General features: G+C 42.3%; 1 long non-coding RNA gene across 1 annotated transcript; it reads right to left on the bottom strand.

Annotated features, from left to right (window-relative positions):
* Positions 1–31674: 31674 nt before the first annotated feature.
* On the bottom strand, positions 31675–69957 carry LOC135322110 (uncharacterized). Its single transcript, XR_010382418.1, has 3 exons — positions 69806–69957; positions 65095–65177; positions 31675–33565 (listed from the first exon to the last, which is right to left on the bottom strand). It is a non-coding gene; the product is annotated as an uncharacterized LOC135322110 (long non-coding RNA).
* Between the last annotated feature and the right edge of the window lie 2132 nt (positions 69958–72089).

Here is a 72089-nt window from a genome sequence, read left to right as displayed (position 1 = left end):
TGGCCCTGGAGTGCGATTTGAATTAGAGGCTCAGGGAATTTATGCCCCTCTCCCCCCTCAGAAGAAGCTGAATTACTGTCCCCAGGCCTGGTGGCACTATCCACTGTACTAGAAGCAGAAAAAGAGGACAATAGCAAGCTACCGGGACTATTATTTGCAAATTCGTCCTGAGCTTTGGCGATGGGTGTTTTTAGGTTTGAGTTGAGTTCAGAGACCTCCAAAATCAAAGAATAATCCCGAGTGCGGAGCAAACTCATGCCCGCACTGAAGACAAGGGTGGGAAACAGCAGCAGTGCAGCGTTGTTTGTGCAGCCCTCGTACCGGAGGAACACGTTGTTCTTACACTTTATAGCCGGCACAGCTGAGGCTGGAGCCGGGCGTGGGGCGGGCAGGACTCCTCCGCGGAGGCCCCCAGGCCCCCAGTTCCCCGGATCCCACCCACAGGACCGCGTTCAGCAGTGCTGCCCCAGGGGCAGGCAGAGCTGGCAGGATCCCAGCCAAACAGCCTCAGTTCAAACCCTTCCCCGAGGGGCTCTAGGGTGTGGTGCTTTGCAGCGCCTCCTTTCTTTTTCCTCCCCTGGGATTTAGCTCTCAGAGCAAGAGCGTCGTCGGGCCTGCTCACATCAAAGAGGGAAGGCGGGCCTGCCTGCACAGGCGCCTGCCGCACACACAACACACACACACCACACTCAGCCACAGCACACATAATACACACCACACACACTTACATACCCCACATGTAACACACACACCACGCACTCATATACCTCAGATAGTACATACACATACCTCCAACTCGCGCATCACATACGCACACCACACACCAGATACTACGCATACCACATACACATAGCCCACGCACCCTACAGAGCACACATATCAAACCTCACTCCCTTTATTACATATGTACACATCACACACATAGCCTCCACATGCACCACACTTCACACGTAAAAATGCAACACATACACTACAGCACATTCATATCGCACCTCGCATCTTGACATTATGCGTGCTCACACACTCCACACACACATATACAACACACATGCACCATATATACATGCACCACACACAACTCAGTCTCACATAGCACACACACACCATACACATAGATGCATCATACGCACACTCACATCACACACACCACACAGAAAAATACATGTACCACACACACTAGAGTACACACATACCAAACTTCACATTCTCACACCACACACACCACAGATGGATATACACATCACACCAGACCATATAGACACAACACTACAATCACATCACACACATACAAATACATACCACACGCATCACACACAAACCATATGTTCCATACACACACACACACGCACTCACATACACAGAGTTTTGAGTTCATTCACATCTAAACTGCCGTCCCAACCCAACAATCATTCTGAGGAAAAGCCAGTCAGCCCCCAGGGGTTCTTTTTCTCTTCCTGGCAACATTATAGCCTTGTTGCTGGATAAATTAATTACAGAGTTGGAGAAACAGTTCAGCTCCCACCCACCAGCCCCCTTAAGTATCAACATTGTGGATCTATTTATGAACTTCAAAATCCAAGGTGTGATGTGCCTTGTCCCTGCACAGCCGACGCTCTGGCAGCGAGCCGGGTCCTTTCATGTGCGGAGACCCCCCCCCCCCACTTTGCAGCCTCATGTGGCCCGTGTCACCGCGGAGGGGACCCGGCGTACGATGGCTGCTCGGGTGCCCGCCTGCCCTGGGGCCGCAGGGGTCTCAGTGAGACGGGGAGGTGGTGTCTGCTCAGGGCAGACAGAGAAGAATCCTTCCTGCCGGCTTCCCTGACTCTTTGGTCAGATGGGGGGATGTGGCCTGACCGGGGACCCAAGTTCCAAGGCATGATTGTAACCGTGCTGTTGAGGCTATGGGAGTTATTTTGAGGATTGTTCAATTTTTGCAATTCCACAGACCAGGAAGTTCTCTCCTGTGCTGTCTTCTCTGATTAATGTCATCTACATGTTCATGCCGTGGGCCTCACTCAACCTGGGGGACTTCTTCCCTTTCCACCGCAGGTCTGCTGCCTGGAGGTTCTTCAGTGTTATTGGAAGGCTGTGTATCAACTGTCTAAACTGAACGCTGCTAAATCCACCTGTTTCCAAGGCGGGTGAGAAGCAGATGTGGCTGGTGGGACAAACACGCAGCCATCCCTGGTAAGCGAGTGAAACACCACTGGAGGGACCCAAGGCCTCTCTCTGCAGGGCCTGACATGCATCCATCCCGGTTCTCCTGGGGGCTGTTTCTATGTTCTCGGGGCCAGAACCTCTCCCAGAGACCCTTCTAACTTCCCCGGGTCGGGTCTCCCTGCAGAATCAGAGAGGGCAAGGGAGGGAAGGTGCCCTTTTCTCCACAGCTCTGTAGGGGGCGCGCTGCCAGGCAGGAGGCAAAATGTGGAGCCCAAGTGGGAGCCTGGAGCTGAGATGGTCTATTTGTTATCTTTGGTTCAGCACTTCAAAGGGCATTTGCTTTCATGAGGGGCCAAGTCATGACACCACCACCATGTAGATAATGCTTAAAGCCACACCTTCTAGATCTGCCACACATGTGAGTGGGTGGTCATGGCAACTTGAAGGCGATCTGAAGTGGTGGGAGGAGAAATGTAGGGGAAGGAGCAGTAGGTAGCAGCGTTTTTTTGGCAGGTGAAAAAATTTGGAGAGAGTGTTGGAGGCGTCCTCGGGGCTGGTGGGGGACAGCAGGCTAGCAGGGTGGTCTGGGTAAAACTCAGGTCGGGAGCGGGGTGGTAGTTTGGTCAGCAACTTTCACTTCCCTGAGACGAGGTGCCTCCTTGATAAGCCATTTTCATTTCATTTCCAGTCATGTTTTCCCCTGGCCCACCTCCGTCAGCATTAATATAAGGTTTCAGTCTAATTGCCGCTACTTGAGATGTGTCCATCTCGAGCACAGGGAGTTGAGGGCCCCCAGAGAGGAGGCGGCCAGATAAGTGTTCCAGTGTGAAGCCAGCCAGATGGCTCTTAAATGTCTGGTGAAGGAGCTCGGCCAGAAACCCCGCAGGAGATGGTTCCTGCCGCACGGCCTGGTCTGTGGTCACATTTCTGAATGCAGCCTCCCAAGAATTGTAGGGTGGGCTGAATAATCCTGCTTCCTGAGGGCGTGTATGTACCATGCAGCCCCTGATTTCAAGGAAAAACTCAGGAAATATGTGGTCCGAGGAGAAAGGAGCCTCAATAGGGTTTTTGTTGTTGTTATTTTGCAAGTATCTTGAAGTGAATGCCCACAAACTGCCCACACGATGAATAGCAGCATTCATCTCCCGGGGCCATGCGGCCAGAGCCGGGCCTGCTGGGAGACACTGCCCGCCTCGCCCTGGCTGCCTTCGGCTCCCCGCCACTCTTCCCTCACGGGGGCCCTGGGGGCTGCGAGCCCGAGGGGACAGGTAGATACCAAGAGCTTCTGCGCTCTGATCCCTGCTCTGACGCTGTCTCCTCTGGGCCTGGGGCTATTTGCTTGGCTTCTTCACCTCAGTTTCTTGATCCATCAAATGGGGATAATGGTGTTTACTTACTTGCCTCATGAGTATTATGGGGATTAATTACTCTTTGTAAAGTGCTTTGAAGATGAAAAGCGTGAGGTGGCATCATCATTATTATTATGAAATTTCTTCCACTGCTACCCGCCAGGTTCTGCCCGACTGAAGAGTATGTTTCAACCTGGGTTCCAAATGAGACCCTCCACATGCACATGTGCATGTACACACGCACGCACACACAGCCTCAGTGGGATATCTGGAGGTGGAGAACGAAAGAAACCACTTTCCCCTAGAAAAGGGCCTTTCCTATTTATGGGGTGATGGCCGTCATGGGATCTGGCCGTGAGAAGGGGCAGTGCCCAGTGGCCCCAGGATACAGAGTGCTCTACTATGTATATGATTCAGCAGGAACAAAGCCACTCCTACTTCAACCCTGTGCTCATGGTGTACAATGTAATGATGCTTTCTTACAGAGAATTTTTCTTTCCTCTCGTGATACGAGAAACATAACCAGTTGGATATGTAAAATCCATCTTCTGCCTTATCTTCACTGAGACGATGTGCCTCTGCCAAACTGCCTTCTGTCAGGGGCCAGGGAAAACAAAGAACATTCTCAGAATTTCAAAGTCTCCTGAAATACATTAGATCACCTCTCTTCTCCAGTGAGTATGAGCTCACTTTCTGGAACATCTAGAGACAGAAAAAAGTTTTGTCAAACTGCCTTTTATTGGGGTTCTGGTAACGTCCCTTGGCTGATTGTGGAAATGGTTTTCTCATTGTCTGTATCTGTATCTGGTTAAACAACGGTGTGTCCAGCAGGTTGTGCCTGTTAATGGGGCTGAGCGTGTGGGGACATCTGGGGCAAGACTGCTAAAGAAAGAACGGTCTAATGGGGAAGAAATCTGTTGCCTTAGGATCTACACCTGACCCTATGGATGCTTTCCTCAGAAGTTCTAAGATTCTGGTATAGCATATACAAAATATACCTAAGTCTAATTTTGCTACGAAAGAAGAGGAGGCAGCATCCCAAATTCCAGAAGATACCATTTATGATAATGCTGTTTATTTATGTAATGATCAGGATACTTCTTTTCCTAGTAGAGTAATTATACCTGGGAGGTCAGGAGGTAACTATGCAAATTACCCTGAGGGCAAAACACCAGGTGGGGAAAAAGCCAACTCAAATTATTTATTCAAGTGGAATGTACGAAGTCTTCCCATTTCATGTCAGATTGTGTTTCTGAAAGAGGGGGTTGAAAACCCAAATGCTGTAAGTCAAATGTGATTTTTAAATAGAAACAATGCTGTAACAAGGAATTATGTCCCTGCTTACAGGTGTAATGGCCAATTTGGTTTCTTTGTCACAAAAGTAATTCATGTTCGTTACTTTAAAAATTAAATAAGAAAAAAGAAAAGATACTTTACATTTAAAGTATCCAAAATCCTTCTGTCTAAAGGTAACCACTGTTAATGTCTCAGTACGACTGTTCTTCAAGAACTGAGATGTATATTAAAAAAAAGAACAATATTGAACATAAGGTTTAGTAACCTCTTTTATACACTTAATATAACACTTTTCCACAGCAATAAAATACATGTATATTGGTGTGGATTGGTATAACATATTGTCATATGCTTCCTGGCTATATATATAAAATTTTTTCTGATTTGACTTTTCCTGTTCATGTTCCAAGTCCATATGTCTCAAATGAGGAATTCATTTTATTATTATTATCACCATCATTAATTTGTTAGAGTTTTTTAAATGAAGACATAAATAGTGCTCTTAACTTATAATTTTGTTTATGGCATTTCATTTCATTTTGACTTAAGAGAGGAATGTTTAAATTTTATATAATCATATCCATAAGTCTTTTCCTTGATAATTTTTGTCTTGGTATTATGCTCAGAAAACTTCCCTATACTCCAAAATTATGTAAATATTCACCAATAGCTTAGCTTAGAAGTATGTGTGTACTTAGTTCTTCTGAAATTATTTGTGTGTCTTGTGAGCACATTAGAAATACTTGGTTATTTTTTTGGAAAGAGTTCCAGAAACGTCTTTCTGTTTTGCCATTTTTTCATTTCCATTTTTCTTTCCTTTTTTCCTTTTTTTTTTTTTTTCTTTTTTTCCTGAGTAGGAAAAAGCAGGGTTTATGTTATTTGGCCGTCCGTGACCATTCTAAGGCTCTTGGACTTCCGTTTCATTAGCACTCCCTGCCTCCCTTTTACAGCAATGATGTCACACAATTATATCTGTCCTGAAGCTGCACAACTCATTCCCTATTTGTAGAGCAGTGTCACCTCCTGATCGCTCCGCATGTTGTCACAACATATCAATATGCCTTCAAAGTCTCTTTCAGTACCCAAACTTGAGACTCGATTTGAATCCTGAATCCATGAAACAGAAAAAAATTTCTACTCTTGGCCACGCTTAGTACCTCAGCAATCAGTCGTCATTCTCAGAGCACTACTCTGTCCCCGACTGTGGATTCCAGTCTTGACCCCTCCTTCCTAGCTGGGAGGTCTGGAGCACATTCATTTATTCTCTCTGAACCTCAGTTTCCCCATCTGTAAAATGGGACTAATAATAACCTTCTTTGGCTACTTCACAACTTTATTGTAAGGAGTCAAAGAGATCATGGTTGTAAAAGTGTTTAGTAAGCTGTAAAGTAATATATAAACACAAGGTGTTATTATTTCCCTTTTATTTGACATTATAAAGGATTGAATATAATGTGTGACTGTCAACTAATAAGGATCTTTTTTTAAAAGATGCCAGACTATTAATACCGAAATAAATGCAGTCCTTTCAGTAGGCCTCAAATTAACTTCTACGTTGTCATCCATGCTCAGAATATGTTTTTAATTTCCTTTGTCTCTGAGATAGTCATAGACATCCTCCCTCGGTGGGGTGTTTTCTGTCTTGTTCACCTACCTCACCTTTCCTGCCCACCCTCCTCTTTTCCTTGAACCTCCTGCTCAGAGGCCCTGCAGGGGACAGAAGCCACAGTAGGAGATCTCAGGGAAGGGAGACTCACGGGTGGCAGCCTCAGATTGAAGCTGGCTCCCAGGAAGGGGGCTGGCTAGAACACATTATATGTTGTTTGCTGCTGGTCTGTCCTTAGGATATAGGCAGGTACACGGAGCCAGGAATCATCAGCAGGCAAATCTCACTCTCCACTGAGGTCTGTCCATTCAGTCCCACCCAGGAGCACCTGTAGAACTGTAGAGGCTGCACTGGACTAAAAGTCAACAACCCGAGTTCTGGTTCTGGTTCTGCAATAAACAGCTGAATGACTGAGCTACGCTGGTTTTAGTTTCCACGTTCTCACAATAAGGACACTGAAGGTGTTTAAGGTCCCTTTTACCTTGAAAACTCGAGGATTTCAACAGCCTTCCTCACAATGGTTTTGTGGAGGTTCAGACCTTTTCCAAGCTCTACAACTTTGGGCAAGTTGTTTAACCTGAGTCTCCATTTCTTCATCTTTAAAATAAGGAAAGTGCCTACTATATAGGGCTTTTTTGGATGAGAATTAATTGATAAAGTACAACTAAAAGCATTTGGCACAGAGTAAGTGTTCAATAAACCTTAAATATAATTTCATTCTCTCCATTTTACTATTCTCAAGGAGTGAAAACTACTCTAAATTGCTTCTTAAGCTTAGTCCTTAAAGGTTAATATTACTGTTGCTAATATTGTATCCTCATTATAGACTGAGTGTGCTCCCCCTCCACAGTTCATATGTTAAAGCCCCAAACTCCAGTGTGATGGTATTTGGAGGTGGGGCCTTAGAGAAGTAAGTAGATTAGATGAGGTCATGAGGGTGGGACCCCTATGATGATATTAGTGCCCTTATAGGAAGAACAAGAGACCTAAGCTCCCTCTGCCCCTAGGATGTGAAGATACAGAGCGAAGGTGACTATCTACACACCAGGAGACAGTGTTCTACTCAGGGAAGTGCTAGGAATTTGGGGGAATAATTAAAACTAATCTTCATAGTACTGTGGTGGTCTATCTATCTATCGATCTCTATGCTTTGTCAAAACCCAGAAAACTTCACAGTACATAGTGAACATTAATATATGCAAATTTTAAACATTAAGAAGAGGTCAAGAGATCTCAAGATAGAATGTAGCCTCTGACAAAATAATATAACTGTATCACAGACACATGTGGTAACCTTGCTGAAGTGGGAATAGAGAAAAAGCTGTTGACCTAAGTAACTTTGGAAAACAGTGTTTTAACTGGAAACTGTTAAGTCAAAAAACTTAAGGAACTGAGTATAAGCGCTGTATTCTAGTTGGTAAAGTTGCTTCTCCTGTGGTTTGGTTTAACAGTTTTGAAACTGCTGTACATGTTTACTGGAGTTGAACAAATAAACAGATACCAGGTATTAGAAGCCAAGTTTCTTACGGTTGGAGAGAGAGGTAAGAGATAAGCAAAAGGGAAAGGCTAGAATAAACCTTATAGTAATGGTTTAGAGTTGGAGACATTCATGAGAACTGATGTTTAGCTCAATGCAAGTACAGATGAATAAGTACAGGAATAATTATCGTTGTGCATATACATGGGTCAGTACACATACATATAGCTCCCAGCTCCTTCCACTGCAGGGGTCTAGAAGCAATGGCATCACAGTAGCAATGAACACACCTGTCACTCAGATCTTGGTTTCCGATACAATTCTCAAAAAAAAAAAAAAAAAGGAACCAGAGGTCCCAGGAGAAATGACTGATTCCACAGCTTGGACAGGAAATATACGAAATGATCCTGGAACATTTTTTCAGTGCCATGAAGTAAAAAAACTACTCAAAAAACCAAAGGATTGGGGCACATCAAAGAGATACGGATGGCCAAAACTTTAATAATCTGAGCAATAAAATAAATAATGCAGTGCTGGATTATAACTCAAAGTTTAAAATAGGTAGCCTTGGATCCATCCTGATATAAATAAGTGATGGAAAAACAAATAAATGAAGAAGAGACAAATCTCCCACGCAGAAGAATTCCCAATAATTTGCATAGATTCTCCTCCCTCAAGGTGGTGGAGCTTGACCCTGTACCTCCTGAGTGAGCTGTGCTTTGTGACTTGCTTCCGAAGAGAAGAGTATGAAAAGAGGGGAAAAGTAACCTGACAGTAAAGAAACCTGGCAAACACTACTTCAGCCAGGTGATCAAAGTTACCATTATCAGTGATGAGTCCTGTCGAAGTATGTACTCCTGATATGATGTGAGGAAAATAAAACTTCACCTCCATGGTCTTCCTCCTCAAAACCCACAATCCTAGCCTGACCATGGAAAAAAACTCAGACAAGTCTAAGTTCTTGGGCATTCTACAAAATACCTGACCACAGCTCCTTTCATGTCAAGGCCATGAAAAACAAAAAACAAAAAACAAGAAAAGTCTGAGAAATTGTCACAACCAAGAGGAGAACAAGGAAACAGGAAAACTAAATGTAATGTGGCTTCCTAAAGGGAGTCCTGAGCAGAAAAAGGATATTAGGGAAAATTAAGCGAAATCTGAATAAAGTATGGATTTTAGTCAATGACAATGTATCAGTGTGTTTGATTAGTTGTGACAAAGGTACCCTAGTCATGTTAAGATGTCAGCAAGGGAGGACATGGGTGAAGAGTATATGGAAATATTTTAATAATCTTTGCAACTTCTCTGTAAATGATTCCAAACTGAAACATTTATTTAAATTTAAAAACATATTGAAGAAAAATATTAACCACATAGGACATATTATAAAACAGCCTGTCCAGATTGATCCCAATTTCCTATAACTGATACATGAGTGTTCACCAGAGGAAAGCCAAGTGTGTGCGTGTGTACCCTCAGAAATGTGGCTTCTCCTTTCTGCTTTTCTGTATTTCTCAAATGCTGTCTTTTATAACAAACAGATATTATTTAAATCATTTTTAAAGTTATACTCAAATAAATAGGAGACCATGAAAGACAGCAGCTGGAAGAGGGAGGTGAGCTACTCCTGGGAGAGCAGAGGCTGCTCTTCTTCAGATCAGCATCTTCAGTGTGACTCTGGAGAGAGACAGAGAAGCCTGAACAGGAGGTGAGTCCTTCAGTCTCTGTGATGATCATTCTTGAGTCACAGTCAAAGAACAGTCCCATCTTTCATTTTGCTACAGTAAGAAAACTGAGATGAAATGCCGCCAGCAAGGCCACACGAGAGGTTAGCGCGCTAAGCCATCCCGATGTTTCATCTGGGCTATGCAGTGTTTCAAGGTGACTTGAATGTGAATACCTTTAGGTGAGCCCTCTTCTCTGTTCTGACTCTCACGAGCTCCGTTGTGGAAGCATGTATTTGGGATCCATGCTTTAGGTAAAGTAGCCGAAAGGAAGACCTGTGTATAGGCTTAGGAGTTCTGAGATTCAGTAGGGGAAAAAAGGCAACCGCTCTTTCGATTCAAGGAGGGAAGAAAGGGGAAGTCCTTGTCCCAGTGGGTTAATTTCTGGCTAGAGCCAGCATGAATCCAGCAGGATCTGTGTGTGTCACCCTCTCCCTGAACAGAGCCCAGGGAACTGTGCAGCGCACAGACTGTGCGGCCATATGCAGCAGCTCTGACTCTCCATCTGTATCGTATTATTAAAATCATGTACTTAATAATGTTGCTTAACGTCCTGTTTTAATAAGGTGTGGTTTTGAGTCACGTCTCAATTCAAAACGCCTCTCAGTCAACATGACCACTACCGTGGCCCCATAATATTTACTGACCATTGGCTACAGCCCAGACTCCATGTTTTCTCATTTGTTTCTTATACTGGCCCTAACCAAAAGTTCTAATGTTATCCCCACATTACAGATGAGCAAATAGAGATGTGGGGAAGTTGAGTAATTTGCCCAAGATCACACTGTGGGGCAGGGATCTGAATCCAGCCAGTCTGACTCCAGAGCCCAACTTCTTAACCACCAACTATGTGACTTCTCACAAACTCTGCTTCCTCTCTTCTGCCATATACAGTGCAATACCAGCTTCCACCTCGGCAGCAGGGAACCCTTTCTGAGGTGCAGTATGCTTATGAAGACACTGAAGTTGACTATTTTGCCTCATTTAGAAATAATTGCTATTTTAATCTATATGAGTCACTGATTTTCCTGTATTAATAAATTATTACATATAATTTTGAATATTATCACTAATAACTTCTTCGTTCATTTACTTAAAAGTAACTATTTTGTGACCTCTCATTTTTCCTCTGTGCTAATTTGCTTTTCACATTACATTCTTTTCTTTTTTTTTAATTTAAGTATAGTTTATTTATAGTATTGTGTTAGTTCCTGGTGTACAGCATAGCGATTCAGTTATACACATATACATACTCTTTTTCATTACAGGTTACTATACATTGTTTTCTTGACTGTTTTCAATAAATGCAGTATTTCAGCATTTGTCGTGCATGATTTTTTATGCAGTGGTTTATAGACAGAGGTCAGTGTTTAAAATGTCATATCATCATAGTTGTCTCTTTTGTCATAAGCATTGAAGCAGATATTTTTAACAGTTAGGGCTCTGGCAAAACTTTGGCTATTTGGATGCTAATTTATATTAAAATCTATTAGTTGATATTCCTATTGAATCACCTCCTGCAATGGGCAGCATAATCAAATGGATTTGCAAAGAGAACATATTGATGCACAGATGGTTTTTTTGGTCTCTCTCAGGGAAGTCAAGTGCTTAGGGAAAACTAGAGAATTATAGTATTTGAAGGGAGAAAAAGGAGTTGTGTCCAAGAAAACAGTGTCAAAGCTGTTGGATTTGGTCCCTAAAGCAGCAAGCCTACAAAGGTTTCCTTGGGTCAGAGTCAAGGGCAAGAATTCCTATGATGGCTGCATTTATATTCTCTTTAGTGCAGGACAAGTGCTGCTACCAAAAATACAGCTTTGCTTCTCAAGCTATCAAAAAATGAAGACCTTTCCTCTCCTCGGTGAACACATCCTCCATGAATGAGCTGAACACACAACTTCCCTCAGATCTGCATCTCCGGATGAGGTCTCTCTCCTGAAACCCAGCCCTGTGCCCAGTGTTCACTGGGTACCTTCACTCGGGTGCCTTACTGGAGCCTCAGATTCTTCCAACACTAGGCTGGTCATCACCATCTCACCCCCACCCACGTGACAGTAACAACCACAACAAGCACAGCCACAAGTCAACCCTACCTTGTGTTTTTCCCTCTTAAGTCCTGCAAAAGCCAACCACCTGAATTAGGCCCTTCCTTCAATCTACAAATACAGCTGATTACCAACTCATAGAGATTCTGTTTCTTCACTGTCTCGCACATCCATCCCTGTCTCTCACTCCCAGGCCTGTCTTGTGTGCCTTTCCTTCCTGCGTTGACTGTGGGCACCTCAACAACAGTGTCTAACTTACAGCTAAAACATTTCTTAGGTCCCTAATGCCCCTCATCCACATAGTGCCCAACCAAATGTCCATTTTGGGGAAGAATAAGAAATTAACGAAATGCTATAGAGTTAATACTTAGGAAATGTGCTCATTTTGGTCATTTGAATCCAAAGTGGAGAGATTCTGCTTCCTTGTACTGTGACCCTCCCACCTAAAGCTTTATAAGACTTTTGGAGCTTTTCTTGGATTCATCTGAAAAAAAATTTCCTTAAACTTTGTGACTCTCTGAAAGTCAAATTTCAAGTATGTGCATTTATTTTTAAAGCACGTTAATCATCTGTGCTTCCTGAAAAGGCAATTTTTATCGAACTCTTCAGACTCCAGGCCATTAGGTCTGGAGTTTCTCTAACAACCTCCATCAGCCAGTTCAGAGGTAGAATTAGGCCCTGATTGCTGTAATGTATCCATTGCATACACTGAACTAACTGCTATGTACCGTCCAGAATGACACTATCTCGCTGCCATCCTTGGGAGAACTGAGAATAGAGTCACACACATCATTTTCTATTTTATGGTTCATGAGAGGAACCCCAGTGAAGACAAGCTTCAGGGTCTCAGAAGAGGCCTTAGAAAAAGTTTCTCATAGTCTGACCAGAGATTGTGATTCTCAGTCTCATCTTTCCCTGATCAGTTCCTCCATTCACCGCCTCCTGCCCCAGAAAGCAAGAACCCCCACTAGAAACCCCACGGGTGGGACGCCAGCAGAATATTCTTCTTGCTCTTTATCTTCTAAGTCCTCTTTAAACACTTGACCAGTATTTAGCCTCAGAATTAGAAATTTAGGGAAAATAAAAACCAAAACCCTGCAACCTTTACTTCATTTTGAAACTCTTTTTGCGAGGAACTAGGCTGGCATGAAAAGAACAGGCATCATGGAAAGCTGGGTTTTCTTTTGCTTCTCTTTGAGGAGGAATGGTTAAGAACTGTGATGGCAGACATGAAAGTAAGCCCAGGCCTTTACAACTGGCCGCCTGTGAAAGACCCTTCCTTGACCTCTGTTCCCTAGGAAGAGGAAGGTTGCTAACAGGAATATTACAAGTTTCCATTCATGAAATGTCTCTCCAACCAAACCATGTATGATGACAACCAGTGGGTGGAAAAATTTTCCCCAAATCGGGACTGGCTATCCGGCCTCCAGATTACTTCACTGCATGCCGAAAGGTTATCTGTGAGGAACTAGGAAAGGAAGTGTATTTGAAAACATCACTGGGACTTGTATACAACATCTTAAGGTGTTTGATCCTTTTATGAACTGTTGACAGCTTTTTGCCATTGAAGTCTATGTGAGAGTTGCCAGCCAAGCAAAAGGAGGAAGTAGGGCCGGCATGCTTGACCAAAGGACCCCTGAGAGCTGTTTAGATCACAAGACATGAGACGGAGAGAGGGAATGACCTAGAATTCCAAGAAGAGCTTGGACAGCTGGGTAAGCAGTTTTAACATGACCTATTTTGGCCATCCAAATGTTTCCCTTTGACTGTGATATCCTTTTCACGTCCAGAATCCTCTTCGTTCATTCAAGGATCCACACAAATGGCAATTCCCAGAGCACTCAGAGAGGTCTATAGTAGCTGAAGATTATTAATAATCATGCCAGGGCACTGAATCAGTAAATGCACTTAATCAGGCCATCACCAAGCAAACTCACAGATCGTCACAGAACACACTCATTTGAGTTTCTTACTGGCCATGACAGTTGCTTCATTGGGATAGTAACTCAGCTGAAGTGTCACATATTTGCTCCTACTCTAGCTAGGCTGTCTTTCCCCAGCTCCTGGTGGGTCTGTCTGTCTATACTTCACAAAGTTCTAAGTATTTCTGGGAAACGTTATCGATAATGGCTGCTTCCTATGCTGTCCCTTGCAGGGAAGGGTTCTGGGTTGCGGCCCCTGCTGGAGACTCAGTCACTGGTATTAGATTAACAAGCCATGAGTGGGAGGCCCTTAGTTTAAAAAAGAGTATGTCAGAGTCATGCTCAGTCCTGACTCTAGTAAATCTAGTGGATACTTTTAAATCAGTAATAATGCAGAGTTATTAGTATGGAGAAAAAGAATCTTTTCCCAAACCCTTGCATCAACCACTCCTACTCGAGTTAATCTTGGTCTCCACCCTCTCCTCACTGCTCCCCTTTCATAGCCAGCTCATCTTTCCAACACAGGTTTTGTGTTTCTCCTGCAGCTCAGCTCACAGCTCAGACTCTACATAATACCCATCTCTTTCCCACACCTCTCTCCCTAGCTCCTTCCAAAACTTGACCTTGCATCATCCTAGTTGTCTGAGTTATGTGCCCATTAGTGATGAGTTCCATATAAATAAATGTAAACACACACCTCCTTTCCATTGGTGTCCCTGGTCACTGTTGTCACCACACTGTGCCCTTTTACCAGCCAGACCATATCATGGCAGGATAATTCTGTTTGTGCTATAAATTCTATAATCTTATGAGAATCAATAGCTTAAAAATCATATTGTAATAGTCATGCCGATGCTATAGATAGCCAACAACAGCACAGTTAATAAATGACTCTTCTAGAAGCTTATGGTCCATCTGACATTCATGATTTGGAGAACGGGGTCATGAATTCTTCATTGTCAAGTCTATGTTGCAACCACCTGACCACATTCAACAGGCATAGGGTTTCTTAGAAAAGCCTGATTTCCTTCCCAAACAATCTGCTTTAAAAAAAAATTATTTCTTTTGCTTCATTCAATAGGCCTCCAATTATGTTTATTTTTTAAATAAGTTTGACTCATTTTCATAAATTGCTTGATCATTTCTTTCAAGTTAGTAAGGAGTTTCTGTGCTTTGAAGTAGAGTTTTTAGTTTTCTGGTTCCCCTTCAGGATATGACAAACTACTACATTGTCTCGAGAATTGGGGATAAATTGGTTCGGAGGCCAAACAAGCCTCAGGGACATGATTTCTAAATAACAATTCCCATGTGAATGCTCCTGCAGCATTTCCCTTTTACTCATGTTTTTGTGTGGGTCTTTTTGTTGTGGTCTAGACTGGGGCAACAGTGAAAGAGTAGATCCAGATGTGAAATATATCTTTTGAAACTGATGTAGCCACACACACACACACACACACACACACAAATATATATACGTATATGTAGTTAAAGATCCCCAGATAAGAAAAGGAGCAGGGAAGGGACTCTAGCCTTACGGATCTAACAATCAAACAGCTTCTTTATGAAAATTCATCTCCTCTATTGCACAAATGATGAGTTTGGCAGATTTTTAGTTTTAAGTTATTGAATTGTGGATCTTAATTTCTGTGGTTTGAGAGATAGTGTGTCATAGGGGAGAAAAGCAAGAACTTTGAAGTCAACAGATCTGAGCTTGGGCCTGACATTAGCTCTTGACCTTGAACTAGTAATTTTCCTTCCCTGAATTTCAGCTTCTCCATAAAGCAGAAATAACAAAATCTACTTGACAGGGTCATTGTGCAAAGCACAGTCTGGGCCCACTTAGAGTGCTCCACAGCTCATAAGCAGCTAAGAAGCCTCCTCTGGCCTGTCCCATCCCTAGAGATCACCCCCTGGGCTGTGGCTACTCTTTCTGGTCAAGGGCACAATGGTGCCCTCTGCCAGCGAGGCAGTGGACCCAAAGGCAGGAAGTTTCGCCGCTTTCAGATTTAGCCAGGTTTGTTACTAAGTGCCTCAACAACAGAGCAGTCTGTATCCTTGTGTGATACTCGGTACCCCGTGGATGTTTAATTTACAAGAGTGTCAACCAAGCGACTAGACCTAGTGGGTGAGGTGGGCAATCAATGCACAGTCTCCTACTAGGTTTATAAACTCCATGGGGCAGGTACTGTCTATGTTTTACTTACCGCTCTTTCTCTAGAACTTAGCATGGTTCCCCAGCCAGGGTAGTCAAAAATGAATATTTTGTTGAATGACTGAGTCAGTGTGTCCAGCCACAACCTAAGAAGATGGCATGACTTGCTCTTTGACATGTTTTGCCTATGAAGGAATGAGGAATTCTCTTGAAAATTCACTCCTGCACGTTAGCGTAGGGTCCGGGAAGGAGACTGTTGATGGTCTTCTACCCCGAATACGGCTGGTGGTTTTTTTTTCCCACTCAGTGTTACTGGGTAGACCAGTGTTTCTATTTTTACTTTGAGGCAAAACATGGGTTACAACCTCTTAGGTTTTTACCTTCTTTCCAAACCCAATCATCACGACCTCACTTCCTGACTCTAGTTCACTAGGAACAGGAGCAGTAAAAGTCGACTTCAGATGAGACAAATTCTGCGCTGGTCACCATCGGAGAACGCTGATTGAAATATCTGGTGTGATGGGAACACTGGTGGTTCTTGGGCTACTGAATGAATGGAGTATTTTCAGTCTGGAATAAGGGACCCATGTCAGAGGGCACTGGCAAGAACTAATGTTTTCAATGTTCCCGACGGTACCCCCAGCCAGGATGGGTGTAACTGAGTCAGAGGCCAGAAGAGCCGGAGGAAAAGGAAGGAAGCAGGGTGTGTTAGCCACATGACTAAAGTGATAGGGAATATGGTTCTTAAGCAGGAAAAGACGTGTAGGTTGGACAAAAATGTAAACACTGGTGGCGTTTGGAATATTCAGGAGGGCTGGGAATAAAAAGCTCTGTGAGTCTGGTGAAAAGAAAGGCTGGCTTTGATGTGGAGCAGACTTTTCAAGTGTAGCGGGGTTGCCATCTCTTGTGGTTGCCAAAAGAATATTTAAAGGAAAAGTAGGGTGTTTTTTGCTGATGGGTGTCCTGCAGGTGGAGAATCCTAAGTGTCTTCAAGTTGAAGAAGAAGCCACCATTAAGAATCAAATGGAACCAACAAGTCCGGTCAACAGCCACCAAATGCTACCAGGCTGTTTTGGCCACCACTCGACCTCCGGTTTGATGCCTGACACCTTCCCCGACAGCAGATAAAGCTGCGGAGGCTGGGAGGTGCCACTCGCCAGTTGAAATGAGGGCAGTTGGGTGGGTTATTCTCACTCCTAGAGCTGATCATCCCTCGTGGGGAATCAGGGAAGAAGCATGACCTTGCAGCGAGAAAGCTGGGAAGTTCGGTAGCAAGTCCATTTTGGGGCTCTCTTCACATCTGCCTGAGCAGGACTATACTTGGGTGAGTGAACAAGAGAAAAGAGCCCAGCCCTGGGATTCAGGGGGCCTGGGTTTTCGTGCGACTCACTCACTCACTCACTTGCCAGCTGTGTGACTTAGGACAGATCGTTAGGCCTTCGTGCACCTTGGTTTCCGCACAGGGGCAGAGCTGGTTAACTAGTATGGACTCTTACGTTTCAAACCTCCATGATTCCACGGTTCACACGTGAGTCATAGGCTAAGTTCCACTCTTGCTTTTTTTGTATAACTTTGGGCAAGTTAGTGTCTCAGTTTCCCCACCTGTAAAACTGAGTTAATCATACTAGTTTTACGGTATTTTAAGAACTCACAGATGAAAGGTACTATGCAAGTATGAGCTACTATCAAAGCCTTGAAGGCAATTACAGCTCTTTAACTTTTCAACATCTTGTTGGAGGCTGAAAATGAGTCCCTGGTTGTTTTCACTTGAGTAAGAATTACTTGCTTTTATCTCGTGACAGCTTTGGTGTGCTGACTCAGATCCAGTCTTCTCACACTGAGCTGGGGCTCTTGTCCTCTTCGCTTCCTCTTGTGAACCCTGCCGTCACCAGGCCCGTCTCCTACAGGGGAGCCCACAGAGCCGTGCTTCGAGTCAGCACCTGCTGCTCCAGAGGCCTGGCTTCTAGCTCTGGCTCTGCCACTAACAACCTGTGTGACCCTGAGCAAGTACGTCACCTGTTTGAGCCCTGGTGTCATAGTCTTCAAAAGACAAGGAGGTCCCTTCGGTGGTAACTCCTAGTGCCAAAGTGTAACTTTAGAAAATGCTTAAGGAAATGGAGAAAAGGATGAGGTGCAAATAATATATGTGAAGTGCTCAATCCTATAAACCCATCAGAGCTGAATTTACAATAACCAAAACTGTGGTGCTTAAAGTAACTCACTATACAGTTCTTTGTGGCAGTGTTAAAGTGTTACTTGCTGAAATAGTATCAGTGTGTTGCCCTGTTAATTGTATTTGTGTGATTCAGATCCCATCTATGAGACTACGCGCTGCTCTGATTGTAGAAGTGGAATGAGGAGGAAAAAGGGAATTGAAGTCTTGGGATTTATACATGGCATCCTGCAGTTTGGATTCAGGCTTACTTGTATTTAAAGCAAATAAGTTGTACTTAAAATGGAAAACAACCTTGTTGATCTTTGAATATCTGTGGTGGAGAGGTGCTGTGGTCGGTTTTCTCTCTGAGGAGCCATCCCCACCCCCGTCTGTAGAGTTGGTCTGAGCTCTCAGCCACTCACTGGCTTTTGTGTCTTTCACAAGTTCTGCCATGTACCAGACACAGGATCAGCGGTTTCCTCTGGGTTTTCTAGAGTTGTTCTTACTAGTGAAGCAGAAAGACCTCTCTTTCCAGCTACATTTCTGGCCGCAGATTGGAGTTTTTTATATGTGGTTTCCTCCCCTTGCCATTAGATTAAGGGCCCCTATGTTGTCTCTATACTTGCTGGAGGGGTTGAACGACTCCCCCAAAACCTGCACCCCCAGTTTCCACTCAATAGGGAGCCACGGCTGCTCTGGGCTGGATCTGCACCTTCAGATACAATGCACTGCTCAGCAATCTCTCCAGGGTTGATCAGAAAATCTCTGTGATGCCAGCCAGTTTTCAGAGGTGTCCGCCAGCATTGCCCCTCCCTCCCCTCTCGCTCTGCTCCTCTGTGGAGACCACCAACAGTATGAGAACAAGGCCTCACAGCCTCTTGATCTAGTGCCAGATCCTACATGACAGAGGACACCCCCACCCCTGAATTTCATTCTAGAAGTTCTATCCAGTGACTAAGTAATTTGTTTGATGTTTTCTTCTTGATTGATTTCCTCTTTTGGAAAAATCCAGATACTGAGGAAGGTCTCAGATGTTCTTACAGAGAAAGAGGTTTCTTTGGTTCATGATGAAAGGTAGCCATCTCTTAAAACTCAGTGCTTAAAAGCTGAAATCACAGTGCTTCACAGCATCCATGTAAGTCTGTCACTTGGTTGCACCTCCTTAAGAGTAAAAGTTCAGAGGACGTGGAGAGTTGTCAAGCTGTTGGAGTCATAAAAGCTATTTTGACTTAATGTAACTGAATTGGAATGTAGCGTATTGGCAGTTGGGGGAAGGTGGAGAATTGTACTGCTTAGGGCCCTTTTGCTTGCGACAGAAACTCCAAACTTATATGACTTACATTCTAAGTGGAGTAAGCCAGAAAGAGAAAGAAAAATGCCCTATGATATCACTTATATGTGGAATCTAAAAATAAAAGGACACAAATGAACTAATTATTTATAGCTTAGATGATTGATTTCTTCAATATGTGTAAGCACATTCGACTGTCCTTTATGATTGGATTACCGCATTCTGTTGATTCTTATTTTCTGGTTGGCTTTATTCCTTTGATAACTGAGTTTAAAAAGCTAAAAGTCTAAACTGTTCTTAGAAACAATGAACAGTACACATACGTAAATTTTTAAAAAATGTGCAAACTTATATGACTTAAGCAAAGAAGTGGTCATGATAGACTCTGGTAACCAAATCTCAGGATGGTAACCATGGAGTGGACCTCGGTGTCAACTGATCCGGGACTTGAGTACTGTCAGGAATCTGTCTTCTACTGCCCTCCTCTCATCCTGGCCTCTTCCTCAGGCCTGGCCTCTTGCTCTCCAGCTCCCTCACATGCTAGGGGATAGGAGGACAGGCAGATCTGGGGCCACATCCTTATGGCTAGTGTTCCAAAGGGGAAAGATAAACATCCCTGCCAGCTGCTACATGGACAGGCTCAGACTGGCTCTCCTTGGGTCACATGCTCACCGCTGGCTCAGCCCTGTGGTCGGGTGGGCGAAGTGCTCTGAGCAGCTGCAACAGCAGAACCACAGGACAAGTGGCTGTTGGGGTGGAGGGAGAGGCGGGCAGTTTACCTCAGCAAAAGTGGGGTCACGTGCTGTTACTGATGGAAGGAGGAAAGGGTTCTGGAAAGCCCAAAACATCAGTTACACAGAGAAGCAAGCCTGGAACTTAGCCTACGATCTTGCTGTGAACCACAGAATCACGGAGCTTTGAAATGTCTGCATCCATAGTAATCATCTGGTTCCATCCTCCAAGTGTGGACACTGAGTTGCAGATAGGTCTGATGATAGGCCTGAGGCTACAAACGACAGATACCCACTATTTAGGGTCAAGGACTGTTTGCTGTGGTCCTCTATGGCATGAGCTTAATTTCCAGCTAAACATTTCATCTAAAATGTATACTTGGTAGATTTGAGTTCCTACCAAAAACTCAAGAAGTCACGGAAGTGTAAAGCAGACACTACGGCAGTTAGCGTTTGTTGCCTCACCGGTAGAGAGATGGCTATCACCTGGCAGCAGGAATGACTTAGCTCATAGAATCTCCAACTCCTGATTCTGAAAACAAAATGGAAATATGGGTGAATCACTTAGAAAAAGTAAGCAGAGGTATTTAAATTATGTAATAATGAAAACTCTTTATTAACACTGATATTTCCTTTTCCCTCAGTAACTTAGATTAATTTCATAGTTAGCCTTTATGTGATATAATTGAAAAGCAAATGTTTCTAGTAAATAATTATGTTTGCAAGTTGTATTTTCTGTGTGTGTTTTTTTTTAACAAGATTATTTCTAACCTATGGGCTATGTCTTTACAAATGTATTTCACGTGATTTATTTGGTTTTATCAAATAAGCTAAAATGTTCAGTACTTATGGTTTTCGGGTTCTAAAGGTCTTGCATTTAATATCAGAAATTCAGGCTCATTATTGGAATATTTTGAGCCAGACAGAACTTTAAATTCTAAATTTGAATTCTGGATTTGCCCCGTATTAGTTCTGTGACCTTGGGCAACAGTATCGTTTTTGTCTATATTGGAGACATAGTAACAGCTATCTCTTAGGATCAATGGAGAACTCAGTGAGATCAGCAACGAAAAGGTGCCATTTATGTACTAGGCCTCAATACGGGTTCTAATCAGGAAAAACATGCCTTCAGTTAAGCAAAGAGTTATGTTTAGGAAAAAATAGTCTCAATCAGACTTTAGCCAAGGTTTGAGCTAATGTATGAGGACAGAAACTAGTAACTTCTGTGTGGGGTAAGTAAATTACAGTCTTAAGACTTATATCGGTACTCTTTAAAAGTGTACTGAATTTGTTCAAAATTAGTCAACTGTATATCAAGTTATCATGAAACAGTCAATAATAATAATGATGAGATAATATACAACTACAAACACTAGAAAAGTAAGTATGGGCAAACACTGTTATTACTGTTGTTTTCATTATTAATGGTGATAGTACTGTAAAAAGGAAAAAGTCAAGTACAAAATGAAGCCGGTTTCAAGTTGTAAACTACCCTAATTCCACAGGCAGAGAAACAGAAGGTGGAAACATACATGTGAAAAATCGGAACAGGTGACCATCCTATTTATAGGTCAGGTTGGTCAGGGCAACGTCCTGAGTCTGTCTTTGCCAAGGCAATTTTGGTGATGCTAAATGTTCCCTGGGGTACCTGAGGGGCACGCAGGTGAAACTGCGGGGTGGGAGGATGGAAACAGGCTTGTAGAGCTCAGGAATATCCTGGTCTGGGGCATCACCTGCTACAATTGCTAGTGGAAGCCAGCCTTGAAGCCAGTTACTGCGCATCTCATGGGATGACTGTCAGCAGCTGTAAAGCTGGAAATGACTGCTACCGATTACCGTCCAGGGCCTTGGGCTAAAAAAGCTTTCTCCACCTGAAAAGTGGATTGTAAACACACCCTTTATGATCCTGAAAGACAGGAACAAATAGGGGACAATTACAGACCCCTTGCCCTAGAATATGAAGTTAAATAACTACTTCAAGAAAGAAGAAGGCTTTATATCCTAGGTCAGGATGGCAAGAAAAGGTTAAGAGTTTCTTAAGAACTAACAGGATATCAAACATGGAGAGGCAATGTATAGCCGTCTCGGGAATTACGCTGGGGAAACAGGGCAGGAGAAAAGTGTGCAGAGTACGGGTCGTGTTCCTGCTCCAGAAAGACGCGCACCCTGCCCCTTCCACTTACTTCTGCTTACGCATCACTTGTGTCTGCTCGCTCGTGGCCGGTGAGCCAAGATTTCATAAGAATGGGGTTGCCCTCACTTTTTAGTGCCATGTTACTTGAAGCAGTTAATATGTTTATGGATAATGTCTCATTACTGCCTTTTAAGTCACATTCCAGACCCCCTACATCACTTTGATAATAACACACCTGTCGCTGTGACTCAGAGCCCTCACCCTCTCGGTCTGTCACAGGCTGCTCTTCAAACAGCCTCCCCGACCATCTGCCTCTGTGCTGAGATTGTTGTGCCATAAAATACGGCGGTGTCTTGAACTACGCTCTTCTCCCCATGCCCCACCAGCCCCACTGTCTTCAGGCCTGGCACCCAGTCAAGCCTCTGGAGGCCTGCACCGCTCCCAGGATTGTCTGGCGGGTGTTCTGCCTTCGAGATATGGCCTGACCTGTTGCCCAGGAGCCAGAGAGGGCAAGGGCCTGGTTTGAATCAATGCCACCCCGTTGGCCTCCATACCCAGTTTAGAAGTTTTATTACGTGGGAATGGTGTGGTTCAAGGGGTTGACACAGAGCTGGTAAAAGATGCCTGAGAGTCTCTCCCCACTTTGGCTGGAATCCAGCCCTGCAGGGTAGTGGCCGGATGCGATTAGCAGTTGCAGGAGGCTGTGTGAAGGGGAGGTGAAATGAAACTAGAGGCTCCATCCTGGTGAACAAGTGTGCTCCCAGGTCTAGTAACGCTCTGATGCATGTGAGGTGCAGCAGAGAAGCCAGAAATAAGATTGCTTGGGAAATCATATACCCTTTTTTCCAGAGTAGAGGCCACAGTATGGGAAGGAAATATTAGAGGAAATAAAGAAATAAACCAATTTAATTAAAGTTTAAATAAATTTATCAATAAGATAAATAAGTAAATTTGGTAAGTAAATTTGAATCAACTGCTGTTGGAATTTAGATCTGCTGATATTACTAGTTTCAAAGTACTGCTTTTGTATTACCATCAAAGCTGATAACTTTCTGTTTGGTTATGTAAAATCACAGAAGGTTCTGAGAACCACAAGTTACCTGATACTCTGGTCTTCACATATACACACACCTGGCCCGGAAACCGGTGTACATGTGCATATATTCTGAGATGCTTTCCGTAACCATGCCCCTTGTATCACTCATGTCCACTTCTCATTTACTTTTATAAAAGACAATATCTGATCTATTATGTATTCTTTTTAGGCAACTTCTAATAGTAATGACCTAAAAATATGGATCATGTATTTCTTATAGTTTTAAGTCTGTCATAATGTTGATATTATTATTGTTTTATTGCTTATCATGATACATTAGGAATTTCACTGCTCATTTTCACAACCTTGTTTGTTCTGCAAGAACTCTTTTTACTCAAACTACAGAAAAAATTTGAAGAATATATTCTAAATACTAATAGTAGTTATTTCTAAAATAAGCTGACAATTACAAGTGACTTTCATTTTCTTTTGTCCTTATTTCTGTACGTTCCAAATATTTCCACAGTAAAAATGTTTGTGTTTGTTGAGTGCTTTCTCCATGTCAGGTTCTGTGCTAGGTCTTTTATGATCATCATTACATAGTATCTTCACAATAACGCCATAAGAGAGGTCCTATTATAATCCTCACTTTACACATGGAGAAACTAAAGTTTGAAGAGTTTAAATAAATTAGTCCAAAGACGCATAAATGGCAGGGCCAAAATTCAAACTCATGAATATCCGATTCTAGAACTTGGGTTATTAACCACTGTGCTAAACTTCATTTCTTTCTGTGATCAGAACCACCCCCCCACACACACAATTTTTATTCTAAAAATAGACAATAACTTCGACTACTGCACTTAGCATATAACTTACATGACAGATATTAAAGGTACAATCATATTTCCACATCTACCAGGTTACAGTCTGACAGCTGCTTAAGAAAAAACTTAAGATTTACTTAACTGGAGACTCACCATTTTTAATCAGCTTAAAAGTATTATTTGACCCTGATGTATATTTCTATGAAATTTAGAAATACATTAGAAAAAGAGAGTTAGGAAATATGCAGAGAAATTATTCAAATCATGCAAAAGAAATCTTTAAGAAATGACACTGCAAGTTAGATTGTTTCTGCTTTCTGTTTGGTTGGTTGGTTTTTTTTTTTTTTTTTTTTGCCTGAAGAAGAAAGGCTGCAGGAGGAGTCAACTGCAGTTTTGAAATAAAGGAAGAGCTCTGGTGTGGTTCGTGGGAGCAGCTGTTCTCCCATCTCAGACCACATCTGGAATATGATGTTCAGGTCTGGGTACCACATTTTAAGAGAGACCTTGATCAACTGGAGTGTGTCAGACAGGGATGAACACAATGGGATGTACCTAGAAACAACCACGTATGAGTTACAGTTGCCGGACCTCTGGTTGTTCCAGGGAAAAGATCTGAGGGAAACAAAAGGTCTTCGTCTGAAGCTATGAAGGTCTGTCACACTGACGAGCGACTAGGCTTGTTCTATCTCTTGCCATTGGGCAGGACTAAGACCTTAAGGTCAGGTGTCAATTTAACACAAAAAGAAATTCAGAACCTAATAAAATGGGGGCAAGTGAACTAATGAGGGTCCTGGGCCCTGTCAAGCTGACAGAAGAGTGTCTGAATAGACTTATTGGGGCGGGCCTGGTAGAACTACCAGTTGAGATGGCAGAAATTTCCAAGTCAGTGTTAAAGAAATGGGAGGCAACTTCCCCGAGGGAAAGGCTTGAGGGTTCTTGTATTGGTAATACAACTTATATAAACTGGTAATACAACTTATATAAATTTTTTGTCCTCTTCTGCCACACACCTGTATTCTTTTGTTCAATAAACATGTCTCCAGAACGACATGACATTGTGCTGCCCTTTGGAAATTTACGTTTAACCCTGAAAAATTCCCCTTTTCATAACTGTTTGTTTAACACAACTCACTAGGAGAAAACAGAGTGGAGGGAAGGAAAGCCCCCACAAATCTCTGTAAACAAGTAGATATCTTTTTAGACAAACGTGAACAGAGAGCATGAGATCTTGACCTATTCTCAGTTAAAATTTTAACGTCCCATGTGACCCTGAGTAAGATAATTTACTTAAGTTCTCTGTGCCTCAGCCCCTTCATCAGTAAAATGGGTATAATAACTCTTGCCTCATGGCTCTTATGGGAATTAGTGAGTTAATGTTTGCTCAGTTCTTTGAGGTCCTTGGATGAAAGGTGTTGTATAAATACTAGGTATCATTATTAACTTTTAATGACCATATCTGTACTTACAATACCAAGTGTCCTAAGAAACAGAAGCTGTTACAAGCCACAGAAGAGCTTTCAAAGACTGTTCACAAGTGTCAATGAAGCCCTAAGCTGGAATTATTGAGAGAGCTTTGTGTCTTACTGTCAGCTTAAAAACTGCAGCCCCGTGGAGTCAATCTGATATTTGGCTGTAGATTCAAGGGATGCTTTTAAAAGCATTTTTGCTGTCTTTCAAACTAGTTTTCATAACTGCTTTTAAACTAATGGCTATTTTGGGACCTTCAAATTATTTCATTTTTCTTATCTAATTATAGTCTCAGTGGAACCTTCTCAATACTTACATATGCTAAATGTGGTAGCTTTTACTCTTTTCTTTTTTCTTCTTCTCTTGTGGACTGAACAGCAGCTTTTGTCCTTAATGCAGGAAGAACACATAAGATAGCTATCAGCCATGGTGCAGAAGTAGAGATCACCTTGCTCTGGGCTCTCTCCTGCTGTTCCCGCTCATGGCTGCTCCATGCTGGTTGAGCACTCACTCCACTCCTTGTAGGCATCAGAAATGGCACACGTTGGTGGTGGGGAAAAGAGGGGGCCCTTCTTTGATCTCAGATGACACCCTTAAAAGATAAACATTTAAAGAGAAGGAAAAACAAATATAGAAAAAGGAACAACAATGAGATATGGAACAGCTCAGGTGTCACCTATGTATCTGCTTCAAGATGATCAGTCAGAGTGCTTCCTACAAAAAGGCAAATTACCCAATAGAAAACTGGGCAATAATTATCAACACATACGTCAAGAAAGAAGCCTTACTGATCGATAAATATGAAAAGATGCCTGGAGAAATGCAAATGAAACAGGAAAGAGGCACTTCAGGTTGCAAAGCATTTTTATTTGAAGACTAGCACAAGTGGAGAAGAAAGTGAAGCAACACTGCTGTTGGGGTATAAATCGATACAACCAACCCCAGGAGAATAATTTTATAAAGATGTATATATATATATATATATATATATATATAGAGAGAGAGAGAGAGAGAGAGAGAGAGAGAGATCTTTTAATCCTATCTAGTAAAGTTGAGATTGTGTATACACTAACACTCAGCCTTTCACTTACAGACTTAACACTCTATAGATAAACTCTTGCCAATGCATGGAAGGAACTGTGAAGTTTCATAGCACCATTTGTAATGGTAAGAATCTACCTAATGATGGAAATAATCCAAATGTGCATCAAAAGAAGGCCAATTAAAAAACAGTGGTGTAGGGTTTGCGGGAGGGTATATCTCAGTGGTAGAATGCATGCTGAGCATGCACAAGGTCCTGGGTTCAATCCCCAGTACCTCTGTGAAAGGAAGGAAGAAAGGAAAGAAAAAAGAAAGAAGGAAAAAAGGTAAAGAAAAGAAAAGAAAGAAAGAGTGTATTCATATATGGCATACGAGGCACTATCCAGCAGTGAAACTGAATTAACTAGAGCTACAAGTATTACTCTGGATCTCTGTGGAGAACTCTCAAAAAACATAATGTTTAGGACAAAAAGAAAAAAGGAAAAAAAAGCTTTGGAAACATACAGGAAAAATATCTTTTACATAAAATTTTAAAATATTCAAAAGAAGATGACTGGTGGTTATTATTATAGAGAAATTCAAACTCTTAATCTGTGTGTCGAGTCTGAATTCCCAGTCTTGGCGGTTTCTCCTACGCAGTTCAGCGCTTTCTTGAAACTCACCCTACTAGCGCCAAGTAATTGCTACAACTGAGACTTCTGAAAATTCAAGGGTCCCCATACCCCTCCAAGAAATATGTGTTTTAACCCAGAGCTATCCACTAGAAACATAATGGGAACCACATATGTAATTTAAAATTTTCTAGTAGTCATATTATAAAAAGTTAAAAATAAGTGGGTAAAATTAATTTTGATAACAGATTTCATTTAACTAAACATAGTCAAAATATTCTATAGGTAAATAAGATATTTTGCCTTTTTTACACGAAGTCTTTAAAATCTGGTGTGCATTCTACACTTAGAGTGCATCTCTAGTTGGATGATAAATTTTCATTAGAAATACTTGCTCTGTATTTAGATTTCATAAAATTTAAAATTGCAAGGATAGAGTCACATACCCAACTTATCTCAAACATACACACGTTTTCTAATAACTGAATCGAGTACTTGTTTTCAAATTTAAATTTTAATTAATTGAAATGAAATAAGATGACAAATTTAGTTCCTTAGTCTCACAACATTGCAAGAGCTCGCCAGTCACACGTGGCTCTTGGCTACCACACTGGACACAGGAGGTCTACCTTACAGTCCTCGGAACCTATGTCCACCTACCTTTCCTCCCTGGGGTTCGTCTTTTCACGTGGTTGAAATCAAACTGAAAAAGTATAGCATAGCCTTGCTGGACAAAGGTAGCTACACAGAACCACCTGCAGCAGAAGTGCTGACCAGCAAGGGCCAAGGCCACTGAATGACAGGAGTCTAGCCTGGAGTACGTGCTCAGCCACTTACTTCCTTAACCTCTCAACTGCCTGTTACAGCTCTAATCTCCCACTAGGCAAAGCTGGGGAGAATCCCCCAAGGTTCCATACCCGTGTGTTGACTCTGTTTCTGGAATGTCTGTTCCAAATTGTTAAGCTCCCGAAGTGTGAGCCATTCTGTTCTACTAAAATAACAGCCCCCTTCCAGGTTTGGTGCTTGCTTGTCCTCTGGGATTCCTTGGTAGTTTCAAGATTGGATAATTAAACACAAGAAACTGAAGAAACTCATCTGAGAGGAAATACGCAGAGGCTCATGCTGGCGAGAAGGTAGGAACTCAGAGGCTATGAGGATAAGGCATTGCTAGAGGTGGGTGGACAAAGAAAGACACTGGAGTCTTCAAACTAAAAGGGAGTCTGTGAAATTTATAGTCAGTTGCCAGCAGAGTATGATTTGGCAGAAAGGGGCGGGAATCACCAGGATAGAACCTTAGAACCAGAAAGCCAAACCGACTGGAACCTGAAGTGAAACAGAACGGTACCGTCCTTCTGACTTTGCCACTTGGAGTTCAAAGCAGTAAGCAGCATGCCTTGTTAGGAAGCGGCGACCAGCGTGCCAGTGGTAGAAATGGAGGGCTACTGGATTTTTAAATGGAAGGCCATCAGACTCTACAGTATCCCAAAGTAGCCTCCCATTTTTATCATGCTTAATGCCAGCTTACACACACAACACACCCACTCATGCACACTCACAGAGCCATAGTAAGGGCAGAGAGTGGTTCCTTAAGAAAACAACAGCAACAAAGCCTTTGAAACTATTGATAATTAATAAGCTAGGCACCAGCAATTAATATGTGCGGAGATGGGGCGCCTACTGTTCCCTGAGCCATAGCTCATTTAAAATACTCACCCTGTAATTTATGAGCGATATTTAATACCTCAGTGACCATAAACCTCAATGTTTTATTACCACTGCTTAGCATACCTTTGATGTGCTGCCCAGCACTACACAATCCAAAACAAATTACTTTCAGGAAGCTGGATATTATATAAATGCAGGAAAGTCATAAATAAGGCACAGGAGGAATATTCTCGGTGGGTTCTGACCTGCCACAACGGGTCTCTGTGATGGGACTTCTCAGGCATCTCCCCGGCCCTGGAGGAGGGGCGGGGGACCATCCATCTGAGGCGGGTTTGTCAGACACGGAGGGCATGCTGGCTTCCAGGCACCACTGACGCCACTTTTTCAACCTATGGCATTAGCAGATGTGAAGCAAACGAGGCCCACTTAGGAAGCTGTGGTCTTCTTAATGAGCTACAGATGTATAAGGAACGGCCCTTCCACTGGCGTTTTTGGTGGGCTCTTCACCATCTTCCCTGCTATCGCTTGGACATGTGTCAGCTCCCCTTCCCATTCTCAACAGCAGCTGTTCAAAACCCTCCACTCTCTTCGAGGCCCTGACCCCCCACACCTGCTGTCTTGGAAGAAGAGATAATCTACTGCCTCGCTGAGGAAATCGAGGCCATCAGGCAAGAACTCCTCCATCTTCTCTCCCCAGCACATCCAAACGTTTGCCTCCATCCTCATGTACAACTCTCATCTTGAACAGGACAGTTCTTTCCAAAGGCAAAACCCCTGTGTCTTTGATCACGTCCCCTCCTCTCTCCTCTGGCCATGACCTGTAAATCATCCCCTTACCTCTATAGTCCTCTCCTTCTCCACAGGTTCCTGGCTTTTGGTCCTCAAATAGGATCGAATATAGTGCATCCTACAAATGAATAAGCAAGCAAAAGAAAATCTTCTCCATGACCACATTCCCTTATTTCTGAAGATGCACTTTTACTCTGTCTCTGCCCCGCATCCAACACTTGAAAAGTGGTGGCCTTTGCCCAATTCAGACCTTGCCGCTGTTGTCAAGCAGATTCTGTCCTCAACAATCTACTAAGAATGTTACGGTGGTTTTCCACATCCCATGACCTCCTTCAGACCCCTGGCAGGGTTAGGTGTAGTTGCTCCCTTGCTATACCCCACCTGAAATCTCCCAGGCTTGTGTGTTCATATTCTTGTTCAGTATTTCAGTCCCCACTCAGGTCTCTTGCTGGCTCTGCTTCCCCTGCTCATCCCTCGTCTCTGTCTCTTCTCTGAGCACTCTTTCTGGTTGAGCTCAACTTCTTCACTGGCTTCAGCCATCCTTCTGACACTAGTGGCTTCCAGTCCTGTCTCTGAACCTCATTTCTATAAGTTCTGCTGGTTCCCCACTGGACAACCTCACCTAGTGTCCCACAGGTCAGCTTTCCAAAATGCAAGTTACAATGAAGGCTAGACAAGTACTAAAATATATAGATAGGTGCCAAACTACCACCTCCACAGACCATTTGCTAATTACAAAGAGGAAACGTATCTTTACAATGGAGAGATACAATGACCATCACATCAACGAATCAAATGTAGTATCGTTCCACAGGCTGTGCAACAACCTGACATTATACCTTTGCTGATGGGATAAAATGTAAAATATGGCATTGCCTGTAAATTATTGTTGTCTAAGACATTTAACCTGAATGTAATCAAGTCTTTAGAACCCAACTTTCTGTTACATAAAAACACACAGAGAACCAAGTTGAATGATGCCACACACTAACAATCAGGCAAATCCAGATTGTGAGACCTCTCTAAGACAAGTGCCTGGTCCCTTAAAAAACACAATAAATGACAGCCAATATCATTTGGAAAATGGAGAATGTTCTAGAATGAAACGACTAAAGAGAGACAACCAAATGCAATGCATGAAACTTGATTGAAAATGCTTTAAACAACCAACTATAAAAGATATTTCCGGTGCAATCTGGGAAATTTGAACATGGGCTTTAAACTAGATAACATTAGAAAAATAGTGTAAATTTTCTTAGATGTGGTAATGGTATTGTGTTTATGGAAGAGAATGTTCTTATTCTTGGGAGACGTATGTTGAATTTAGGGATAAATTTCCGTGGTGCCTGCAACTTACTTTCAAATGTTTCTGCAGAAACAAAGGTGTGTGTATATAGATGTGTATAAATCAAATATGGCAAAGGATCAATAACTTTTTTGTTTAGATGATACGTGTAGGAAAGTTCAATTTACTTTGTCAACGTTCTTGCGTGTTTAAAATTTTTCATCTGAAAAGCTAGGAGAAACAAGTCAAAAATGTAAATAGACATTTAAAACTTATTTTTTTTTCAACCTCACACCTACTCCTTCTTTCCTATTCATTATTCACCAACTACATCAAGCTAAATGTCTTGGCATGATCTGTAACTTCTCCCCTCCTCCTCACATCCCCTGTCTCCCCCATTCTATCAGCTGGTCTCCATGTCTCCATCTCTTGCGGGGGGGGGGGTGTCTCTCCAGCTCACAGCTGCTGCACTGCCTTCATCAGGCCTCCATCGGGAGCCCCTGGGTCCCCACCACCCAGGCTCAAGCTCCTCCCCAATCAGTCCATCAGGAAACCTTTCAACAGGCCCCTACCGCCTGCAAAGTAAATCAAATTCTCTGAAGTAAAAATCTTACAGGATAACACTGAAATGGAATCTGGAGGTAAGGACGTGGAGGAGGTCAAACTTACCTCCAGAGACACCCTCAGGCTTTTGACTTCTAATCTAGAGTTCTGAGCCCTGCGCTGCCTGGCTCTAAGCCTCACTTCTGTGCTGAGATAGCAAAGAAGATGGGCCTAAGAGAAAGTACAGTGCTCCCTGTGAACCCTAAGCTGTCTGAGGAGAAAGAGTTCATTTATGGATCAGCAAAGTAGCCTAGATTTTTAAGGCCTATAAAAGAGAGTCTTTTAAATATCACAGCTATGACCTCAGAGGCTCAATGAAAGACTCACTTTATTGACTCCAGAAGTGGTTTATAACACTCTGCTGGGGAAGCTGAGGGGAAGCAGATATTCCCATACATTGTTAGCATGAGTGTAAACTGGTACAGTCCCTGCGGAGGGCAGTTTGGCAACATCCAAATGAGTATGTCCTTCCTTAGATCCTGGCAACGTCACTTCAGAAAATGTGTCCCACAGATAAACTTGCACGTATGCAAAATGATGTATGGGTATGTAATGTTGCTGTATCATTCATTGAAGCATTGTGTGAACTGGCAAAATACTGAAATAAACCAAACGTCCACCAATAAGAGACTAGTTAAATAATGACACATCAACCTAAAGAAATTCTACGCAGAGACATCAACCTAAAGAAATTTTATGCAGCTAATATAATGAACTGAGGAAGGCCTCTATGCACAAATACCTGCAATATACATTGTAATGTGCAAAAAGCAACACGCATCAGGGTGTGTACAGTACTCTAAGGGCTCAAGAAGTAAAAAGGCAAAAAGGGCACACCACAATAATGTAGCAATATTAACTACAGAAAGCCCCCATCGTTTCTCAGGTTAGGAAAACACAGGGAGGACACAGGGTTATCAGAACCTAGAAACTTGAGGAGGCATTCCACGGAGCTGGCACTCGGACACCTGAGAAGGGGCACGGCCGGCTGGTGCTGACGTCTCTGCTGGGGCGGCGCAGACACGGAGGCTGATGTGGGGCGCGCAGGGGCAAGCTGGCGTCGGGAACCACGTGCACGGATGTGCTCTCCTCTTCCCGCCTTCCTGTCTTCCTCTAGTTTTCTCTACGGGCTGATTCTCAGAGAACCAGCTATCAAGAGAAAAATGCCGTTTCCAGAGTCCCAGACTGGAGAACAGAAGGATGGATCTGAAGCTGAGAGGCACTCGGCTTAGTAACTAGCGCGCTGGACTCAGTGGGGGTGGCCGCCTTGGGCACAGGGTCACACGTGTGACTGTGGGAACTGGTGCATCTGGAAGTGACGATGGGCTTCCCGCCATGCCCTGGAGCTGCCCCTCCCCCCGCAGGCTGCGACTGGCTCCGGCACCAGGAGCGAGGTTTAGATTCGCACCAGGTGACCGCGTATCTTCTGTGGGCCGGAGCCCTGGTGGACTTTTTTGCATATGTTGCTTTTATTTATCCTTCTGCTGTCACTTGGGATGAATAACCTCATCGTCAATTCATAAATGAGAATGTTGACTGAGCAAAAGGCATACTTCCGAGTAGAGGGTCTCCTTCCCCCTCTTCTCCCCTCATTCTCATTCTGTCAGATAATAGGGTGTTAGCTGAACTGCACAAACCAGTGGTTTTAGCCGCTCACCTGAAAATCCCCGTTGGGCCTCACCGGGATGTCCGAGGTGGCACAGCCGCGCGCGCGGGAAGCGACCCCTTCATCTTCGAGCACCTGGCCCCGGGAGGCCGGCTTCTCAGATGCCTGCCTGTCTGCGCTCTCCAGTTCCTTCCTCTCCACATCCATCTTCAGGTGCCCAGTCCCGAAAGATGGCCCGGCAGCCAAATGAGCTCTGCAGCAGGAAAGACAAAGCTGCCTCATCTCCTTGAGTCAGCGGCTGCGGCTGAAAGCAAAGAAAAAGTCAGCCCTGTGGTGTGACTCCAGAGGAAGCACTTAGAGGAGTGGGCTTCACGTGTCTTCCCCAAAAGGCAGGCTTTGTCTGCCACAGCCAGTGCCTCTAGCGTGTTTGTGAACCGTGTCGATGCTCTGCCAGCTGCTCCCTGCCCGCCCGCGATGTTTTCCACTGAGGTCGGAGAACGTCCCCCCACACACTTCTCCCCGAATGGTGATTGGAGGGAAGGCTAATTGAAGTGTTTGTCATCTTTTCTTGAGGCCGTACGCCACAAAGGAAATTCCTAAAAATCAAAAATAAAACTTATTTACACAATAGCTATGATGCCAGATGAGGAGCAAGCAGCTCTTAACTGGGTTTTAGAAATAGAGTAGAAAATCCTCACAAAACAGATAAACAGTAAGAAACTAACCAAGATACAAACTTCGCTTTTCAAGTGACCCACTTGGATACATAAACAACAGTTGTGTCCTCTTTAAGAACTCGTATCATAAGAAAATTTGGACTTACAAAATAACCAAATTAACCAGGGGTTATTTGCTTTACCAAGGAATCTCTGCAAACTAACCACAAAGGATTCTTTTGTTGTTTCCCCAGTACGAATCCCTTTCCCCAAATCCCTTTCTATTCGGTTGTATGTAAGTCTTAGGAATAAGTCCATTTTGTGAAGTGCAGGGTCCCAGTACTCAGTACAAGGGGGTTTTATTTTACCAGTGAAGGCTCTGTCTGAATCCCAGTATTGAGCCTAGTCTCTATTTCTTGCTTTGGTTTCACTGCTCTCTATTTCCTGTGGAAACCTAGACCAATTCAAGGAATACAGGTTGAATGTGAACTGCACTTACCGCCTCACATGGCTAAGGCAACCTGAATTGTTTCACTTTCAATTGCAATGTAACTTTGCAAAAGGACTAAAACCATCTGAACTTGTAAAAAACTGGAATCACCTTTTCCCCCCTTAATACATTTGCAGCCCCATTCTCTCTTTCTCACAGTACTTTTATATGAAAATGTACATATTGAGATGTTACCATAGATTTCTCTGACTTTTATTCAAACCCACAAGCCTCAATATGAGGCAAAAAAAAAAAAAAAAAAAAAAAAACAAACAAACAAAAAAACTACCAAAATTAGATAGTCTTGGTAGATTTCTAAAGTTTCAGGTTTCCAACCAGGCTAGAAATAGCATCGGGATAAATCCTTCTGTGTGATGTGATGGTTCTGATGCCACTCCTAAGTCACCCTTTACTAGGGTTAAGATTTGAAAAAACCACAGTTTAAAAGATTAGACTTTTAGAAATTGGAGTAGTGTTTGAATTGTGTTAAAGATTTGTGTTGTCCTTTATTTCACTTTAAATTATTCCTCTTCCCCCAACTAATAATGGATTTGCCCAGTGAATGTAGGTGGCTCAGGCCACTGTCTATTGGTATGAAGCAGCTAGGGAGAGAGTGAAGCCCAGTGCAAAAGACCAGCTTCTTCTGCTTCATGGAGATGCTCAGTAAGACGGTCAAGTACACACTCGCTACCATCACTTGTGACAGGGGACAGACAAATGCCCACTGTAAATGGCTTTAATGTAATACACACTACATTTACAATTTCCCTATTTATTTCTCTCTGGATCTATATATGTGTGTATGTGTACATGTGAATGCATATGTGTGTATATACGTGTATTTAAAAAAATTTAAATTTCCTGAGAGGTTCTGTTGAAGGGAGTCCTATTATTCATCTGCAAGTGGAAATCTGATCATTCAGAAGTAAGATCATCTCTCTCCTAAGACCTGAGTGGGTCCTGTCCAAGCTGGAGGAGGCCACCCAAAAGCAACCATATTCCCAGTATACTTCGAACATGAATGTAAAGTAAATGTTAGCTTTCCCAGGATTTGAGCTAAGCACGACAAACAACACATGAGCCCAGAAAACTCATAGGAGCTTTCAGAAGTTTGCTTTGATGCTATTAACAATCAAAGACATTAGACTCAGTTCCCGTATGAACAATTATATATTCTGCTCCTCCCAAGTCAGGCCTAACTGCACAGAAGTTTAGAGAGGCATTCCATGGTCCTCTCAGCAGAGGCAGAACCAGCTCACCAGTGGCAAATAAGACGCATCTCTCTGCAAGTGGATAGGGTTCCACAGCTGGGCAAGAGTGCTCTTCCTGATCTATTTATCACCTCACCTATGTTCATGTGCCTCAACTGTCTGTTTCCACTTTGTCTAAATGAGCTACTAACGCTTGTGCGGAGACCATATTCATTCCTTGTTCCTGCCCCAACTATATAGGACCTATTGAAAAATGGAGATTCTATGAGAGCCCAAACAATATTTGACTCAAATGAACTAGTGTCGATAGATTGCGGAGACGCAAATGAGGAGAATGAAGGAAACATGAACAATAGCAGGAAGAAGTGAAGGTGAGATTCCTTTAAAAAAAAAAAAAAAAAAAAGAGCTGATTTCTCATGGTGTCAAGCCAATGAGGAGGGGTTCCGGGACAGAAGTCAGGGATTCCAAGGCACACAGAGTCAACATGATGAATGAAAAGCCACCTGGATGGACACTGTGGTGAGCTGGAAATCACGTGCTTTGTCTACATGGGGGAGTGGCTACTACATTCCAGGCTATTAATGTCTGCAGGAATACAGAACCATGTAAATAACCGATTTTCAGGAGAAGCCAGAATTCTAGAAATCTCTGAGGACTCTCCCAATTTTGAAATGTTACAGGTTACATTTAACAAACATCTAAACACCAGGCAAGCCGAGCAAAACACTCTGTGGGCTGCCAGTTTGCAATCACTGCTATATGGGATGGACATCTCGGGGAAGGTAAGTAGAGACAGGCTACCTGTCAGAACAGAGAGGCAAGTACAGACTGAGTGGTTAGACTCTAAAACTGGTAGGGTCCTTTCACACTCTCACTAACCCAGACTTGGGCTCAAACGTGCTGAGGATCACTGACTCTGCTCCTCACCCTGGCAAAGTGCGAGCTACGCTCCCACAGTACTGAGTAGCCCAAGCGCCTCAATCCAACCCTTGATTTTCAATTCAAGAATTTCTTATTGGTCTCAAAGTAAGCTCATGAGAACAAAATTAAAATTAAGCCAAATGCTTTTGCTGTTTATCAAATAACAGAGGTACATCTTTGTTTTCCAAAGAAGAAAACTCAGAAAATTATACTTATAGGCTCAGTAACAGAAATCCAGTTTTTCCTGAAACAGTTTTCCTCTGGGTATCAATGCATGGCTGACGATTGGGACTGATGGAGTCACCATCTTGGTACCTGGGTGGGCCTCGATGAATGCTTTACTGGGGGTCCCTTACAAGGCAGGAAATCTCAAACCCTTCCCAGACACCTAGAACCAAATTAAATCTGAAGAACAACAACAAAAATAATGTTAGTATTTTCAGATTAAGTGTTTATAAGGAATCAAAGAACCAAGACAGAAGACCACAAGAAAGAGGAAGCTGTGACCCATCATCTTTTTTATGAACAATGACCAATGGTTTTCTTTCTCAATGTGCCTCCCACTGGTCCCCTGATACTCAAAATCCCCATGGCTCGGGCCTAACAGAGAGAAGAGACTACCTCTCTGGTCAGCATCATGGGTCATGTGCGTTCTTCTGAACATGGCCAGATAAGTAGAATGTGGTTCAGAAAAGAGACACAGGTAGCTGTCCAGAGACTTTCAAATTATGAGACCTGGGACATTTGTCCTGGCCTGTTCTAAGGGCCACATAGGTATACTTTCTGTACAGGCAGCTGTAAGTCATATACTGAGAAATGCATCTTTCTTCCTTTTACTAGAAAAGTGCCCCCCCTTTTTTTCAGTATTCATTTTTGTTTTAAATTGGTTTTGCTATTCTTGGGTGTGAAATGGTATGTAATCCTTCTATTCTTTTATTGAATAAATACTGTGGGCACTGGAAAAATCATTGAGCTAAACAAAATGGATAAAATCCTTACCCTTAAGGGGCTTACACTCCAGTGGCTGACATGGTGCTAGTATTTTCTGTCTCAAAAGATGACACAGAAAGCTTGTCCTGAATTTCAAGCTTCACTGGAATATTTTACATTGGTGACTCTGTTCTAAAGAACGAAGAAAAATATGTTTTCCTATTTCATGGTGTTAGCATCTAGACTTCGATGGAGTCCCAGAAGGAAGTCAGATTTGAAGGGGCAAGTTCATATTGCTGGAAGCTTGGGAAGGCAAAGTGATTGACGGTCTCCAGTTTCATGTGGGAGTTGGGGGCTGGATACATTGAGAATCTGACAAAACTAAGGCAAATTATCTTCTGAACTGGTTCAAATATTTGTAGCAAGCCCCTCTGTGCAAAATTTCACGACTTCTTTATGGTAATTAGTTTCATGGAATATTGCCAAATGGCATATTTTTTCAACTCTGAGGCCCTTTGTAAGCACTCCTGGGAATGTCTGAAATATGAGATAAGCACTCTTAACCCAAAGTTTTATTTAAAAGTTTAATTAACACAAACAGCAAATGACACATTGATTGCTATTAAGAAGGTAGACTATACGCAAATCTGTGAGCCACCAAGTGACTCTAAAACCCATTTGCCTCAGCAACCACAGAGCTTGATTTCCCTCTCAAGCCGGCAGGAGAGCCCTCAGCATGCATGTCCCCATCATCAGCCACCCAGGTCCGCAGGACTGCACTGTGCAGGGAACCTTGGCGCTGGTAGGGAACCATTTTTAGCTGGGTATCTGTCCAACCCTCGCCCCCTCCACTGGTACAGGCCCACCCTGCCAGTCTTCTGGTTTTTGATCTCCTTCAAGCCACCTGCCGGGAAGTCACCGACCTCAGAGGAACTCTCTCATTCATCTGAGCCTCGTCCTGGTCTGAGAAACTCACATTTACCAAATCCTCTCTGGAGCCTCCAGAACATGGAGAATGACTTAACCTTGGTTCTCTCCAGTTTTTCCTTTGCTAGAACTTCAGTTCTTCAAGGGCAGAGACCTATACACCCTCCATCCTCAGCACCTAACAGTGCCTGGCACTGAATGAAAAAAATGAGGGCATTGTCTTTTTTTCGGTTGGAAAAAAAAAAAGACTTTTTGGAGAGAATCTTCCTTTCCCATTGTCTTCTGAGGGCCTCTCTGTTCCCTCAGCCCTCCCTTCTTTAGAAAGTTCCTTATATTATAATGTTAAATAAAAATATAATTAGCATTCAAGCTGTAATACACAGAGTAACTGAAGGAGAGGTCTAAAGATTTCCTGGAATTTTAGGTTAGAGTAAAATCAACAGCAAAGTCTACTACACATTGCTGAGCAATTCCAGCTTGATCAGTGATCAGAAGGAACTATTAATATATTGACAAATACGAGCAGAGAGGAATAGAGAAAGTGACTTTGTATAGAAACTACAGTGAAAGGAAGGAAATGGGAAGAGCGGAAATCAGAAGGGCTTGCAGTAACTGCACCAGTGCCCTGTTGCCGCAAGCGTGCTGCACAGCAAACAGCAGTGAGTGGCATACAGCCTAAATATTGATTTTTGCCCCTAAGTCTCTGGGTCTGCTGGGTGGTTATGCTGATCTGGGCCAGACCTGGCTGGCAGTGGCTGGACATTGCTCACGTACCTGAAGCCGACAGGTGCATCAGCCAGGCCTGGCTACTCCCTGATGGCTTCAGCCTCTGAGGAGCTCTCCTCCAGGGTTACCTCGTCCCCCAGCACCAGCCTAGACTTGTTTATAAGGAGGTAGTAGACATCTGAGAGAGAGAGAGAGAGAGAGAGCAAGTGAGCACGCGCGCGCGCGCGCGTGTGTGTGTGTGTGTGTGTGTGACAGAGACAGAAAGAGAAGAGCAGAAGCACACAAAGCCTCATGGCGCTTAGGCTCAACACCAGCACATGGTCACTTCCGCCTCACTCTGTTGGCCAAAGCATGTTTCAAGTCCAGCACAGGTGCAAGAGATGGAGAAATATACTCCATCTCTTGAGGGGAGGAGCTCAAAACTCACATTGCAAAGGGTATGGATACAGAGAGGGCTGGAGAATTGGGGCCATTTTGCCATCAAACTGAGACAGGAGGGAAGGAGGCAGGACACAACCATTAAAAGAATGACACAGTAACTGTCAGTGCTGTGCTACCAAGATGGCAGAAGAGCCATCTCTCAGTGGACCTTGAGCTTCATTCTACGCTCATTGTAATGTATTAGCATGCCAACCATAAAAGGTCAAAAAGTGGCTGGTGGCCCAATTCCTGGGAATCCCACCCCCTTCCCCAAAGTAGCTGGAATAATCCTTCCACTTGTTAGCCTATGAAGTTTCTGAGCCCATAAAAACTAACAACCCTGCACCTGGTGGTGGCTCTCTCTTGCCTTCTGAGATGGCCTGCACTGTCCATGCAGTATGTATCTCTCTAAATAAATATACCTTCACTCCACCATGGCTCACTCTTGAATTCTTTCCTGCACAAAGCCAAGGACCCTCACTTGGTGGGGTACATCCCAGGGACTCAACCAAGACCAGGGACACGACCATCCATTCACACCCCATTTTCCTGTATCCAAACCACCAAGTTACCTCAGCCCAACCTCCATTTATGAGTAGCAAGGCATGCATCCAACTGTCTTAGGTATCTGAGTTCCTCTGGAGATAATCCTGAGACAAGGATCCAAGTGCAAGTAGTTTACTTGGATAGTGATGCTGGGAAACACTGGTAGAAAAGTGGGGAAATGAGAGAGGGAAGGAAGGAATCTTTTGTTATTGAGCAATTTCCTGCTATGGATAATAGAAGCTTACTTTTGCTGAGGACCTCCGTGCTGGTGTAGAAGTGGTCCCACCTGAAGGATGAGGGAACTGGGACACTTGTAGAGCAGCTCCTCTCAGTCACTGGTTGACAACTTCTTGGGTAGGAGTGGAGCACTCATGCACGGACACTTTGGCCCTGCTACAGGAGCACAATGAACTCCAAGGTCAAACAGACAAAGTCTTTGGGTGAAGAACTGCCAACTCAGAAGCTGGGCAGTATGCACTGAGGTGGTAAGGCCAAGATGTGACAGGCACCAACTGCGTTCAACATAACACTGGACAGCTGCTGACTGCAGCAAAGCCTGCCAAAGTTTAGCAGAAAGATTATGGGTAAATCCAGTTTTTAGCCATGAACAAACTCCCTGACATCTCTGAACTTCATTTTCCTCAATGATAGGTACTTCATATGCATTTTATGCAGATAAAATTGAGATGATGTGTTTACAGTGCCTGGTTGGTAAATAAATGCTAGATGTTGATATCAAGATATTTTTATTTCCATTCATTTATTTCTCAATAATTTGAGTGGAAACAAATACAACCTTTGAAATGTTTCCTTGGGCCCCCTGTTTTATATACTCCAATCCTTCTTTGGCATGTACGACAGGATTCCAACAGCAAGGGACAGAATGGAACTGGGAAGTTCGAGAAGTGGTAACATCTTTACATAGCTTGATAACACAGTCAGTGCATCCACATGCAACTTTTCTTCCTCCAGTGAAACTGGTTCAGCATCAACCAAATGCCCGCAACAGACAACTCTCTCCTGGGTGCAGACAGAACTGAATGTGCACCGACAGCAGTCAGCACACATTTAATTACATTGTGCTTTGCACTAAAGCCACTCCTTCCTCAGCCTTTCTGGAAGACGTCCGGACCAATGCTTATCGTGTTTTTGACCTATCATAATTGGTCCCAGTTTAATGATATAAAAATGCTAAAGTATACTTCCCTTTGTCTTTGAAGTCTGTGTTTTAGACTTTTCACTCCTTTTCAAGAAGCCAAGGGCTGCCCTGGGTACGAGGACAGGGGAGCAGATGAATGCAAATTGATCGTGCTGCGGGGAGAGGGCGAGGCTGGATCACTGGGCAGGCAGGTTCTCAGATATGCATCTACTTACTTATTCCACTAAGTACCCAGAGGCTTCATTTGACTGTATAAACTTCACCAGTGTGCTTGAAGACACTAATTTGGTTTCCACTGGAGGACTGGAAAAAAGTTTTTCACAGCATCAAAACCTGCAAGAGACTTGGAGAGATTATTTGGGTCATTATATTGCCTCTAGGCAAGTCCTCCTGGAAGCCATCTGTGTCAGATGAGAATTGCCTCTACTGAAGGGCCAGGGGAATGGCTGAGTGTCCTGAGGGCGGCTGCGGGGGAGCTGTTCCTTTGGTCTAAATAAAACCCCTCCTGTTACTCTATAGTTAAAAAAAAAATCCCCCTTTTTCCTGTCCTTGATAGAAAGAGTGCCAGCATCTCCGTAAAATCTATTGTCCTTTTTGAAAAACGTTTTCCTATGTTCTCAGCACTCTCTTACCAGCCTTTCCTCAAAATGCTAATCTTTCTGCTCATATTTTAATGGAGGTCTTTCAAAATTTGCTTCAAGTAGTTGGTAAACTTTTTAATTGCGAAGTCCAACTCCGGACTTGAGGGGCACCTTGTGTGTAAATGAGAGTGTGTGGGTGACAGGGAACTAATTCTCCCTGGGTTGATTTTTTTTGGATAGAGTTAAGAGGGGAGTTCTTTCTCTTTATACACCCATTTATCGCCTGCTCCCCACCAACAGCTCTGAGAACAAGAATAGCAGAGAAGAAAGCCTTTCTTCCACCCCATTATTAAAGAAGAGACAAAGGGCGCAAGTTCCAGGGAGCGATAATGCCAGAGTTTTGAATTCACATAAACATACAGATGATGGACAACAGGTCTTTTCCAGTTAGTTTTTATTAAGAATGGTTGGGGGCGGGGGAGGGTATAGCTCAGTGGTAGAGTGCATGCTCAGCATGCACGAGGTCCTGGGTTCAATTCCCAGTGCCTACATTTAGATAAATAAGTGAAAATAAGTAAAAATAACTATCTCCCCCCAAATAAAAATAAATAGGTAAAAGTTAAAAAAGAAAAAAAGGAATGGTTGCATACAAGGGTACCTCTGATAAGGAAAAGAGCACAAAAGGGCGTTTGTCATTCTTTGAGGCCATTCTATAACTTTTAAACATTCTTCCTATGTTTCAGAAATTTTTTATATGTCTTCCCCAGTTTTGAAAAAGTTACTCAGTTTCCCAGCCATGCTTGCTGTTGTGCATAATTTTAAACAATGTTAAGATTTCCACTCAGAAAAGAGCACATTGAGAAAGGACATCATTTAGCAAAGTTGGTGGTGAAGGCACCACGGAAAGCTGGGCAGATCCTCAGTGTGAACCGCCCTGTCTGGCCCTCCAATGGCAGCAGCAGGGGCTTCATAGAAGCAATCACATGACCAAGTGTGGGCACAACTCCTATCTGCAACCTGTCCCTTCATAATTTAATTTTCTGCTTAAACTGGCTACAGTGTGTCCTATCTACGTCTGGAAAGACTGACTGATGCAGTGTGGCGTCAACAATAGCATTCCACCGGGGAATTGCTTCGATTCCACTAATACTCAATGTACTTTTCATTCTGTTGAAATTCCTACCAGACTCTTCAAAAATACCACAGCCATTTCCCTATGGAGACAAACCCATGGGATCTGGGCATTGAAGTGGCCCTTTTAAGAACTATAAATAATTCTCTCTGATATATTGCTTTTTGGGTTTGAAGGATTAACATAACAGAAAGGACCAAAAAAAAAAAAATCCAAGTTTTGAATACTAAGTTAGTGTGACCTAAATCACAGACTGGGTTCCCATAAGATTTCTGCACATTTAAGAGAAAGAGGTTTGCGGTGGGGGTATAGCTCAGTGGTAGAGCATGTGCTTAGCATGCACGAGGTCCTGGGTGCAATTCCCAGTACCTTCATTAACAAAAAAGAAAAGAGAGAGAGAGAAGTGCGGTGACAACAGGGTGTGTAGCAGGACAGCTGGTGCCTCCAGAAGTTCTGCTAAAACAGTGGTTTTCAACCTCGACTGCAAGGTCATTGTGTACTGACACCAGACTGCATCGCAGGAACACCCGCTATAGAAATGGGAAGAAAGGAGTAAGATTAATGCAAGATTGGGGCTTCTGCCACTGTAGTACTAAGGACTGGGCTCACTGAGTATGGCCTCCGAGAATCTAGAGTAGTGCTCAGAAAAAAATACACACCTGACTGAGGGAACAGGTCAGTTTTCCCATTAGAAACATCCTTATGATATCTAGAAATGTTGATTTAGGTTATTTTAAGGGCTCCTTAATGATTATGGGAAAAAAATGTTGCAGACCAGGGGTCCGCAAACTACCCCCTGCAGGCCAAATCTGGCGCCTGTTGTTGCAAACAAGCTCACTGGAATGCGGGCATTCTCATTCGTTTAAGTATCTCTATAGCTGCTTTTAAACTACAACCACAGACGTTGAGTAGCTGCAAGAAAGATCCTGTGGCTTGCAAAGCCAGAAATATTTACTATCTGTCCCTCTACAGAACAAGTTTGCTGACCTCTGATATAGACCAGATGTTTCAAGACCTAACATCATAGCAAAAAGCCAGGAAGCCCAGTGGAAAGAGCCCTGAGGTGGGAAAGAGAGGAGTGACCTGGTCTCTAGAATCAGATCTGCTCCCATTAACTAACCCTGTAGCCAAGTGCAAACTTGGCTTTAATCTCCTCAAACCTCAGTTTCTTCATTTCCAAATAATGGCATTAGAATAAGATTCTCTCAACGTCTGAAGACTCTAATTCTAGGATGGTCTCAGTGAGTTAAAATTGGAAATCTTTGTGAAATTCACTGCATCCTCTTACATGTCATTTGAAAAAAAAAGTATCTTCTTATTCTTAAAGAACAAAACTGGTAAGATTATTGTGAAGAAAGGAAAAGAATTTAAAGGACAGAAATCCTCAAATTTGAGCACAGATGAGATATAAAATTGCACCTCACATTTTCAAGGCTTTTATTTTAACTCTTGACACACATCAGCAATCTGACTCTTTGCCACAGAGAGACAATTGCATGTATTCGCAATTTTTTCTGTGTGAAAATTTAGTTTTTTACAACCCGCTGTGTTTTTCAGGCCCTTTAACTAATAGGCTTTTATCACCTTATGATTGCCTGATTTTCTCTTAATTGCTTTATGACAATACAATTTATTTTGATCACTCCCACCCTGCGGTTTTACTTTCTAATGAGGACTCTATGAATTTATGTGTGCCACTATGCATCAGCTTAATTTTCCAATCCCTCTACTTCCCCATAAATGGAGAAGTGGAACTGGAGGAAGGCACAAGAGCCACTGGGCGCCCTTCCTGCTCCCCATGTGGGGCACAGTCTGCACGTGGCGGTTCCATTCTCCCCAGTAAGCCTCAGCCCCATGCACTCATGCTGTGGAGGCCTCCACATGGCTCTTTGAGGTGTTTACACACACACACACACACACACACACACACACACACACACACACACATTGTGTATGAAGGGGACAACCTGGCCCAAGGCCATTTGAAGGCACGAAGTTCCTCTTGGTCTGTGATTTGGACTTTATCTCCCCATACACAGTGTTTATTAGGTGTTTAATTTGGATACGTGGATGAGTTCATTGTTTTGAAAACAACCTGAATAAGTTCAGAACTGATTTTCGAAACACCCCTTCATTTTTCTTCATAAATTCTACAGTGAAGGTTTCTCCCAAGTCATTTTATAAGTATAAACACACTTTGGGTTCATTCAGTTCAGCTTGACATGAATGCATCATGCATCTCTAGCAGCGACTGTGTTCAGTTCTCAGTGCTGAAGATACACAAGGAGCCCAGACACTGAAATCCACAAGATGGGGGCAGTGATGGACAGGATGAGGCCTCATCTCCCTATAATACAGAGTAGATTGTGATCCATTGTTTCTGCCAAGTATCTTAAAGATTTGATAATAGCTACCATTTTTTTGAGAGTCTACCTTGTGTCAGGAACTTTATATACCATTTCCTTAAATCTTCCAGCAGATTTAATAAATTGATAAGCTTTATTCTCATTTATGAACTGCACTGACCAAGGGTCAACATATGGTAGAGCTGGGGTTTGTGGCAAGTATGTTTTGACCCTAGAGCCCTGCTCTCACAAGGGTCCATTTGGTCTTTCTTTCAAAGAAATTTCTCCTTTATTAGCTCATCTGATCCTACAGCAACCCTGCTAAGGTGACAGGGCAGGCATCGCATGCTCCCTTTTTACAGACAAAAACTGGGGAATAAGTGTTGTTCCCCAAACTTATGCGGAAGAGAATCAGAAAAGCCAGGCTTCCTGATCCCCGATTTACTGCTCATTCCATAAGCACATTAAAAAAAATTAATACCTGTAATCAAACTAGAAAATTTAGTGAGAAGTGTGCTTACACGTAAGTCAGAGGACCTGCACTCTCCCAAATCTTAACTCAGCAACTAACAGTTGGCAGAGTCTTCTGGCCCCGTGACCAGTAATCAGCTCTATGGTCTTAGACGAGTAGCTTAACTCCTTTAGGCCTCCCCACCTTCACCTGTAAAAACGAAAAGGCTGAACTAGGTGGTCCCTGAGACTCCCTCCAGATCTAGGGGTCTGTAAGTCTATGACCTAGGACCAGTGTAGAATGACCGTGACCAACGTGGCCTGGAGACAAAAACTATTTGCTTAGATCACACCACTGTGCAGAGAGAACCCAGGGAATGGTTTCGTTTAAATTTACAGTCAGAATGGTCATTGGAACCATTGGGACCACACCTGCAATTAACTAATGAATTTGGGCCATACAGACAAATAGGTCATATAGCTCACTGAAGAAGTTTAATGTGAGGGTAAAATGAAGTTATCAGATGCCCTTTGGAATGTGAAACATGCTGCTTTCAGAGTTAAAGAATTACATTTAGTTTTAATTTGAAAAAACAGAATAGCTGTTTCAACTCCCTGCTTTGTCCTATTTGTAATGCCACAACATCACACTGAAGACTTCCGGTCTCTTTAACTCCTTTCTCTTGATCACGTTAGTGTCCTGCAATATTTTCCACCACCTCTACAACAGAGGCTGGGGGCAGTACACAGATGAAGGTTGTGGGTTACTTTCTCAGCTTAGCCACAATTACAATAACTGCCAACTTTTACTGAGCGCTTAGTGTGTGTTAGGCCTTCCACTTAGCTCACCTCACTTAATCTCCACAACAGTCCTGGGGAAGTCAGCATCTTTTTTATTAATGAGGCCACTACAGCTTTAAACTGGAGAGTTTGAGTAACCTAACCATCACACAGGCCCACAAAACTGTAAAGCCAGAATCTGAACCCAGAGAGTTTGCCCTGAAGCACATGCTTGTGAGTGGAGTAGGCCCCCTGCGAGCAGCTCTCAGGGACAGTGCCCTCCAAGCCCTCGGGAAGAGCTTGGCGTAAGATGGGCACGTGGGTCCCGGACTCAAGGAATTTGCGGGCTAGTGGGGAAAAGACCAACTCAGATCATTGTAAGTCGGATGACTATGATGAAAGAGAAGCATGGGTGGGAGACTTGTGGTTTAACTGGCTGGGAGTGGGTGGGAGGGGAGCACTGAGGGCAGACAACAGAGCAAGCTGTGAAGGAGAAGACAAAGATAAAAATCCAACAGGCCTACAAAGTGATGGGTGGGCAGTGGGGACAGTAGGAAAACTCCCGCTAATGGCTTAAGGCTACAGCAGCGCCACCTGGAGGGCAGGAGGTTAGATCACCTAGGACCCAGACGGCATCACTTTGTCATCACTGAAGTCCCCAGTGATGACCCAGAGTGTGCAGGAGAAGGCCAAATTATATTTAATGGGTACAATTTTTAAAGTACTAATACATTTGAGGAAAATAATAGCAGTTGGCATTTATTAAGTCACCCTCAGATGATCGGCATGGTTCTAAGCACTAGGCACATGTTAGCAACTCTAAGTCCCAGGTACCATTAAACCCCTCAGGTGACGTAGGAGAAACTGAAGCACAGAGAAGACAGAGCTTCCTCACTGGTGAGTGACAGATTTGAATCCAGGCAGTCTGACCCACAGCCCTTCCTGTTAACTATCACTTTGTGTAAAGTTTTCATTCAGCAGGGATGCCTGTATACCCCAGAGAGTAAACCTTTCTGGATAATTAAGCAATTCACTTATTAATATTTTGAATTTATGTTTTTGAAACTCCATTTACAAAAACGTCGGGTCACACACAGATGAAATGGTTTCTGACTTCACTGAACACATACATGTTCTCAGACACTAATAAAGTCACTTCAACTTTCACCACTGCAGTTTAGACAGATTTAAAGGAGGCAATCATATAGTAATACTAGGAATATGTTGGCGTAGAAGCATTAATATCAGATTATTGTTGAAAAGAAGTGAAATGTCTATTTCCTGTGAGACACAGATCCTTTCATATCTTCCCAGTTTGTAAATCTGCGGTTGAAGAACAGTGAAATACAACACCAAATACCACATTAAAACAAAACCATAATGACCAGTGTTTGGTTCCTAGAAGAAAGTGGTGCTGTTATCAGTCAGAAATGATAAATAATGCAATGAGAAAGCTTTGAGATTCTAACCCTTCCAGTCATAGGCTCAGATCTGAAGGAGTAAAACGCGCCCCCTGGTCTGCCCCGCCGAGCTGTGGGATAATGAGACTGGCTTGCAGCCACAGCTGTGGGTTCCCCCAGTCCCCAAACCCACAAGTCACCACCACAGCTTTTCTCCTGCCTCGAGGCAACCTTCAATTTCAGAAGGGCACAGAATCAAACAGAAAGCAATTAGTGTGGCAGAACCTTGAAAAGAAACCAATAGCCAGGATCTAGAGTTTTTTACAGAAAGCCAGGATTTCCTTATTTGCAGAGAGAAACAACAAGAACAATTAAAAGTCTCAAATCATGTACAATTACTTTCAAGTCGGGTTCGGTGAAACATAAATAAATTTCATATCAGAGCTTCAGCCCAAGTCCAGTGCTATTTGTTTGTTTTAGGGAACACTGCTTTCATCTTTGTGGAGGATGTCATAAAAGCACATTTCAAAAAATTACCATTGGCACCCAGTTTCCTATTTGATTACATTTTGGCGCACAGCCCTGCCAGTAATAGACAGCCCCTATCTTGGTCCCTCTGACTAGAAGGTAATCAGATGTACTACCTACCTTTCACCACTCCCACCCACTACGCTGGAACAATCACGAATTATGGAAGCTACAAGAAATAACTGAAATTATTTAAGAAAGCCGGTACTTTCCATTGTAGTTTGCCTCAGGCAAATTCATCAGCACCCCCCCCCCACCTTGAAGCAGCGACACTAAGAGCTGTACGAGTGAGGAGCACCAGATACCAATTACAAGCTGAGAACTAAACGCCATAATTAACGGGACATACACTTTAATCTAAAACAAGTCAAAAATGTTGCTGGATAAAGAAAAAAGTAAAGCAAAGTCCATAATTATAATAAATGGGTGTACAGTGGGTAGATTTCTCCACCTATCAAACAACAAAGATAGTTGTGTCTTTGGGAGACTAGTCAAATGTTTTACAATTAACATTTGACTCTGATGAAGATTTCGCTTTAACACATACACGGGTCAGTTTTACACTTGAACCTCAGAGATGTATACACATACCACCCCACACCAATTTCAAGTGGACTCTTACAGCAAGATTATCTATCCTCTTCATAATCACCATTTGGATGAAATGTCTTATGTGTATTTTTCTGACATACAGCTTCCCTGTTTCTGTTGTTCCTTGCAGATTAGTTGATGGCTAAATGTACTTGCTATTTATCTTACCTGCTCTTTTGTGCTTTCCCTGGAAACCGTTTCATTTCAACAAACTTCTTTTTGGAAATCAATCCTATATGCCTTGACTCTTCATCGAGGGCAATGCTCATGTTCCCCTTAGAGGCCTTCTAGAATGTGTGTCAAAAATATTGTCACACCCACATCCTGGAGGGTTTGTTTTTCTTTGTCTTAATAAAGAGTTGTGAGTACATTTGGGGAAAGATAAGGAGGAGGAGGAGAGAGACAGAAACAGAGAGAGAGAGAAAGACAGAAACAGAGAGAGAGAGAGAGAGACAGAACCATTCTCTGATCATTTTAAGAGCTTCTGCCAGGATCAGGGTGATATGAAAAGGGGAAAATAGACCGATAGGCGAAGGGCTTTGTGATCACAAAATGAATGTGTCAAGGTTAAAGTATTCGTCTAATCCCAGGCTGCAGGAGGAGAGCTAATAAAGTCCTTCCATGCAGTTTTATTCACCAGCTTGCTCTTGACAAATGGAAACAGGAGTGCAGTCTGGAGGCCAATTACAAATCACTCTGCTGATTCCTTTAATCCCTTTGTTTCCATTTCTGATCAAAATAATTTCTTTTAGACAGTAAAAGGAAAGATCTTATAAATAGTCTAAATCTTCAGCTTCATAGAAAGGTCTTGGCTAGACTTGTTTTTTCACTTCAACCTTTTAAGCCATTGGATGACCCCTTCCTTCCTCAGCTGCCTCAGAATGCTGGGAGGAAGCATTTGCTCCCGAGTGAAGTCAAGGCAGTGACGTGAACACAGCAACGCCCGCATTTTCCATGCGACTGATGAGGTCACCAAATGACCCAAAACCTAAAAGCAAGACCTTGCTCAAATAGCTGTTCGATCATGAACAAAATTGGAGGAAATCATCCTTCACTGTTACTATCTCCAGGGATGATGAAGACAATAACCAGCATCTCCTTGGTACTTCTTACAGGCCAGGCACTGTGCTAAGCTCGTTACACTCACTCTCATTGCAGCCCTACAGGGTAAGGACTATACATTATTTCTCAGGGAGAACTAGCTTGAAGATAACTAGCTGACGGCCATCCAGCCGGAACATGGTAGAGCACAGACTTGAGGTCTTGGGTAATTCATCATGAGGCCTAAACTTTCAAGAGTTACTTTAACGTCTTTGAGCCTCTCAGGGTCTTGAAGGCCTAAACATGATATCCCCTGCTCTCACTAGACAGGCTCACCCCTGACCTAGTAGGAACGGCTCCCAACCTGGTTAGTTTTCCTATTAGCTGCACCGGCTACCCCTGACCTAGTCTGCAATCCACTGGGATTTACCACCCTGCCAGCTTGCTAAATTAGTCAAACAAGCCAATCACATCCTCCCGCGGGAATCAGCAGGCACCACACCCTCTTGGTATCACAAAGCCTGCCTCCCACTGCCCCTTTGGTTCACTCTGCTCCCAAGTGCAACTCCCATGTGGCCCTGTATGGCATCCAGGGTCCACGCCCCCCATGAGTATATGTGACTAATGAACTGCTTTCTGGTGATGGGTGTCACGTGTTCTACCATATCATTCTATTTAAGACAGAAGATCCCTCTTTCACCAATAAAGTGAACAAGAGATTGTCAGAACAGGCAAGTGACTCCATCCCTGAGAGCTTAACCAAGGCATGCACTGTCCCTTTGAACGCAGCCAGAAAGAATGATGCTTTCTGAACCAGGAGGCTCTCTGGCAGCAGTCTTGACCTCTCTTTCCCCAGGTGTGCTCTCTCCTTCCCCCCTACCCCATTGCCAGGGTGGTGCTGCATGGGGACAGAGTCAGTGCCCATGAGGCCAGGGGGCCCGCAAGAGAGCTGTTGATGGCTGGTCAGTCCTGGTGGGATGAGAGCTGGGGCTACTGAACTGGGAGCCGAAGGCTTGAACCAACTGCACCATGAGGCCAGATGCTGTTTTCAGATAAACAAAGTCATTTCTCTTGGGCAGATCTATCACCAAGCTGGGGGACCCACAGTGAGTGACACCCTTCCTTGCTCTTATCAAGAGAAAGAAACCGCCACAATATAGAGAATGATTCTCACAGGTGGGCCTTCAGTTTCACCCGTGTGGGTGATGTGAGGGCTTAACAGCTGAGCTGAATCTCTGTTGTGTCCCAGACTCTAACTGTGAGCAGAGCCAAGACTTGGAGAGTTATATGGTGAAAAGAACACAATTCAGGTTCCAGTTTCAGCTTGAGTATTCACTAGCAAGGTGAACTGACAGGTACTTAATGTTTCTGAGCCTCAGTAACTTCGTCTGTAAAACAGATGAGGTAACGTACAAGGCTGTTGTGAAGATGAAGTAGGATAATGAAGGTCAGGGACCCAGCACACAGTGAGGTGACAACAAGGGGAGGAGTCTGGAGGTCCCCTCACTCCTTTTTGGCTCCATTCTAGGTTCTATGTAAGACTGGGTCCCTGGCTGAGTGGACATGAGTCAGCAAGTCAGTGTTAATATGTGGGAGTGGTCAAGGTCTAATACTCAGGTGGTTCAGTCTGGACAGGCAAATTCTCTCCCTCTCATCAGTTTTCTAAAATTAAACTTAGGGCTAAAGGAGTCATTTTATTTTGTGATGATATGTTTTGGTGGTTGATATTTTATTTGTAGTTGATGAATGTTAATTTGGAAGAGGGATTATTTGTTTTCAGTAGGGGCTGTCTTTGGATTGAAAGGCAGCCCCAATTGTTTTGAAGGTCCCATAGCAGCATATTGATGGGTCATTTGTATATCTTAACATGCTGGGCCACCTTTGTAACCATGGTAAGACCTTGAGCCAGTCACCATTTTCTTAGCCCTCAGTTTGCTCAATTATTGGATTAGATATGCTGTAAGTTTAATGCCAGCTCCCTGTTGAAAAGTATTATTGTAATTGACTCAGGTTTATAAGGAATGCTTCTCTACAGTGTTACCATGTGGATTTAGAGTATTTGATTTCTACGTATGGGGGTTTCTGATTGTGAACTTTTCGGCAAAAGATCCCCTGCCCAATGCCATTCTCCACTTCCATGGGGGATTCAACCTGCCTTACTACATTTGAACTGACAATGCCTTTACTTAATCTCTCATCTCACTCAGATTCGTGATGAAGGTTGGAATTCCTTTGGAAGGACATTCCAGTTGGCTGCTTTCTCTTGATAGCATCAGGGAAGTTCTAAGTGTTTGGAGACCATCCAAAGTTTCATGGTGGTAGCAAGACTAGCACAATCTTTCTCCCTGCTGCTTTGGAATAACAGGCACTACCGGTGACTCACCTCAGCAGCTCTGAGGAGCCAAGTCTGTGTAGCCAAGTCAGGATCAGGCTATTTCCTCAGAACAGGGTACGCCTTGACAAGAACGGGAGGTGCAGTGAGTACCTCTGAAGCAACACCCAAACGAAAAACATGGCCTTCTGGGCTCCCTCTGTCATTTCTCTGAGTATTTCTCCCCGAGGGAATCAAGACTGTTTTCTTTAAGCAGAATATTCCCTGGAGTTCTGAACTGTTCCCCCACCCCCTTCTCTCTTGTGGACACAACCCTTCCACACTGTAGCCACTGAACTAGAACGTATCATCAGTTCAGGTGTACAAACTGTTTATACCACAAGTCAAGAGAATCTCAAAGTCCAGGTGACACAGAGATTAGGTGAGTTACAAGCACAAAGCCTCACATTACTCAATTAGCTTGGCACAAGTTTAAAGCATTTGTTTCTACTCAACAAACATTAAACAGCCCCTTGCTGTTTCCCTCTCCCAATTGTCCCTCCCCCCATCTCAAACCCTAGTCCTTTGTATTCACTATCCTGTCTTTATTCTTGCTGAGGTTTTTAGTCTTTCATCCAAGGTTATATTTTGTTTCCTGGAAAAACAAGGGTATATTCTGTCTGGTCAACACATCAGTCCGCTTAGCTTTGGAGCAAACCCTTCCCCTGGAAGACCTCACGGACCCTGAGTCTGCCTTCGGAGACTGTTCACAGGTCTCTCACTTGTTGGAACAAACCTGGTTATGGGGTTCATGTGCTCATCACACAGCAAGCCAAATGCTGAGATGCAGCAGAGAAAGGGTTTATTCACGAGGCGGCCAAGCAAGGAGTTGGAAGAACAAGCTTCAGATCTGCCTCCTCGAAGGTGGGGGGTTTGGGATGTTTATGGGATAGAGAAACAGGGTGGTCTGAGGCTTGGGGAAAGATAATCAGAGGTGAGAAAAAGGTGAAGTAATTAGTGTACTCTGTAGGTGTATCTGAGTTACATGTTTCTTCAGGGGACATGTTTCAGAAGATGACAGCATTAGCATGATCTGAGGATGGAGTTTTGGCCTTCTGACATCAAAAGGTCATCCACTGGCCATTTTCACAGGCCCACTGGAGGGTCGGCGGTCCTAACCAGTCTTAACCGGGTGGAACTTGAACTGGACAAGCGCTGACTCCAAGGTCCTGAAAAACAACTCAAGCAATGGTTACTAAAGTGACCATACGTCAGAGGCGTTATCTGTAGAGGGTGGTGAAAAGAGTCTTGTGACACATTGTCTAAGCTACGTGAAGCTTGGAGGGTATGCAATTTTCAGGACAATTAAAGTGAGCTTAGTCAGTGAAGGCTGGTTACAGGATATTATTTATTAAGCAAGTTATAGTTTAAGGGATCAAACGGATGACTACCCTCGGTTTCAGGATTCAGAACAGCCTCTCTATCTCTGCTGAGTTCTCAGTCTTGATTATCCTGGATCTTCCCAGCCCACTCTGTTTACTCTTTTTCTTATCCCGTGGTCCTATGCAAAGCCCCCAGTTTCTACCCTTATCCCCTGAATTAGCAGATAGCCTTCTATATCCACATGCATGAGTTACTAGCTGCATTCAGTGGCCCCATCCTGCCCTGGCATGTCTAACAAGGCTGTGTATCTCACAGCCTTTATAGACTTAGACCTCCTCACATCCCAGCTTCCCACCAATTTGGGCCCCCTGAAGACTTCTGAAGGAATATTAAGAGTTTTACTACAGAATTCAGAAGAGAGGGACATGAAAATATCTAACAAAATTTAAAGAGCAAGCAAAAGATCTATCCATTCATTTATTCACTCCTTTGCCTATACCTGCAAGAATCATTCATTCATTCAGCTCTATGCCAGATCCATGCCAGGCCCCAAGGAAGCAAAGGGGCCCAGAAACTCAAGTCCAGCAAAGGAGACAGACAGGCTTTGGGTTCAACCACGTGGTATGTGCCCTAGAGAGGGAGGAGAGCAAGTTCCCAGTCAGGAGAATAAGGAATCCTGTCTAAAAGGGTACATTTGAGGAGATCTTAAAAAAAAAAAAAAAAAAAAAAAGCAAGGGAAGAAAAAGCATGTTATAATTGTACGGGGAAGAAAGGGAGGGGTGAAACTATATATACAATCTTTTTGTTCTTTTCAAAAATTTTCCTAAATGTCCACATGCATTACTTTGTAATTAAGGAAAAAAAGCATTGTTTACAAATTAAGATTAAAGTCAGCCCTTAATCACCCACTAACACCACAGGGAGAGGCTGGGTTTTGGTCTTTTGCTCTATTATGTCTTTACATTCCTCAACAGTCTAATTCATTTATTTATCCTTGCCTTTATCACCCACTTTCTGTCATTTGCTTTCATGTCTGTGGCTAATGCAGTTAATATTTGCTGAGCATTCATGTGCTTTTCTCTGTTTCCCAGATGCTCTCAGAGTTGGGTTGGGGCAATGGGCCCATGAACAGAAGTAACATATGTCATGTCCAGGGTGAGTCACTTAAAAGCCAGAGTGCCTCCCCCTTCTCTCTCGCCCAGCAACCTTGGAAGCCACAAAGTGACAAGAACCTGGATCCCTGCATTTCTGGGAGGAGGTGAGTCCCTGCCAACTGACTTTGGACTTGGTGTGAGTGAGAAACAAGCTTCCACTGTGTGAAGCCATGTTCATTTGTTACCACAGCATGGACTAGCCTAACCCAACTGCTTGGAATGAGCCTATCTCCATGGCCTTCAGCATGTAAAGAATGTATTTCTGTAAACATTTTGTAAGGCTTGTATCTTGATAAGATACAAAATTCTTCTTCCAGCCTTTCCTTCTTACTACATTTCTTTCACTTCTTCTCTATTTACATGAGTTTGAGGGTTTGTTGTTCCCACCAAGTCAGTCAGTCAACCACGACGCAGATGTCAATTGACTTGTGCAAATGCGTGCCAGCAAATACGTGTACCTTGCCCTGAAGTACTGCTCCAGGTAAAACCTAACAGAGTTCTTTCAGGTCAGGTCCCTCTGCCCACATGAACCCAGGGTCCTTGCCCACTGTGGAGTATCATGCCCTCAGCCCCGCCCAAGTGAGAAGTCTCCTGGGTGAAAACTATGAATGCAGTTAGGCCCCAGGATATACCACTGCAAGAGGCAGTGCCCATGTATGACAGATTAGAGACAGTAGTGACACGGTTTTGCACTCACGCCTCTTCCCTGCCTGCTCCTGCCCCATCCTGTTATGTGCCCAGCATTGCACTGAAAGCCCCTTCAGCTAACTGGAATGCCATAGGAATCTCTACTGGTATTTCTCCCGACGATGTATAGTTTCTCTACTGATACTTTCTTCATCCACTTTTTCATATGTATGTGTTTGTATAGATATGTGTGTATATATGTAAATACTTTTTACAATGTTTCTTTGTCATGAAAGAATAAATTAAATCACCTCATTGACCTTGCTACATAATTTGCTGCAAAGTACAGGATTTTACCAGTTAACACCTACTACCTTATAACATTATGACTTACCATCTGAGATTATATTAAATAAATGCTTTATTTGCCTTTGAGTAATCATAATAAATCATATCATACAATTCAATACTTATCATTGTTTGATTAAGAAGTCATCTTTTCCATTTCACCTGATCTTGCCCAGTGTCCAGCATGATCTGCTGCTTAAAGCTCAAGGGAAAAGTAATTCATGACTATAAACATATGACAAAACATTCAGGAGCTACACTTTGAAGATATTTTTCTCCAGTCAAAAGTTATTTAAACCAAGAGGGAAAAACCCTTTGACAAACACTTCCCTCATTTATTTAACTTCTGTTACAGGGCTTTCTCGCTTTGTTGAGAAAGTTTTCCTCTGCTTTTCCTGTAAAAGTGCATCAGTTTCTCTAGAAACAAGAATGTCACTAATCTGGGAATAGCTGAGAAATGTCCAGACAAACTGTAGTATAAATTCCTACAATGTTTTGAAATGTATCTCCTGGTTTGATTAATCAAAGTCTTTCTAGAAGGCGTTGTTGCTACATCTCTGATACAAATTTGACAGACAGTACTCTCACATTTGAGTCTACCCCAACCTATACTATACGACCCTGATAAAATATTTCCTGAGAGCTAAAACCCTTCCTTAAATTTTGCTGCATTGCTTGATTATTTTGAAAAATGGCAGCTGAATTAAAAGAACTGTTTACTCCTAGAGCAAAATGCAACCGCCAGTATTCTGGACTCAACTGTGTTTGTTTTATTTGGTTCAAAATATTTTTTTTTTAAAAGATTCACTGAGATTGGCTCTAAAGAGCCTCAAATCAGGGCTTATCCGAGGTGAGTGAACACAGATGAGAGGACGCAGAGATGTCTTGACCAACTGTCTCTCTCTGTGGCTTTTGAACAAAATGAAATTGATACCTCCTATCCAATCTTTAGTGAAACGAGAGCTCTTTGCAACTTAGACCTCGGCTGTCTCTGGGTCCTACGCAAACTCCCTTAGCTAACCTGAAGCAGAAGACTCTGTATTATTCCAGATGATAATTTATGTGCAATCCGCCTTTATTGCTGTTTGCTAAGCAAGGTTATAATTTATTCAATTGTCAGATATTTTCCAAGTGTTTACTATCAGGAACTGTTCTAGGGGGTTGGGAATACAGCAATGATAAAAAGAGATTAAAACTCCAAACCCCATAGAGCTTATAATAGTGCATATATATTCCTGGATAAAATAAGTAAAATAAAATACATGGTGATAATTGCTATGGATGAAAGTAAAGAAGGGGAGGTGTTGGAGAATGTTGCGGGGAGGCTGCAGCTTTAAGGAGGTTGGCTAGGATCCTTATCTTTATTATGTAACATCCTTCAGGGTTAAAAGGTTACCAGGGTTTGTATCCAGAAGAACCTCTACAGATGTATTGAACTGGGTTTCACCAAATCTACTACCAAAATACTTCATACAAATGGATGACTTTCTCTAGTTTTGAATTTTCTAATTTTCTAATTGTTTAATTCTTGTTGAAGTATACATAAAACAACAATATTTTCAGTCTCTATTAAAGTTTCAATGTGGTATAGCTGATCAATCATCCATTTCACAAACACTTACTGAGCACCTGCTATGTGTCACTCATCATTACATCATTACAATATATTGATGAGGATACTTTCAGCTCCATGTAAAAATAAACGTGACTCAAAATAGCTCAAACATAAAGGAAATGTTTTGGTTCATGAACTAAAAAGTGCAGAGATGGGGCTGGTCTCTGGCTGGGCTTGATCCAGTAGCTCAGCAATGTCAAACAAGGAGCCTGTTTTCTTGCCACCTATTTTTCTGCTCTGCTTTCTGTGGTTTCTGCATCATCCCCTGCTGGTCCCAAGATGGCTGCCAGCAGCTCCCAGAGAGTTTCATTCCCCCATAATTCCCAGCAAAAGTCTGAGAATCAATCTGATTGGGTCAACTTGGATCACATGTTCACCTTTAAGCCAATACTGTGGCCAGAGGAAGGAACACAGTGACAGGTTTAGCCCAGACCGTGTCTGTCACCCCCAAACCACGGTTTTAGTTAGCCTCCCTGAAACCACATGATCTACAAGTGGAAAATGGATCCTATTGAGAGGAAAGAATTTGGGAATAAATGCCAGGAATATAGTGTTCACTACATCTGAAGTCAGGATTTAAAGATGAATGAAGCTGGCATACTTCCTGCCTTCAAATAATTTTTAAAAATTATTCCTAAATTTTTCCAAACCATTTATTCATGATGCTCTTTTCATTCTTCTTATTCACTTTCAAACCCAACAGAAATATAGTTTGAGATGGGTAATAAATAATTAACAAATACATAAATAAGAACATATGCATGTGGTGTGTCTTTCTGTCCAGAATCTAGGCTATATATGCAGCTAGCTCCATGTGACCTGGTTCCCTGAAACCAATGCCATGTGGATGTGAGAAAGGAATGGACCATCATCACGGAAATGCAAATCAAAACCACAGTGAGATTATCACCTTATGCATGATAGAACAGCTATCATCAAAACGACAACAAATAACAAGTGTTGGCAAGGATGCGGAAAAAAGGGAATCCTTGTGCACTGCTGGTGGCCATGTAAATTGGTGCAGCCACTATGGAAAACAGTATGGCGGGTCCTCAAAAAACTGAAACTAGAACTACCATACAATCCAGCAATTGCATTTCTGGGTATTTATTCAAAGAAAACAAAAACACTAATTTGAAAAGATATATGTACCCCCATGTTCATCACAACATTATTTACAATAGCTAAGATATGGAAACAACATAAGTGTCCATTGATGGATGAATGGCTAAATGTATATATACACTTTGTGTGTGTGTGTGTGTGTGTGTGTATACACACTGGTATATATGTATAATGGAATATTATTCTATCAAAAAAAAGAAATCTTGCCATTTGTGACAACATAAGTGAACCTCAAGGACATTACGCTAAGTGAAATAAGTAAGAGAAAGACAAATACTGTATGATCAATTTATATGTAGAATCTAAAACAACAACAACAAACCAAACTCATAGAGAACAGATTGGTGGTTCCCAGAGGTGGGAGGTGGGGAAGGGTGTGAAAAATGGGTGAAGGGGGTGAGGGGTAAAACTTCCAGTTATAAAGGTAAATAAGCCCTGGGAATGTAATGTACAGCATAGTGGCTATAGTTAATAATACTGTATTACATCTTTGAAAATTGTTAGAAGAGTAGATCTTAAAAGTTCTCATCACAAGGAAAAAAATGTGTAACTGTGTAAGGTGACACATGTTAACTAGACTTATTATGGTGATCATTTCACAACATGTACAAATACCAATTCATTCTGTTGTACACTTGAGACCAATATAATGTTATATGTCAATTACAGTTCAATTTAAAAATAAATTAAATTTAAAAACTGAAAAAAAAGCAGTGCTACCTGTAAGATGCCACCTCTTCCTATCCTGGACTAAGGAAGGAAGACCCTTCTCTGGCTGGAAGCATTCAACTGGGAGTTGACTTTAGAAACTACATAGGAGTTTCTTCTGGAGTCCTTAATGATTTTTTAGAAAATTTACAGGATTTGGAGCTGCCTCATGAACCACATCAGACCAGGAACAACTGAGAATTCTCTGTTTTGTAGAGCCTTAAGGTAGCTGCACCAGCCTTGCAAAAAAAAAAAGTCTGATCCCCAGGGGCTGTAGTCCAAAAGGAACTAGGAAAACTCAGAAGGGTGATGGAACTGGGGAGTGGTGGTAGGCCAGAAACAAGTCAACAATCACTTGGGCAGGAGGGATAGAGAAGATGCAGGAAATGGCTGCAAACAGTGAAACTGGGGACGTCAGAGAGAATCCTATGGAGAGTTCTAGGACAGCGTGGTGAGCTGTGTTTGTGACATCCTCCCATTGCCAAGTATGAAGACACTGCCGTCAGCAAGTGTAGAGGGAATAACTGAGATTAATCAAACTATTAGTTTTATGGTTATTTAGGGAATGGACCTCAAAACCCACACAATTGGTTGCTCAATCTAGAAAAAAATTTATCTCTTGCCACTCCATAAATAATCACCACCCATATGAAACTAAACAGGAAATGAGAAAGCTCAGTTCATCCCTGGAGAGATGCCACGGATGTGCATTGTCAAAGCTGCCGTTACAACATGGATCATTGACTCGTGGCCAGGTGCCCTGGTTGGTTACCATGCCCTCGGGGACAGAAAATAAGGTACAGTGCCTGACTGTGAACTGACATCTAGCACTTAACAAGCTAAATGGAATCCATGTGGGAGGTAAAGTATTGTCTCTGAACAGCTTTCAGCACCCTATCTGATGTCTGCTTTAGTTTTGCATCATGTTTTCAAAGCTGAACATTGTTTAAGTGTGGATTTGGTGGGAATCTGTTGCCACTAAATCATGGGCCAATTTTTCCTCCTACAGGTACATTCTTTGACTTTGATATGTCGGTGAATATATTTGTCTTGTGTGAAACACTATTTCGATTTGACAAGTTCTTCTTCCTTCCTAGCTCCCTTCCAAATAATAACAGCAGTTACTAGGTATTTAATATCTTCTGTGTGTCAGATCCTGTCCTAAGCTCTTCACCTGGATTATCTGGTTCTTTCTTGCTGAAGTTCTGATAAACAAGTGCTATGATCCTCACTTTTTAAATGAGGGAGCTAAGTTTGAGAGTTTAAGTGACTTGCTCAGTGTCATGCCACTAAGAAATATTTGCCTTGAGATCTTTGTAACTTATTAAGATCTACAAATCTGGAAGTATGGAATACTTCCTAAAAGACTGCCTGCATAGAATCACTGATTCTTTACTCCTAATGCCTGGAGTTTGCTTTTTTTCCTGAGGCGGGTGGGAGCTGTGATGACTCACCCCACCTACCATTCCATCATTTATTGGTGTTATCAATACTTCCAAATTGCCCCATCTGAACTCTGGGCCCAGATACCCAGCGTGTAAGGAGCCAGCTGTGCTGTTTGCTAGATGCGCTCTTGATTGCTTCTCTGTTTGGAACCAGTCAGTATAATACTTGGCTGATGACTTTGACTGAGAACTCTGAGTGCCTTTGTTAATTCAGCTCTTGGCAGAGTATTCTAACTGCCCACCCGCGGAATTCCTGGCTCCTAGAAATAATTTAGAATGTCTAGAAAGTGCAAGTTCCACAATAGATAGTGCCATGTGTTGTATTAAAGACCCTCATCCGTAGAACATTAAAATCCATGAACTTTGCTCAAGCTTCCTTCATTCTTTACATACTCAGAAGTAGTAACTAACCACTGAGACCGGGCTATGCCCCGCCTCTTATTGTCCAAGCATATTTAATACACATTTATAATGATAAATGAACATCAGTAAGATGACATATTTCCATGAAATTTTATGAGGTAAATTACTGTGTGAAGTCAGGAGAATATAGTCACAATATGCAGTTAAGTGAAAAGAAGTAATACAGAACCATAAGTAAAGTAAGTTTCCATTTTTAAAAGTGTGTTTATATACATATGTGCATAGGGGAAAAAACAACTGGAAGTATTTGAAATACTGACTTGTAAGTACTCCGCCGCATAGTTTTCCTAAAGTATTGTGCTAATATTGTTTTCTCTTAAGCATTGCATTTACAATTTAGAATAAAAACAGGCCTCTAAGTTTGTAATTTAGAGCTACTAGTTCTCCAGCTTCTGGATGTTATCTTTCAAATTTATGGTTTGTTACAGTTGAGTTCTACCCTTTTGTGTTTGTTTGTGTCATCCATGTTTTTCCATGTTTTGTAATTCTAAGAAACTCTTTCAATTCTGAAGAGTGAAAAAATCCCAAAGAATAAGCCAGGAGCTTCTTCCAATGTGCTGCAACTGCTCTTGAAACTGATTAACGCTCAGGAAGATGAGCAAGGGATGTGCCTTCTGGCCAAACCACTGACTGGCAGATCCAAAACAATCTCCCACACAGACCGCTAAGTCAGGAATAGACCAACCTGGAGTGACCAGGAGCTGGGGGGTATGGGTAGGGCTGGGGACAGGGATGGGTCTAGGCTATGTTTTAAATGTTATAAGTGTATGCAGGCTTCAGGGGGCCAGTCACATACACAGAGGATGAAACAATTTCTATTTCTTCAGATTCAATACCAGACCAACAAGTAACAAAGCTCCAAAAAGTTTTCTTGTGATGAGCTGCACCATTGTACATAATAGCTCTGTCTTTTTTGGAAAAATCTAGACAATCACTGAAATCTTTTAGAAATACTACATATTGAAATGAATGTATACTTCATAATTTCCTTTTACTTTCATATCAGCACATTATTAGTCTATCCAACAAATATTTTTTGAGTACATGCCACGTGCCAGGCTCTGTGCAAAGCAGTGCAAAATAAACAAGGTCCCTGCCTTCATGGAGCTTATGGTTTAGACCAGCACTGATCAATAAATATGGCAGTTACTAGACATGTGTGGCTACTGATCACTTAATATGTGGCTAGTCCAAATTGAAATGTCCTATAAGTGTAAAATGAATACTATATTTTAAACACTTGGTATGAAAAAAGTTAAATATCTCAACTTTTTATATAGATTACATGTTAGTAGTAATGGTAATAGTTTTGATATATTAAAATTAACTTCACCTGTTTCTCTTCTTTAATGTGACAACTAGAAAATTTTAAATTACATGTTCAATTTATATTTCCATTGGACAACACTTGTCTATGCTAGGAGTTCTCAAAACTCCCTGTGCTCATAATTATATGGGAAGCTTTAAAAATACAGATCCCCAGATTGCATCCCCACAGAGATTCTTATTCTGTCTGGGCTGGGGCTCTGATGCTGGCATTTCTTTTTAAAGTTCCAAAGTGAGACAGTGTGCAGCTGTTTCAGGGGCTGTGAAAGACACAGAGTCTATGGAGGCTATGCCCCTGCCACCTGGGAGATTTCCGTCTAGTGGCCCTCTGATGGCCATCTTCCCTGTTCCTGGTGGTTTTAAAATATGCCCATAAATTGATACTCCTCTCTTCAGGAGGTGGAGCTTAATTCCCCTCTTCTGTGTGAACAGGACTTAATGGCTGGCTGCTAACAAATAGAATGTGGCAGAAGTGACCATATGGGACTTGAAACTAGGTCTTAAGAGGTATTGTGGCTTCCCCCGCCCCCTCTCCCCCTCTGCCTCTGTCTTCTTCTCTCACTCTCATTACTTATCCTGGGAGAAGCCAGCAGCCATGCTGTGAGGGTACTCAAGCAGCCCGGCAGAGAGGTCCACAGGGCCCTCTGCCAAGAGCCAGTAGAAACCAGGTTTCTGTCTGTATGAACCATCTTGGAGGAATCATTTAATCCTACTCAAACCTTCAGATGACTGCATCCCTGACCGTCATCTTGACTGTAACCTCATGAGAAACTGAGCCAGAACCACCTTGCTAAGTCACTCTCAAATTTTTGGCCAAATAGGCTGAATGAGACAATAAATGTTCCTTGTTTTAAGTTACTAAGTTTTAGGGTCATTTTAATGCAGCAATAAATACCTAACATGTTGTGACACTGGGCCTCCCTGCTCCTCACCATTGCCTCACCTGGGCCATTTGCCAATGGTGAGCTGCCCCAGCAGCTCAGAACCATTTGCGAGAGTGCTGCAAGGCTCTCCCTTTCAAGGTGAGAGTCCAGTGACCACAAACAACCTTGCTGGAGCACCCAGAGAGGCACCTCGGTGCTGGCATCAGTGATCACACAGCCCAGCTACCTGGGAGCCGCACACCAAGCTGTAGCTTTGATGCCTTGCTGGTGGTTACACAGCACGGCACTTAGTGAAAATATACCAGCACAATTTCCTGTGTCCTTTGACCTTTGCTATGGGCATGAAATTTGGTGTGTCTACCCTCCTCCCCAATCGGTTTTCCCTTTCCTCAGTCTCCATCGTAAAATAAAGTTCACCTTCAAAAACAGGGCTGCTGAGAAACACACACACACATCATGCCCATTTCTACTCTCGACCACAGTCCCCTTTCCCCCAGCCCTTTCTCACTCCTGCCTATGTTCTTAGACCCACAGCTACCCTTGCCTATGGTTATGATCTGACCCCTACTTCAGGAATTATATACACCTCCACCCCCCTCCCCATTCCCCCCAAATAGTCCCACCATCCACATTCCCTGCGTTGCCTGACACAAAGCAATCCTCTGGAGGAAAGAGTCCAATGCACACTTCTACACAGGCTTTTCTCCCTGGCAAAAGCAACAAGGAAAGCGGCCTGGTCAACTGTAGAAAGAACTATTGTAGATTTGTGGTCTTGGTCAAGAAATTCTGCTTTACTTGGTTTGGCAATAATAACAACAGTAAAGTAATAATGCTTAACTTCCTTTTTTGACACCATTATTTTATGTTAAATTCCTTCAACTTGAAGGTCTTTTAAGATTTATAAGGTAAGATGTTAGTTTCAACTTACTAGATCCCCCAAGTTGCTCTAAAATGAACACCTAAGTGTCAACATTAATCAACCGCTTCATGCTTTTCTGCAGTGCAAAAATGGAAACAAAGATTACTTTATTCCTAAACTTTTTTTTTTCCCTCCATGTTTCTGCCTGGCTTGAACTCAGACTTGTGTTCTATAAAGGAGCGATTAAGTACAGACTTCTGTTTTAATAGGACATATTTAAGGCAGCCGGGACCGTTCTTCCTGCATTAGGTTGAAAGGTCTTAATCAGAAAGAAAAATTGATTCCTCGTATTGACATACGTGCCACTTATTGTTATGAGGAGCTATCCATGTAAGCGTATGACAGTTCAGCCTCGCATGAAGATGCAGGTTCCAACACAAGGATGTCTAACTCCAGGCTGCTTGTGTCTGAGTCTTCCAGTCTGTTGTCAAAGGTGAATTCACACTTCTCCCCCCGCGAAAACATACACTTTTAAAATGTTCTTCTACCTGGCACCTCCCTCCTACTGTCTTCCACCCCAAACAGATAATCAGTGTATTTCAAAAGGTGCCCTGTTATTGACACAATAACTGGAAGCCCACCAGCTTGCATTTTGTGCTACTAGGCTTCGCTCCTTATAGTGTAACAAAGGAGAAGCCTACTAATGATGTTTGCCCACCTCGGCTTGTGCTTGTCTAATGTTTAAAAGGGGTTTTGTTATCATTAGACATTCCTGAACAATCGCTCTCTCGGAACATCAAGCACACGGAACGAGAGGTGAGGGTCAGGATGGGGGCGGGGGAGGAGAAAGCAAGGCTTCCTGGTCCAGTCCTCCCTGCTAGTGCAGCGCCATCTAGTGGGGGATTCCAACGCGACGTCAGGAATGAGAACGCTCAGCGTGGTCCTAAGTACAAGAAAGGGGACCTTATGTCCATCCTCACTCGTGACACGCAATCACTGTTCATCTTTTGCGGATTATACACATTTTGAATTATACACAACAAATATTTAATCTAATTGTTTAATCTTACATTGTCTCTGACCTGAGGTCTGGGACTCTGGAACTCTCTCTTGATGTGCAGGCAGGGAATGCAAATAATACTGAGATAATCAAAGCAAGCAGTGCCTGGGAAAAGATCACAGAGAGCATTCCAAAGTTAGATGAAATAAAATAAAAATGTTCTAATGTGGTTCTTTTTTATAGTTTTATTATCTTTAAAAACTCATTACTGTAAAATAAACTTATATGTATAAGTAAATTTTCTAGATAATTGACATTTTTAAGCACCATGATATTTAATAATACTATTTTTAGAGGAATACTGAAGAAAATTAAATGTTTCTTCATGATTCAGGATTGTTTATTATGAACACCACTTACTATACAAAGTAACCAGTATAATATTTAGGATGGTTTGCCCCACAGGAAATGGCCCCCTACTCCTGTTAGTTCTTGTGTCCTCTTTTCATGGCTTTTCTTCCCTGCGTCCACAGCAATTCTACCTTCCTGTAGTATTCTGCTGCACAGCATTTCTTAATTGCTTACTTCTTTGAAACTTAATGGTAGGCAATGATATAGCCAAATTTAGTAGAAGTGCATCTAAATTAAGAGTGAGATCCTCTATGGCTCTCTCTTAATTAATGGAATCTGTGACACTTCTGACTGTCTTTTTCCACATTATCCTGAGCTGTCATATGTTTTCCAGAAAACTGATGTGTCTGAATAAGTCACCTTCAAATAAGTTAAGAGCCAATAGATTTTGGTATAGGATTGGTTAAGGGACATTTACCAAAATATATACTCACAAGGAAAATATAGAAAAAGTCCAATTCAACTGGTACAACAATCTAAGGAGATAGCATATTAGACGCTCCCAATAGTCCTGTGGTGTCAATGAAATGAAATGTCATGTCAAGGAAATGTTAGTCATTTCATGACTAATTTTGGGGCTATTTCCTTTTTGAAACCAAGTGTTTATAAGTGAGAGCTAACGGGACATTCTTTACTTTCTACTTAGTCTCAGATTCCTTTTGGTGGGACACTGTAGCAGCTGCATATGCTGAGAAGATAGATAGTTACTATCTGTGACATTAGAATCCAGTTCAAGAATGGCAAATGGCCCCCTAGAAGATGATAACAGCTGTATGTTGCCCCTACTTATAGGTTAGAACACTGTTAAAACACGTTAAGAGACCAAGATCATGCATGTGATTCCTCTTCCCTGGGACATATCTCCTTCTGTGAGGTCTACTGTTTATGCCACTTGGAGAGCTCACTTTAAGAAACAGAACACAACATTACAATTAGGTAAGATGGTAATTAGTTAAGAATATTTTCAAAGAAGTTATAAATACTATAAATATCACAAAATCCAGATTAACAGAATTTTTTTTATTAATTTACTGCCTGACACTTCTACAATGTTTTTCACTTTCTCAACCGCATACTCTTTGATTGTCTCTTTTTCTTTTCTTTTTTTCTTCCTTTCTTTCTCTCTTTAATTTAATGGAGGTACTAGGGATTGAACCCAGGACTTTGTACATGCTAAGCATGCACTCTACACACAGAACTATTTTCCTTCCCAATAATTGCCTCTTTGAATGACAATTCTGTTGTACAATTTTTTAAAATAAAAACAATGATGTATACTTCAGTCTTTCCTCTAGCACAGGCTTGGCAAACATTTAGAAACAATGGGAATAAAGTGAATAGTGAAAATACAGAATCTCTATTGATGGATGAATTTCACCATTTGAAGTGAGTAAACCAAGAGAATATCAGTTAATGTGGGAAGATCTCGTTGGGGTTATTCTGAAAATGATTTTGGTGTCTTCAATAAAAGGAGGGAACACAGAACAGCGTTTAACAGCGTGGACCACTTACAGCTGTGCAACATGGGCAACAATCCTCTGCACTGCAGTTCACTAATATATCATTCATGAAACTGTCAGGAGGATTAAACAAGAAAGTTAATGTAATACACTTAATATAGAGCTTGTTTTGTTGTTGTTTGCCTTTGCTTCTGAGTTGTTTTGCCTTGAATATTAACAATAGAACAAAAAACAAAAATAAAATCTCCCCAAGTAATGCTGACCCACAGTCAGGATTGGAAACTACCAGACCACATGTGTACCAAGAATTTAGTTACTTTGATGGGAGATGCCTTGGAGGTGAGGTGAGAGAGAAAGTAGTAAAATAATTCCTTATATGGTGAAGAAGAAACATGCTCATTTTAAGCCAGGCTTTACTGCCACACAAATGATGGATTTAAAGACTTGTTTAGTCATGTTTCCAAATCTCAAAATAAAGTTTAAAAAAAAAGGTGCTTTAGGTCAACAATATTAAAATCAAGTCAAATGTATCTGAAAATTGCCAAATTTCTAGTGCTTCAAGGCCAAAGTTTTTTTTTTTTTTTAACTATAAAATGTGTTTTTAAGGTGTCTTGAATGGGACGCAGCACCAGTGTTTTGTTCTCCCCACAGGACGGGCTTTGGTGCCACACAGGCCCATGTCTGGGTCTGAGTTTTGCCACTCACTCTCCATGTGGAATGATTAACCTCTCCAAAGTGGTTCACTTTTCTATAAAATAAGATTAATTGGATCTACCACATATCTTTGCTACAAGGCTTGAGTGAAAGTGAATGGCATGCTTCTAGCACAGTTCTGACATATTCTGGCACTTAACAAAAGTAAGCTATTATTATCATCATCATTTTTATTATTCTCATTTGGTTGGGAATGTGAAACTTTTGTTTTGGTTTTTGGTTTTTCGTTTATGAATTTTATTTCCTCTGAGAGCTGTATCAGGTTCATATATTATCTTGTTGGGCCTTCTCATTTATAACTCAACACTCTGAGGCACTGACAGATTTAAATACCCAGAGTGCTTTACCAAAAGTAGAATAGCAGGTGTGTGTGTGTGTGTGTGTGTATGTGTGCATGTTCTGATATCTTGCATTCAATTTATCTTTAAAATGGTACTTATATATGCAAGTAGCTAGAAAAAATAATCAAAATGGCATAGAAATTTTAAAAATTAACTTTTGGAGCACTTTTGGAAGTGTCCATGTATTTCTATAAAATATTCCAAGATGCACCTTATTCACTTGTACTTAGCTTCCTGGTGACTTGAGCCCCTTACAGGTGAAATGGGGATAAGGGGACTGACCTAGTAAGATTTACAGAGTGTCATTCATTCAAGACATTTATTAAGTGCAGCAGTGAATGAGACAGACATGGTCCCAGCCCTCATGGAGCTTACAGTCTAACAGGAATAGCAGACACTGAGTAGTGTAATGTGTGTTACGAGGGAAGAGAGCAGAGGACAATGGGAGCCTACAACAGGCTACTGTCATCTAGTCTGAGGAAGTGGCATTTGGATTTGTAGGAGTTAAAGTTTATTATGGAAAGAGGATTAGAGAGCAGGGTAAAAATTGGTTGCACAAAGTAATCCAGCCATTCATTCATGTATTTATATCAACAAGTAACCAATGAGATGGACAATCCCTTCCTTCATGGAGCTTACATTCTAATATGTATATGAAGCACTCAGCACAATGCCTAGGGTACAGGAGGCACTTAGTCAAAGGTAAGGCCCTCGTCCGTAAGCCTCATGTACTCACACAGGTTGTCTTTGCTCTCATCAAGTCTTATCTGGGCTATTCCAGCAGCATTTCCCACTTAGCCCATCTGCTACTCAGCCATCAAAGTCATCATCCAAAACCACTTATCATTTAATGCTCTACAGGGCTGTGTCTGTTTTTGGAGCATTTACTGGAGGAAATTTCATTCAGCTGTTCTGCAGAACCCTAAAACTGAGATCAGTTTCTTTGTGGGTTGGTTACTGTTAGCCACACTGCACCCTGTATTTGGAACACCCACTGTGAGGATAGAAGTCTTCTGAGCTTTGGGGAGCTGATGTTACAATAGCAAACCGAAATGTGGTGTTAGCCCTGTCAGAGATGAAAATACATTTCCAACTTGAAATGTCTGGACCAAAGATTTGATAATCACCTATGAGTCAATAAGTTTCCATGTGGGGTGCCAAATGATTGCAACAGATAACCCAGGATCAGGCTGAATCAGTAAGGCTACACAATAAAGAAATAGAGACAGTGAGCTTGACATATTGCAAAAGCAATAATGAGTGCCAGATTAATTCCTCCAATCGCTAGACTGCATTCAGCCTATCTCAGAACAGCCCAGAGACTATTACTTAATGTGTACGTTTCTTTTTTACTTAGAGTATTCAGTTGCTGGTTCAATGCATAGAAAGTGGATTTTAAAATCAGGTTGCTTCAAAAGTTGGTTTCGGGGGATCTTCCAGAAAAGCATCACCTTGTGTAAGATTTTGTTTCTCATTTCCACCAAATCATTGTTATGCAAAAATTCCCCACGCAACTGAAGTTGTGTGTGTGCGTGTTTTAAAAAAAAAAAAAAAAACCCAGCATAACCTTTGAAAATCGTATTCACTTAAATATCTAATTTTAAAAATATAGTCCTTTTCTTTTTGCTTGTTATTATTATAGTAGTTGAAAACATTATTTGAGGGCAAGGAAAAATGAAGTTTGAAAAAACAGAGTTCTTCAAATCTCCAAAATCTTCATTGAATGACCTGTGATATATCTTTGGCAAATACAACATTTAGAAAAAGAACAGTTTTTTTTTCCTTCTATCTCTGTTAGGGTTATACTGGTTGCACGTGACAGAAAATAAAAATGAAGTTAGTCTAAAATAAAAATGTATTTACTCACATAATTAAAGTATCCAAATTGAGCCAAGATTCATTTTTCTTCCTCTTTTTTTCTCCTTTCTCAGAGCCCAAGTAATCAGAATAAGTCTACCAACAGCTTTCTGGACTACGTCTTTCTGGCTGCTAATTCAGAAGAAAAGAGCAAATGTTTTTCTCCCTGCATTCTTAGCATATTTTCTATGATTTGTTCTGATTGAAACAACATGGGTCACATGACGGCCCTTGAATCAATCTCTGTGGTCAGGGAAATGCAGTGTGGTGACTGGTTCACGGCAGAGTCATGTGCTTCACTCCTGGGACTGTAAGTAGAACCCTATGCGGGCCACCTGGGAAGAAAACAGGAGGAGAAGATCCACACTTCAAAGCCAAGGCTGTTGCTGGAAGGAGGGGAAATGGATGCTGGGGAGATAAACAACTAACATTCACTTTAGCTTAAATCCCACTTTTCACCAAGTCCCACTGAGTGCTTTCTCTCTGTTTACATGTCACTGGTCTGTCTGTCTGTGTCTCCTTCATGCACTATTCCGAAACCAGAGACACCTTCCTGAGGAAGGGGGGATGCCTACTTCTACTCCTTTCCTGCTTCTTAAAAATAATTTTTAACCTCCTATTGCCTGCAGAGTGCTTATCAATCTGGGATACATACCTCCAAAAGTTATGGCAGTATGCTGGAGGACTAAAATATAGAATAAACTGGAGATGTCTTTCTTGGCCATCATTTTCATTTGAGGATTTAAAAAAATAGACTATGTCTATATTATCAGATATAAATATATTATGTAGTAGGATTACAAAAATTCACATGAATTCAGAAAAACCACAAGACTTCAAAATGCTGTGCGTTCAGTTGCATGTTTAGTGCAATGTCCCATGTTCCCCTCATATACGAGTTTACTTGCTTCAAGATAAAACCCCAAATTCTTAGCTTGGCCCACCAGATTATATGCAATCAGACACCAGTCTCTGTAGCCTCATCTCCTACTCTCTTCTCACAATTATCTCCTGCTCCCCTGAACTTTTCCCTGTTCTCCAAATGTCTAATATGACTGTTTATTCATATTATGTTTTTTGTCAAAGGTGCCCTTTCCCACTCCACTTCTACACCAAGAAAACCTTTATTCATTCTTCAGTACCCAACTCAATTCAGTATTATTCAATCCAATATTATTTCCACAGCAAAGCACATCATAATCAAATATTATTCCCTTTGTAAAGTTTTTCCTTTTTGATAATGAGCCACCTCCCAATTTTTGACTCCTAGAATATTTTATTTATGCCACTGTTATAACACAAAGTTCATTATACTGAAGTTGGGTTTTTGAGGGCTGTGTCTGTCTCTTCCTGACTCTTCCTGTCAGATTCTAGTCACTCTGATAACCCCAGCATCTAACGCATGATTGGCAAATCAGTATGTACTGATTGACCAACCCGAGGACTGATATAGTGCTTCATTCTTATCTGTACTTGCAGTGTCTAATACAAAACCAGAGGAGGAGCTCAAACACATACTGAACGAATTAGTACTCAATTATAAGATTTTGAACATTTAATACCAGGTCCTGGAGATACTTTAAGCTTCGTTTCTGAAATTAAGGGAATGGGGAAAGGTAAAGATCAGAGAAAAATGAACAGCGATTGCAATGGGCCAAATTCTTCGGCAAAATCAGGGGCCACAGGCAACCGCTTATTGGCCCTTTTTTTCTCTGCAACCTAAGTAATGAAGCCAATTCCTAAAGGAAAGAGAGGACAGCCTGAGGGCAGTGGCTCAGCATTAATGCAATGCCTTTGGCTTCAAGTAATAGACAACCTCAACTTAGCAATTTAAGCAATAAAGAATATTTAAGTAGGATGTTAAGTAGAGTGCAAATACCAAGGTTAGAATCTAGGTTACTTCCATCTTTCCTTTCTGCCAACCCCAACATCTCGGCTTTGTCCTTGGCTGGCTCTCTTCCTGGTTGACTCCAGAGTTTTCTGTCGTGCAGGCATGACAATGTCCAGTGCATGTTCAACTCTTTATGACTTCATGACTATTTTAATAATAATAAAAAGCTGTTCCCAGATCTCCCCTCACATCTCACTGGACAGAATGCTCATACCCAGAGAAATGAACCACTGGGATTGGCTAAACACAGTCACTTTTTAATTAGGACTGGATGCCAGTAAAGGATGTGTGAACATCTGAACAAAAGTTGGATTTGGGTTGCACAGAAAGAAAAGAGAATTTACTGTAAGGCAGGTGACGAACAGGGTCATCTATAGACTCTTTTGTTATTTGCTGATGGAGA

This window comes from Camelus dromedarius, chromosome 1 (assembly GCF_036321535.1).
Source record: "Camelus dromedarius isolate mCamDro1 chromosome 1, mCamDro1.pat, whole genome shotgun sequence".
NCBI classification, from domain to species: domain Eukaryota; kingdom Metazoa; phylum Chordata; class Mammalia; order Artiodactyla; family Camelidae; genus Camelus; species Camelus dromedarius.
The sequence above is the reverse complement of the archived record's forward strand: the minus strand, read 5'-3'. Positions and strand labels throughout refer to the sequence as shown.